The sequence below is a fragment of the Orussus abietinus genome, unplaced genomic scaffold, assembly GCF_000612105.2.
Source record: "Orussus abietinus isolate OABI.00-Male unplaced genomic scaffold, Oabi_2.0 scaffold12, whole genome shotgun sequence".
Lineage (NCBI taxonomy): Eukaryota > Metazoa > Arthropoda > Insecta > Hymenoptera > Orussidae > Orussus > Orussus abietinus.
Genome location: NW_019395990.1, coordinates 1,717,119 through 1,788,490, shown reverse-complemented (window position 1 = coordinate 1,788,490; position 71,372 = coordinate 1,717,119). Strand labels below are relative to the sequence as shown.

Genomic DNA, 71,372 nt, shown 5'->3' with positions numbered 1-71,372 from the left:
ATCAATCCGCCGTTATCGATCGCCCTCTGACTTGCCGACCAGCCGACGCATTGACCGGCGCCGCAATCGACTTCCCTTAATCCGGATTCCGAAAGCCACCCCTCGCCGTTTAAATCGCCAGCAGAGCCGATTTGCCTTCCCAGGGCCTTATTCGATATCATCCGGCACGATTAGGCGGTCTCACGTACGTTATCAGTCAGTTCCATATGCCCTGGAGTAGACATTGATATTTCCCACAAAAGCCCCTGACACCCCTTTTTTCAAATCTGTTTAAATTGCAATTTTCACGTTAGATCGATTTCTATCTTCGAAAACAAAATTGAATTGCATAGAGTCAAGTTAGGTTTTATTTCGAGGGAAGTTTACCCCCCAAAACTCGTTAACGAATTAACGAATCGTTACAAGGAGGAGGCTCCTTCGGGGTTAATTTTCCCAACGAATTTCGGACCTCCTGGAGATCTCGAGCCTAGTAACTTTTCCTTAGGAGCACCGTTGAGCACTTCTGACGTCCCGTCACTCGCAGCGTCCCCTCCACGTGACGTATCTCCGGGGGTGGTCCAGGTGGGTGGGTCGGGGGTGGGACGCATCGCTATTCCGGGAATCGATAATCGATGCTCGTACACGTACATCTCGGGCACTAGCCGTCCGAGGGAGGTGGTATTATCGATAAAGGGTTGACGGCTCGGATGGTTCGGGGGTGGTGGGTGGCGCAAGGTGGGCAGGCACATAATTGATTGGCATTAGCGCACCTGATTGCTGCGACCCTTCCCTCCTCGGGTTCTCCGAAACTGTCCCGCGGGGTGCTTAAATACCGCACCCCCTACGAGGGGTGCCGGGCTTACAGGGGTGTGTGCGTTCGCTGAGAGCACGTTAAACGTGGCTCGACCTCGTGTTTGAACGGCTAGCAGCAATAACGAGGTAATATCGGGGATGACCAAGATGGTGGCCGAGATGCGGCCGGATGGATCGCCCCTGATCCAGTTTTCGGGGTTGGCGGGGCTGGCCGCGTACTATCGGCCCCGGAGATGGGAGTTCCGATTAAAGTAGAAATTGGATACGAGTCCCGATACCGCCGGATATTGACTGATTAAAAATCGCTCAATTATCCGGCGTACTTGGAGCGTGCCGGTAATTCAGGCTTTGCCGACCTCCCCGCTGAATGCGGTTCGACCACCCGGTTTCGTGGCACCTTTGCATCGATCGAGTGCAGCGAATATGCTCTCGCGATTTTTCACAGCCTATTTGGAAAATAGGTCGTTTCAACCCCGCCGATAGGGGATGATCCACCGTAAGTGGCGTACAAAGATGTGAAATAATTATTCAGATTCAAGAAACGGGTCGGATTCGATCCCGATTATTTTGTAGCATCTCCTGGGCGATATCCATTGTCACCGGAGTGCAACTTGCATCCACCGGAGGTTCTTGAAAATCCCCCCTTAATTTAACGCATTCGCAAGGGCGAACCGAGGTGCCACGTAGTCGGGACGATTCTCGGCGTCTAGGATCCCGTTCCTCTCTCGAGGCTATTCTCCCGGCGAAGAAGAGTCCTCGAATCGGAAGAAGGTGCAACGCCGACGGAAAACTCGGAATTTCAACCCCCGGCGATTCTTCCCAGCCCCCGAATCAATTAGAGTGCTCTCGGCCAGCCAGGCTCGGCCAGAAGTCATTCGCTTCCATTACCGTTTTTGCCACCCCGGTTTAATTCCATTGCACCCCTCGCGGGGAAATGGGCGTGTACGCGGGATTATACGCACACCTCTCAGGTGTGCGTTTACCGTGCGGTTCATGACTGGTTCCGAATTAGGACGTAACCTTGTAATACCCGCCCTCGTCTACGAATGGTAATGCGACCCGAACTTGATGGATCAGAAATATCAAACAGGGGCAATTTGCGGCTGATGAAATTGCATCCAGGTCTAGTTAAACAGGCGACATGCGAGCGGGTACTTAGATTTAATTGTTTCCAGGTATGACCCACCCCGAAACCCCTAATGTACCTCGTACTCGATTAAATTTCTGGACGGGACTTGGACCCTCCGAAAGGCTCGATTTTTTTATTAGGAAATGAAATAGGGAATCATTAGGTACCCGCCTCGTGTTGGGGCAATTTGTACAATTTCGATAAGTCACTGGGGGTACTTCGTGGTTTTTCGTTTTAATTTCGATTCTCGCACGGGCGGGATATTAATTGTTATTAACGTCGTTGAGGGGGCACCCATGTCGGAAGGGCATTGAAAGCAAAGCATTTCGAAGTTTGCATGCGCGAAACCGTCGCGGCATTGGCGGAGGTAAAATCTCCCAAAAGTTCCCGATATTTCCCCGTCGATTCCAATGCCTACAACTCGCTTCCACCCCTGCAGGTCGCCACTCGACCCTCGTAACTCTCCGGTACCAGTCGGATTTTCCACCCCTTGCTGATTCAATACGGGAACTTGGCAAAATTTATCGGTCAGTGCTCAGCCCCGTATTCGCGGCCCGACTCGAGCCACTTTTAGGGCCGCGAGGGTTGCTACCCCTGCGCGCGTTCGGCGTCGCTTTGGACCGGGTCCGATCGTTACCCCCGGAATCCCGACTTAAATCCGCACAGATTAAACCTAACCCCGATACCCTACATACCCCTCTCCCGTTTTCTAATCCCCCACCGTCGAGCTCCAGAAAATTAAAAATTAGTAATTAGAGCACAAAATATCCCTCAGCCCCCTGCAGTCGATCGGACCGATGAAAAATCTGCGGCTGAGAGAGAAAATTAGAAATTATTTTTTCTCGGTATTAATTACATAATTCCGAGAGATTGTTCTCATTTTTATCCGCGGCACCCCATATTTCATACCCCTCGTGGCATCCATCGAAGGTAATTCTTGGGATCTTAAATTCCCGCAAAGCCGCAAGGAACTTGCATCGGACCCTCCCCTGGGGGAGGGTGGAAACACGTTCCCGAAGATAGAAAGAGAAAAGTGTTTACGTGCCCCTAAGATAGGCCAGGGGCGAGTCGAGCCCGTACGTCATGCGTTATCGTTTGCTTTGGAACTCGCCAGACGAATAAAATCCATTCCTGCCGAGGAAGTGTATGCTCCCTCTGTGCCCCCTCCCCTGAATCCCCACGGAGGTGCATGTACCTTGCTCGGTGTATATTCCATGTACCTCCGACGGGTACACCCCCCGATGCCCCCGAGTCAAATGCCCTGTTGGGACCGTTTAAAGGGCCCGGGTGCAATTTTTTCGATCCGGAGCAAGGGTTAACTGCATTCTTCGAATTTATTAGCGGGCGAGAATTTCTTCGCGAATCGATGCGATTTCCTTCCGATATAGAATTTAAGAGAGGACTCCCGAGCCGATTATTTAACAGCGCTTTTAAAACCACTTCGAATAAATATGAAGAATTAATTGAATAAACGAGTCCGTGCCCGCGTCATGTCGGAGAACAGCTATCGAACACGAACATTCAATACCTCGCACGAAACTTTTTCGTAAAAGTCAACGGTGCGCCATTTCGCCCTTTTTACGGACGTTTGTCATTTCGATCTCGTGCATGGTTGACTTTTACGTCCCGAAACGACGTCACTTAACGCGGATGCACTTAGCAGGTGCTGCGCCCGAAAGGTACCTAACTGCGCGGTATGTACGGTACAAATGGATGTACAGACCCGTACACTTTTTCGAAAATGTCCTTCACCGGACGATCGATACCGTGCGGTTTCGAGGGACTGGCAAAATTGCACCTGCCATTTTTGCCGAATCTTTGGTATCGCCATTCGTACTTCCGGGGCACTGAGGCACTTACCGGATGCTGAATTCGAAAGATAACTGCTGGGTGCACGCAGCATGGGTTAAGTGGATTCGCGGGATTATACAACGAGAGGACGTCACCGTGCTGTCGCGCGTTGTCGCGCGGTGTCGCGCGGTGTCGCGCGGGTTAAACGGGTTTCCAGCTTAACCAGTGTACGGGTCTAGCACATAAGTGCGCGCACGCCAATTTAATTCCGCACAACTCTACGCGAACACGGCAGAATTTTGCCGTCGGCCATGTGTGCGCTAGGCCGAGGGTGCACACGGGGTCTAACCGAAATATAACACCCCCGTGGCCGAGCGAAGAGCCGATGCCTCTCTCCCTCTCTCTCCGACTCTCCACATACGTATACATATTTCCCCTTTACATGGCCGAGGCGAACACGTAATGCGGAAACGCATTTACGCGCAGAAAACTCGAGTACATAGGGCGGCGCATGTATGTACAGGGGGGGAGGTATGTAAAGGTGGGAAGCGGTAGGCTTTCGGCATTAAATATTTTGCGGCTCAGCGCCAGCCTCGCAACTCCTCGCCCCCCTCCCGAGGAGCTTTCCACCTGTTATTAATCTTGCAGCCCGATACCGCCTTATTTACGCGGAATTATAATTTTACTGCCGGCATAAAGATTAGGCGAAATTAGCCCCGATGATTTAGAGCAGACCCGGATCTCCGCCCTCGCCCGGTCCTGGGCGCAAAACCGACCTCGGGGGTGTATCGCGAATCTGGAGATCTACGAGTACACAAGAGGGTACTCGTATGGTGGGGGACATGGGTGCGCAATTTCATGTGCACCTATGGTACCCGTCCATCCTTTTGACGGGCGCATACCGACTCGAAAGGGGAATTCGGAGCGGGTAATTAGAGCGACCACAAATCGGCCCCGAAACGAGAAAGACGGGCAAATATCGTTATCGGGGTGCGAGAAGGACGGGTACATTGGGTCGATGCAATAATCAAAGGGGAAATTAAATAATTCATTTACGTGCAAAGCAAGGAGTCGAGCCAGGTGGCTGACTTATGGTCCACTTACTCCCCTTAAATTTTTATCTCCTGCAGTTTGGGGTACGTCGCGTAATTTTTGGAAAATCGGAATTTTTAAACCTCGAATATACTCGGGCTGGGGTGAGAAAAAAAAGTTGATTTAAAGAGATACTTCATCGCCTCCCTTTTTCACCACCTTTTCTCCCCCGACGATCAACCTCATACATTACCCTCTTTCTGTCTTATCGTCGCCTTAACCACCGTAACAAATCATAGGTGCCATCTCTCGGACAATAAATCCCGGCATTATCAGCACACTTTCCGTGTCTCTCCTCGGAAATACGAGACGCACCCCCTCCGCCCCCCCTCGACCCCCGCGAAGTACGCCATCGCGGCGTTAACGATATACTTTGCGCAACTGGAGCGCGAATTCACCGCTGAAAACTACCATAAACGTATTGTTTCAGCCACCCTGATACGTTTTACGATAAAAGTATAATAAAACGAGTCCTCGCAGACGTGCGGAGGCGCGAGCAAGGGTAGGGGTGCCCGGGAGTCGGGAAAAAGCGCGAAAGCCTCCGTCGGAATTGTCAGACGTTCATATACCTATAACCGTTATCAGCGAAATGGTCTCGGTCAATGATCGGCGTAATTGCGATTATCGTAATAGCCGGATCTGCCGATCGTGGACGGATAATCGCGGCTTTGGTCGGGGGGTCTCCGGGAAATTATGCTATCCGCGTAATTTGCGGAGCTGGACAATTCGAGCATTCAGAGGGCATCTTTAAGGGGGTCCTCGAGGGTGGGAATAGCGATGATCGGGTCCTTGCCCCAGGTCCTGGAAATTTGCTCCCCTTGCTTTCGCTTCGGAATCGGGTCGTTCGTCATCAATATGATGTTTCTTTGAGCACGGTGCCTAATTTTTTTATCCAAAGTGCAACGAGATTTTTTTGGCAGTTACGATAACGAACGGGGTGAAACTTCCCCGGAAGTAAGGGCCTAGGGATCCCAGGGGTTGATATCAGTTTTCATTCCGAAAACCGCGGTTAGACCACATTGTCTGTCCTCGGTCTGACAGTGGACGAGCAGACGTGCGGTCGGCCCGCCGGAGTTGCGCATGCCACATCTACTTAAGTTCATTCTCGGCTCGTTAAGCGTGGCATGACCCAGGCATTCGCAATTTCGAGATGAACGGCCAATTCCGGGATCCAGGGCCGCGTGTTCCTCCGAAGTATCGCGCGGTTTAATGACTCGTCCTCGGAATGACGAGACTGCGTCTGAGGCGCCGCTAATTTGTTCGCGAACCCCCGGCACGAAGGGTCGAGTTTCTAGGGCCGGAAATCGGGGCGAGGAAATTTCGAAATTTCAATTCAGACCCTTGTGGGAACCCAAGACTTAAAGGTAATTACCGTAAAACGACGAGAGCGGGTGGACATAAAACCAGGGGGTGAAAATACCCCGCAAGATCGAGAGGTCGCCCCGTTATCCTTGGCCGTTGACGTCAAGGATGAAATAGACGCGTATAAAATAAGTGCGTATCGTTACAACCTAGTGACACCCCCGTGGGACCGAGCGACAGCCCCGTTATATTAAGCCCTAATGGAAAATACATTAGGGGGTGTCCCTAAAAAGGAGAGGTGAAAAATCCACCCTGCCGTAGCTCGACTTACGAGACCCTTCGCGACATTTTTTTATTTTTTACGCGAATTTTCCTAGCATTCCTTTCCGTGGGATAGGGTCGCCGGGAAATTCCCGAGCAGTAAATCGTCCCGAAGGCAGTTTTCTCAAAATGGCAGAGAGAACGAGGAGTATCCAGGACGATCGAAGGGGTAAATGCGTCGGCTAGAACTGAAAGATCGTCTCGATATCCAGGGGCGTCGACGTCGCGGGCAAAGTAAACGCGCGGGGGTGCGTCATTACGTCACGACGACACCCCCGCGGGTGGTGGGCGTCGTCATTGCTGCGCGAAGTAAGGCTCTAATGGAAAGTACATTAGGAAGTATCGCTAGACGGGGGTGTAAGGCGCTGGCGGGGGGCGGGGGGTGGGTAAAAGTATAAGGGAGAACCATGGTGGCGATGTTTCCAGCGGAGACACTTTCGCGCAAGCGACTGGAAAGGAACGATATCGTTTTAAAGTCGTCGTCGTCGTGGTCGTCGCGCGCACGTTGAGGAAAAACATGGAACCACCCTTAAAGGGGATGCGGCGCGGGTTCACGGGGCGACGTAAACTCGAAAATATACCCGGCGAACAAATCCTTCCGGTGAAAATCCCGCGGAGCGATAATTTCACTTGAAAACGAGCCGTCGGGTCTCGAACCGCGAAACCGAAGTAATTTCCCGCACGACCTATTGTATTCTTTTTTCGGAAGACCTTAATTTTTTTTCCCCGTCTATTATTACGTTTCCGCAAGATACGATAGTCGAATGCGAATCACGTTCACGCGTAAACTAGACTCTAGCCGGAGATGGAGGAGTAGTCGGGCTCTCCGACGGTCACGTGCGATCGCCTCATAGCCCAAGATTTCCGGCAGCCGAGGAAGTCTTCCGCGTTTCTTTTTCCCCTAACGCGGCTAAGAGGGCCTTTGATGCTCCCGTCGGACGGGAATCGGCACTTTATCGCGCAATCGGTAGCTCTCCTTCGATCTAAGGCCCCGTCGAAGCGGTCGAGTCCAGGCGGGCGAGATCAGCGAAAATCGCTGGTGCGGTCCGGCGGTCCATCCCTCTAATTGGTCGGCCCTCGGAAAACTCGTTTTCCCGAGTCGGCGGCGCAAACGCGAGATTTGCCCGTTCCCAGGGATTCCGGGGGAGGATTTATCCAGGGGTCGAGGGTGGCTGCTCATCGATCGGAGAGCTCGGCAAATCGGGCCGGAATCGAAGGTCGACTTTGCTCGGCGATCTCTCGAGGGCCGCTCCAAGTTAGAAGCCCCCGAGTGCTTGCCTTCGCCTCGGCGCGGCTCTCCGGCTCTCCGGCTCTTCGCACTCGGTCCATTATTGTAATTGAATGCGTCGGGATCAAATATCGGGCGTCTCGGTGTGTGCAATACGTCCCGGTGGAGTCGCGATCGCGGGCGTCGCGCCCGACCGCGGAGAGATACCGGGTGTCCATTAATCATGCACTATCGGACGGCCCGGTCTGTTCCATCGCGGGTTAAATTGAATGGGAGAAGTGTTCCCGGGGTGCCGGCCGTCGTATATCCGAACCATTTTCAATTCATTAGTCAGCGCCGACCCGGCGGAGGACGCGCGCATCCTGATTACGCTGATTAGGCCGAACGAGACCTGGATGCGCACTTATTCGGGCCGCGTCGGGCTTTTTCCTTCCAAAGGAACAAACGAGTCCCCGGCGAACTCTGATAACGCGCGATAACTATCGAGCCACCTCCCTTACGGGGCGCGGAGGTCTTTGGACGTGCCCGACCTTTTCGTCCGGTAATTAGGCCCTCGCGCTTTTTCATCCCGAAAGTGAATATAAATATGGAACGGCTGTTTAATTAACGAGCGGGTGACTTTGGAGTCCCGACATCTGGGCCGCGCGACGAGGAGGAGCGGATTTCCTTGGACTCGGGCGAAGGGATGAAAAAGGGCTCTTTCCCTCGGAGACCGCGAAATTCCGGCTCTCCCGATCCTCGGCGATATTTCACGCGCCTTTCTCGCTTACTTACCTCTGGCGTTATTAAGTCATTTATCGGGGGATAAATTATTCATTGGCGTAAGTCGCGGCCGCGGGACGCGCCGGCCGGCGTCGTTAACGCGGCCCGAAACGATCGGCCAAGTTTCCCGGCTCGGAGACACTTCTTTTTTTATTATCGCCCGGCTCGTTATTAATTATCCTCCTCGTCGTCCGCGTCCCTCGTTATTGCGGGAAATATCGCCGGCTTTAAAGGCAAACTTTGATCCTCGTCCCGCCACCGGCACGCTCCGCCCTCGATCATCGCCCCGCGAGCGGAACTTCGGAACTCCCCTTTGCCGTTTGCCCCCCTCGAGCGAACGTGCTCGATGCACCCCCGCGAATACCCAGGGGACATCCACTACGGGAATCCCGAAATGCAGGAAATGCGCGGCATGGTCCCGCGGGACCGTAGAGCCTCGCGCCAAGTACGCGACGACCGAGGCGCAATTTTAGAAAATCTTTAAAAAATTATCTAACACGTATTCGTAATAGGGAATTCCTGAAAATCGCCCCATGGAAATGCGCCCTGGGAAATGATCGTACGAACGACCCCCCTCCGCCGAAGTTCGCAACAGAGTGCGCGAATTATCCGACGTCTGTCGCGATTCTTTGAGACCCGAAAGAGAGTACTCCGGTTTCGTTTTGCAGTATCCAGCGCACTTCGACCGTCGACCTAAATTTTTGGCGCAGCTCCGTCTCAACGGTATAAAAGGCGAAAACCGCATTTCTCGTTTTAGCCCGGATGCGGCTCTAAAGAGCTCAATGAGATTGTTGAGGCGCGGGGTGTGCACTCCCTTTGGCGAGTGCACTTGCAGTAACGAATTCGCGGGATTTTTTTCCCTCTCTCCCCTCCTCTCTATTTTTGCTGTTTTTGCTGACCCCTTTTTTAACGCACCAAGCCGGAGGAAATTGAATCCTTAATCATCGGAGGGTCGCGCCAAAGAAATTCCAACGGCCTGGCTGGTTAATTCCAGGGATGCATCCCCTCTGCATGTGTCCGATGCGACTCAATAAAGTGCAGGTGCATCAGCATTGCTAAGCAAACCGCGGCGAAGTGCGCGGAGGTGGACGCTCCCGAGAGGCGAAGTGGGAAGGCATCGACAGGTGGAGAGAAAAAGATCGAACCACTCTCCCTCTCTCTCTGTCTCCCTCTTTCTTTTCCTCCATTCGCCCTCTTCCTCCCTCCGGCCGAAGGAGGGGGTGTCGAGAATGCTCGGCCCGACGCCATTCACACGGCGGAAATGCCGTCGAAGTTCGAGGTGCACTTTGCACAGGTTTTGCCGATTTTATTTCTCGAATCCAGATTGCATTCGGTTAATTGAATTATTCAATAAATGCCGAGCTCCCTGAAAGTGTCCCCGCCTTTGTAACACCGGTGATAGCGAAGGAGGAAATTAAATATGAAACAAAGCGGTGCACCGGAAGTATGCATTCCACCCCTTTAAGGAACATAAAAGTGCACGAAACTGCATCTTTTAATTCCCCATTGGCTTAAAACATCGCGTGGAATTAATTCCCGATTAAATTCTGGATCCGGAGACGTCATCCGAATAATTTCCGTTGGCGCGTCCAAGTCATCCGGAGCGGCTTTATATAGATTTACCGAGGGCTTCGATAACGTCTCCATTTTTATTCCCACAACTGTCATATTTCTCGAGCCGCATGCCGGCATATCTCGGCCTCCGGCCTGATTTTGTCCCGTGCTTGAAACTTAAAGTGGTCGATTTAAAGTTCCCCCTCGCGAGCGGACTTCCGAAATCGCGTCGATTCGTCTTCGGCACCCCCTCGGAGGTGGACGTGTGAATACGTAGACTCACCTACACCTTTGTCCTCGGGAAAAGTCGAGCGAGGTGGATTTTTCAAGAGCGTCTTCCCCCGGCCCCCGTCCCTGATTCACGTTCCAGACGGTGGAAGTTAAAAGCAACTTGGACGTATAACGATTCCTTTAGCCCCGGTCGCGACGGTATCTCGAGATATCGAGTGGAAAGCGCGATACGATTTCATCCCGCTTCCTGCTGGGCAGGGAATAAGGGAACCGCTTAAAGAAGAGACCGATAACGGCGATAACGAAGTTTAGACTCCCGCGAAGAAAATAAAATTCACCGTGATCGCCACGCAAGAACGGGAACGTCATTTTTTAATTCCATTTGCGCATTGAATCTCCCCAATCGACCGAAAGAATTTTTATTAACAAAAATCCAAACATTGGACAAATTACGCACCCATCGTCGCAACCTGCTCCATAGATCCACACGGGCGATTTAGAGCCACCCCCGTAAGGGGCGTCGATTCATCTTGCATCCCCCTAGGTGGCTGGGGGTTGCCTACACTCTTTTCGAAAAAGGAGTCGAGGAGGGTGGTTTTTTCAAGAGCGTCTTCCTCCACTTCCCAGGCCTTACACGCTGTCTCGTTCGCTTAATTAAAGCGCCACTCGAGTCCCGTTCCCCGGCGATTCGCGAAGCGGCAAAAAGAATGACGACACGGAACTCGCATTATGCCGTCTCTTTTCCACCCCCAGCCCTGGGAGCACCCCGAGATTTCCATTCGAGTCGGCCGTCTAGAGAGAGACGTCGTCCCCCGCGGTGGGGAGTGGGGCGGTCGCCCCAAAGCCGTTTTCGCGCTTCGTCCTTCTCGGATATGCTCCATTATCCCTTTCATTATTAAAGGCTATTAAGACCGTATAGCTCGAGACGTGCATCGGGTGCGTCCCGAAAGGTTCCGGTTAGAATGCATTAGGGGTGGTTTCGCCCCCGGCGGGTGACGGCGGGGGCGAAATGCAAAATCCTCCGAAGGGCGGAATTCGCGCTCGGGGTGACGGGCCAATTTCCCGGGAAATTAAGCAGGGACTGTTAACCCGCTCGGAAGTCCGATAAAAGCGCGTCCTTTTGAGGGCCGCCTTTGGGAGGCGGCCACCCCCTCGCGGGATTTTCATTTTTCCTATTTTCTCGCGATTTTTTGCCGCGCCGGCCGGGTGACGCGGCGCTGAAAAAGGCGGATATGGTTTTTGATGCGCTTTCGCGTAATTTCGGACCGCCGGCCCATCCTGATAAGCCGTTTTTGGGGGCGAGCGGACAATGGGACTGGATGCACCCCCTGTAGATGGGACGGGGAGAGGGAATCACCCGAAGCTCGCGCGAGAGGGGGTGGCTCGGGCGAAAGTTTGATTCCGCTCCCGAAATGGACCAGATTATGCGTCAAGTTCGAAATGGCCGCGGAATTCTTGCGGAAGTCGGTGCGGCCGGCGTCGTCGGCCCTCGAATTCCCGGGATCGGCGGATATATCCCGGATAAATGAGAATTTTACGCCATATCTATTAATCGGGTAATCGCCGCCCCGAATTTCGGACCGTCCGGGGTTTAGTGCCGGTTATACTATTCGCATTAAACTTTATGGAATGCGATCGGACATTATACCCCCCTGTACGATTCCGGGGCGCCTTAAAGCGCGTTATCGCTCGGTCCGATAAAAATCACTCTCGCTGCCCTAGAAAAATTCGCCCCCTTTATCACCCCATCGCGAATTCCTGCAATTTCGCGGAACGTCTTCCCACCCCTCGGCCAAAAAATCCAATCTCATCATTTCCCCTCCCCCCTGTCGGACCCAATCACCGGGGCGGCATTTAATTCCCAATCCGCCATAAATGACCCGCCATAACACAGTCGGTGGATAAACGAGCCGCGATTTAAACTGCCTACAACGCGTTATCGCGAGCGGGGATGAAATTCGGTCTTGCGGCCGCGGGGCGAACAATGGGGACCCGATTAAATCCGATCGAGATCGATCGCGATCGACGAGCCAGGGGGTGTCACTTTCGCGAACCACCCCGAAGGGTCGACGTTTCTCCAATCTCCAGACTGGGAATTCGCTCTAGAAATCATTTTTACAAGAATTATAATAAAAATTGCGCCCCCCTCCCTCCCCTCCGACCTTGATAACGATAATCGTGATAATGACGACCCCGGCCGATGAACAATGGTGGGGGCGCGTTTATTGTCGTCCTGTCGAGAGCAGAGTGCATCCCCGTTTCGCCGTAACCGCGATGGGCCGGTGAAAAATGCAAGGGCCGAAAGCGCGGGGGACAATGCGCGCGCGACGCGCCCGCAAAACGCTCCAATTTTGGCGCGGCTCTCGCGTTTCCATGGAAATGTAATTCGCGACCTCCGACCCGATGGACTGGGCGAAAAGTACCGTTTAGATTCGGCCGAGGGCGCAAATTGGCGCAGAGAGGACCAGGATTGGGTTTACGGCGGGCCCGGGATGGACCCGCGCCGTTAATCGGGAATTATTCCAGGATTTTTGCGAACCATCGTCCCCGCGTTTCGTTATCTTGTCGAGATGTAATTCGCCCTGTGGAAATTGCGACTCGCGGAGAAATGTTCGCCGGGGAACAAAACATTCGGATTCACATTTTCGGTCGTGGGAAACGCATTTTACGCATATAATATGTATATCTCCGTATACGAGAAGAAGAGGGGGACGCACCGGGCTCTCTCGTCCCAATCAGCTGATCGATCATAAATCGATAAGGAAATTCGCAACCCCTCCGAACTCGTCGATACCCTAAAGTCGGTGCTAGGGGGAGGGCTCGCACGGGGGAAAGGGGGCTTCCCGTACATCGGCGTTAATCAAAGCAGGAGGATTTCATCGATTTTATCGCGTTCACTTTGGTGTTTTAATTATACCCACCCGTGTCCGGGAGAAGAGGACGATTACGCGTCCGCGGTCCCGTTGTAGGCGATACCGGTTCGATAAAATGCGCGATTGATAGTCTGAGTGGTTTGTCGACGATAACGGAGGCGTGCTCTCGCTCCCGATGGCTTCCTATTATCAGCGCGTCTGTCGATTGTTTCGTGAGAAATTTGAGTTCCAAAGGAGTGTCGTTACCGTTCTCACCCTGTATGGATCCTTATCGGTCTAATTGCCACTTACGGCATCTACGAGGCGGGGTAAAAAAAATTCCAAGGATTAGGAGAGAAAAGACAATGCGCCCCTTTTTAGGCAATCAGAGTACGTCACCGTGAAACGCGGCAAATTCTCTCGCATTCGTCAGGGCTTGATATAATTACGTCATGAAATTACACCGAGTAATGGCTGATGAACGCTGGGGAGAGGGGGTTGTTATAATTGCCGGAATGGGAGCAACGATTAGACGCGCGGTGCCTCTAATTGCTGCACTAATAACCGACCCGGGGGAGATTAATTCCCGAAGAATGTATTACAACGGAAATAGTCATCGATGTGTAACGATCGATCGCGACCTCCGATCGACGGATCGAACGAACGGTGCCGTTTAGATCTGACCGGAAGCGCAAATTGGTGCAGCGAAACCAGGATTGAATTTACGTGGGAAAAGGGGGGGAGGAGGGGGCGAGGGGATGGATTTCATGTACACCGGTGTTAATCAGCACCGGAGAATTCCATCAATTTTCCGGCGATCAATTTAGTTTTTTAATTACCTCACGACCGAGCAAAAGAAACACCCCCCACGAGCGCGATTGAAAAAGTGTATTACGCGAGTCCCCAAAAAATTCGGATTACTAAAAAAAGAAAATCCTCTCGAGAGTTAGCTTTACCGCTGGCATTGTTAAAATATGAAGCGAAGCAACGGAACGCGGTGCGCATTAATTACAGAAACGTTAACGTTCCCGGGTATTGCCGTACCCACCTTTCCGCGTTCTTGCAAATTTAATGCGAGGCGTTCCCTTTGTCGTCGGCCCTCTTTTTACAAGTTTATATGTCCTTACTGCAGCTTTACGCGGCACTTCTGGCTGCGATTGTTCGCGGGAAAAAAGAAAATATCGCGATGGGCGTTAACCACGGGCCCTTCCTTTCTCAGAGAGGCGCCATTTTCCACTTCCTAAGGGTGGCAGGGAAAGATTCGGTCCCATCGGGATTTAAACATTTGAAGGATGCTAAACCCTCGGCAGGATAAATCGAAGAGAGGTGTCGTTCGCATTTAATGACGAATGCAAATAATCGAGGTAGAGAGCCGGGGATTGAATCCACCCCGTCGGGGTGCACCGGCAGAATGGATCTGACGTTCGATGGGAGCATCGCAAAAACCCTTGAAAAGGATCCCGATATAACGAAGCCTCTTGGAAAGGGATGCTCGCATCGGTAGAGGTCGACTAAATTGCACGGACACAAAGGCTCGGCGCAACGATTCCAATTGAAATTCTGGACATGTGGCTCGCGAATAGTTTCCATGAAAATGCACTTCATGATATCCCGTCGATGGGCCGCGTGAAAGGCGCCGTTTAAATTCCACGGAGGTGCAGATTTCAGAATTCAAGTGTCAATTTGCGCGCAAGGGGTAATTGCAAATTGCGGGACCTGGGCGCCCGAAACGGTGGCCCAGCATTATCCAGCTTTTCCCGACGAAAATCATAAATAATCCCAGGTGAAAACGTTAATTGTCCAGAAAATAATTAAGCTCGTACAAACGGCGATGGATGCACTCCGCTCCGAATTACCGTACCCTGTAAACGTCGCGACATCAAATTGCGAAACTGACATTTAAAATGTACCTCTGCCCAGGTTTACAGTCCCATTACTTGGAACCATTACTCGATAAGTTATCGACTTCGTATCGCGGTTTGGAACGATTCCTGAATGATGTGCCCGATTTGCAGAACGGCAGAGCGAGCAGCGAGAGCAGCGAAGACGGGGCCGGAAGTAGCGCCAGCACTTCCAGGGGGGCCGGAAGTGGATTCGGCCTGGGGTGCACCGGGGGATGGCGCAGCGTATTTGGGGCCGTTTCCGGTCGCGAATTGAGGCTCTACGAGTGCGCACCCTGGAGCCCCGAAGCTTGGGCGTCTCCCAGCATCACCTGTCCCCTGATCGCCACAAGGTATCGTCGACGATCGTTAACGATAACGAAATTGATTTTCACATTTTTTCGACAGCAGCCTACCTTCCATTTTTAATTATCAATAATACTCCCCGGGGAATTATTTTCAAGATAGAAATACCGTGGGGACAAAATTCATATTTTTCAAATATACACCCCAAGGGATATACTTTGCGTATATTTCCGGCGCGACAGCTCCTATACGGTAAGTAAGTAAAAACCATAATGCTCCCCGAAATCCCCTGGAACCGCCATCTTGCTTTCGAGCCCATCTTCCGCTCGCGGGTCGTCGTAAACTTTACGACACGTAGGAGGAACAAAAAGCTTTCCGATGTAATCGAGGTGAAAACTGCGGGGGAGAATGGCGCATCGCGGGGATCTCTTTAATTACCATAACGCGGTTCATCTCGCCCCGCGTTTTGCGTTAGCTTATGTGGGATTCGAGGGGACGCCGTAGAGACGGGGCCAGGGCGTCGTAACCCGCAATCGCGAGATGTAAACGCACCGGAGACCGAAGATGGGAGAGAGAACGCGAGTTTTCCCACCCTTTTGAATCCGGCCCCCGGGATTACCGATGCGGAATTAGGGCAGTTAGCGGTCTTTGTTACCCCGCCATTTTAATTAAGACCATTAACCGTCGACATTCGCATCGGCCGGTCGTTATCCCGCGCACCCCATGGAAACGCCCCAGCAAACGTAACGCGGGGTCACGTGTCCGGCGAAAGGGTGACCTACCCCTCGATAGGGTTCCTTTTAAATCCTAAATCGACGTAAATTCCACCGCCCTTCTCCGGTCGGTATCCCGCGTGAACTCCGAGGACGTCGAGATCCGATCGACCTTTCGTCGTTGACGTCGGCGTCGGCATCGCGGATACCGAATGCGAGCCGAAGAGTATCCGGAGTAACCGGCGCGACGACCGAGGACGGTAGTGGGGGAGGAGCGGGGCAAGGTTAATTAATAGCAAGTGATTAATCGCCGAGCCGAGCTACCCTCGTCAGACGAGCCTCCGAGCACCGGGTCGAACTTGTACGTGATCTGCAAATACGAGCGAGCTTCTACGTACGTCGCGCGTCCGTAACCCCTGTCGGTATGACGCGTGCAAAGGTACTCCAACTACCCCTGTTTAACCTCCGCTCCGAACCTCCCCGAGTCTCCCTCCGAGTTAAGTCCAAGTGCATTTGTTACACGACAAGGCTTATTAAACTTTGGACGTATCGACGAACGGCGACGAGCACCGTTTCCGGTCCCCTCGCTCGACTGCAGAAGTTGGAATAATCCTTCGACTCGGTACCGCCTCCTTTCCCGTTCGTTTAATTGCGAGTCGTTTAATTTCCAACAAAGTCTTGCGCGAGTATTTTTAAGCAACCCCCCCGGAATAGACTCATCCAAGATCCCGAAACGGAAGCTGGGACAAATGAGTACATCCCGTTAATAGGACGGGGCGAGAATTAACCATTGCGCCCCGGAAGTGGACGTATCAATTTTTTTAATGCCCTTCTTTCCTCGCAATCGGTCCAGTGGCATTATTGCGGTGGAGTGCGCGTCTCCCTCGATATACGGCATCCCATTTGGGTAGCGGGCAACGCTTTGTCGCCTCGGCAATTCCGTTAATGCACCGGTCATTGCACGCCAACGCGTAATTACGATTCCACTTACAGAGTGCCGTGTCTTTCCCTCCCGAAGGCCGCGACGCCCTGCGCAATCGTCACTTCCGGGATTGCATAACGAGTTCCCGAGGCGGCGACGCGTCCACCCACTTTGGAAGACCGAGGACGATCGCGTAATCGGTATCACCGTCCTCGTAATCCGGAGCTACTTCCGAGGTATTTCTGAAAGCCTGAACGCGAATTAAAAATATCACGGCTGATGGAATCGAGACTCTAATTATTCGCCCCCCTCTTCCGCCGACCGAACCCGATTTTCAGCGACGTTTCCAAGGATGCGGCAGAAAAGCTCCGATCGAGCCTCCCTTTATCCTGTCCGGGGCAATCCCGAACACGTTCCGAGCTTCACCCACCTATCTGGACGATTTCCCCTGTGACCGTGTCCTAATAAACTCCGGGCGAAACTGTAGAGAACGCGTGCCGAATGGTTAGCCGGAAACGGAAGCAGTCGTTAAGGGCACGATTTTCACAGAATTCCGATAAAGGTGAAAGAAACGTGAATTCCAAAAAAAAAAATTATCCAAGTTCTTTTACCGCGGTACTCTTAAATCTTGCTTATAAAAAAATCCTGTAAATTTTAGAAACCATATCTTGCAGCGGGAAAAAAAATCAACGGGAATTAAATTTGTCGGAGGGATCGATCTCGGTGGAATTTTCCCGATGGTGCGTCCTGGCCGCACCTACGGAACCACGTCTACAGGTTGCCGATTGCGGTGGAGCCCGGAATAGCTGAGCTAGCAAGGGGCATATTTTATGGGGGTTCTATTTATTTATCACCGAGCTGGAGGCCGGGGGCGGCCTCCCTGACCGGCGGCCAAATTAATGGACGGTTCGCCGCGCGACACGCGTGCGATTTCGCCGGTACGCGCGAATCGGTCTCACGCGAGAGCCACGCATCACGGTTTTATGGATCGAGCAGAGATTTTGAGGTTAAGCCGGCCCCATCGCGGTGGATTTCGCGACGCCGCGACGCCCGACAGCGTCATCCGTCGCTAACCGATCGCGATTTGTCTCCCCGAGAAGGAACGGTGTTCCCAACGCTACATTGTGCAATTTGCGATAACATCGGTACCGCGAAAAATTAAGTAAATGGTTAAAAGGATAACGATGTCGAGCGACAAACCGAGGGAGACGTAGGACCTTTTGAGGGGACGGGTCATTTTTTTTCGGGAAAGCCTTATCATTTCCGCCTGCACGCGTGATAACGAAGCCCGGTTAGGTACCAGTTAAGCCGGTACCAGAGGTATCCGTTCGCCTTCGCAAAGAGATAGGAGAAGAGGAAGAAGAGATATCCCTCGGCTTGGGGAGGATTTATCGAATCGTGGAGCCGGTTCATGAAAGTCTAACCGCAAGACAGAGGGGCAAGCCGGGCCGCGGGGGAGGAGGAAGGGATTTGGAAAAGCGTAGAGGGAGTTCGAGAGGAAAAGCTGAGGGGGGCAGAGCCGAATGGAAAATTTGTAGGTGCGAGGGGCTATCCAGGAGCTGGAAAAGCTCCGCAAGGAGGTCGCCGTCTTCGGGGGCGGGGGCGTGAAAGATGGGCTTTCGATAATCGAACGGTGAACCGGATCAATTAAGCCCCTGGGAGCGGGCATTAATTATCGAAGACGTCGTCAACAGTCCCCGGGAGGCGCGTCCTATCCCAAGGGATTCCGTCTACGGGACCAAGAAGCGACTCTGCTCGCGACTTACCGCTCCTGGAGGAAAAATGCACATTCGGGTGCAGATCCTCTGCGAGTGATTCACTGGCAGAGGAGGAATTTAGTTCGGTGGATTTGACCAGCGCCTCTTTGGATTTTTCTTATACTTTACGTCCTTTTCCGTTTAATCGATAGTCGCGAGAGATGCCGAAATTCAAGTGTCGCAGCGTTTGCCCTCTCCAATTACCGAGCGAAAGATGAGCTCTCGATAATCGAACGTTGGAATTAAGCCCCGAGGAGCGAGCATTAATTATCGAAGACGTCGTCGACGGTTTCGAGAAAGCGAAACCGATATCGGGAGCGAGATATTCCGGATTTTGAGGCGAGGTCCCGGCGCTTCCTCCAAGATGGCCACCAGCGGCCAGACTTACTTGTTACAGACTTGTTAGACCCCCGCGTCCTGGGAGACCTTCCGGAACGAGAGCCCCTCCTCCAATTTTGGAGGTAATTGCCGGAAATTGGCACCGGCGTATTAACCGCTTAAAGGAGGAGGCAGACCCTAATTTACCGCGGATGATTCATCGCGTGATTTTTAAAAAGCGATCTCAGATCCCAAGGGAGGAATCTCAAAGGACGAGGGAGCAGAGGACCTCCAATTGGGTGCCTTGGAGAAATTAATTGGACCCGGATCCAGTTCGAGGGTGAAATTCGACTTGAACCGTTTACCCGAAGACGCGATCTTCCGGCGATACTTATCCAAATTATCTAGGCGATCGATAACGTCGGTAGCGTGGCCGATCCAGCATCCAAATCATCCATCCAGATCGCATCTCGCTCTCGGACTAGCAAATATCCCGAACCGGAGAACCCTCTGCACCTTTTACCCGCCATCTCGTTACGTCCCTCCTCCTGTTCCCCTCCCCTTGGCGTTGGTGTCCTAATTGAAATTCCTCCCGAAATACCAACTGCCACGGCAATTACCGTGCCGTTTTTTCCCCCGCGTTGGCTTTTTCCGCCCCCCTCGGTCCGCGCCTTGACGATCTCCCTCATTAGTATGCATACAGCCTTATCTTTGTCGCGCGACTCGTTCCCGTGGGATTTTTTAAATCTCCCACCCTAATAAGCCCACTTCCCCCCAAAAGACATCGAGTTCATCCCCATTTTGGGGGGTTGTTCGAATTTCCGGGTCGGAATTAATTCGACCCCCTATAATTGTGCATTAAACGTTCGCCTCCCCTTTTTCCGGGGTCGCGCCACTTTCGGCCGCCATTATGGTCCCGAATTCCGGGGGCGCGTAATCACGCGTTAATTTTTCCGCCGCGGTCGGTGTCTTCCCATTGTCTCGTAATTGCTTCCGGAAAAACTCGCCTGCGGGAACAAGATAAAGTTCTCCGTTCTTCCCGCTCCCTTTCGGCCGGATCCTTTTCTCCTTTTCTGCCCCTCGCCCTCTTTCGCTCCCTTCCTAGGAAACTACTTCGGTTTCTCGAGCACGCTCCGACCCCCTTGTCCGGTCGCCTCGAAACCGCGCCGGCTCTAAATTTCCGCGTGTCTTTCAAAAGTGCGCGCAAGGGTCAAAGGAGAATACCCTCGGAAAAGGGAAGAAAATGGCGCAAGGAGAAAAGAGACTCGCTCGAGAGATGGAACGTTGAAAATCCATTTCCGCTGGATCGGCGACATATTGAGCCGTTCCACGAGTTTGCGGACGTAGTTTTTTTTTTTTCGGAGGTAATCGCATGCTCGCTCAAAAATGCCGGGAATTTTAAGGTCTTCCACCCGACGGGTTCTTTCGGCGGCGCCGGAAACTCCTTTTCTGGACCGAGGAAAAAAAATTGAACTCCGGTTGGAAGTAGTTCCGAGAGGAGGCGGAGAGGCAAAAAAGAGGAGGACGAATGTCCGGGGATAATACACGGAAAGTGCGTTTTTCTGGGAAGGGAGTTCAAATGGGAGTCCGCAAAACATCCAAAGGTCCGGAGTGGTCCCGAGAGGTCCGGCGACGGCGTCGCGACGCGCCTTAAACGGGCTATACTGCGGGACAAATCGGAAGTGATTCGACGTTCTCCGAGCTCGCGGAAACTTTTCGGATCCGGGATCACGAGGTGGCGTCCGTTCTCGTTCAGCGTCTTTATTTACTGACAGGCACTGCTAGGAGTCCCTAACGCGCGGATTCGTGTCCCAGGATCAGAAAACCTCCGTTTACGACCATAAATCCTCATCGCGGTGCCTCCCCTGAATCTTCATTTCCGCGCGATATCCAAAAAGCAACCGGCTTCAAATTAAATATAACCAATACCTGGATGTAATTTCAGAGTCTCTCGGTACTTCGCAAACTCCCAGCGGAAGTATCCATCTTGCAGGAAAAAGAGAAAAAAAAAGTAACGTTCCTTCCCCGAGCTCCGTTTCCTCGATTAAATCTCCACGCATTTCCGCTAAAACTCAAGACCTCCCTGGATCAATTTAAATACCGGCGATACTTGCCAGTAATTATAAAGTCTCCCGTTAATTCGCAGCGTCCCGGTGAAGGTCTATATCTCTCAGGAAAAGAATCGACAACGTTATCGGGAAATTTTTTTCCCGGGTAACGGGAGCATTCGCCGATATTGAACGTGAAACTTTAACTAGAGCCCGGAGAGCGCGGATCGACGGCCTCTTCGGGGGATGAAGCGGCTTGAAAAAATAAGTACACCGTCTAACGAGACATACCGGGGGAGGAAATTGCCATGGCAGATCCTGCGTATCGACAGGCCCGAAAGCCAAGGATAACCTACGGAAGAGTCCTGTCCCTCGACTTTGCGGCGAATAAAAGGCGGAAAGATGGATTCGCCAATCGGAGCAGAGCGACGCGCATCGACGAGGGCAAACGAGGGAATGGTCGATCGCGAGTAGGCGAATTCGCGATTAACGAGGTTATCGGTCCTGGTCCAGACCATCCTGGGAGGCACTCGAGCTCGATCGGTCCCAAAGGACCTCGTACGTTACGCAGGTGCAGGACCTGTCGGGTGGCGTTACTCAAAATCCATATCCGGTCTCTTTTAACGCCGGAGCGACCCCCATCCGCAGATAAATTCGCGATTCGGCCCCGATGGCTCCAATTTTTCATCTTCGAGACTATATCGCGGTATACAATTCGGTGTTATCTTTGATATTATTTCGATTGGAGTATTTTTTCTTTTAACGAGTGACGCCACTTTTTCCCCGTTTCAGGCTCGTCTCCTCGCCCAGCAGGCAGAACGAAGCACCAGGGAGCAGCAACGCCGGGGTCCAGCACGGTGCCACCTTCGCGGTCCGGGTCGGGACTATCAATGGCGTTATCACGCATCACCTGCGAGCGGAAACGCGTCGCGATCTGGCCGCATGGGCGCGGGCGATCGTGCAAGGTTGTCACGCCGCGGCGTACTCGATTCGCGAGTACACCGTCCGTAAGTACTTCCGATGATACGTAGAAGAGGTCCGGAAATTTTCTCCCCGGTTTTAATTCGCCCGAGGGGAGAACGGAGAGAAAAATCGCAGGCCAGGCCGCGGCGCAATTTTTTGGAACGTCGTCTGTAAGCGCTGATGGACCAATAATTTCGGCCTTTGTTTTTCCCCGGTAGGATTTAAACCGCGTGGGGCCGCCTCGCCTCGTTTCTCTCATTTGTTCCTGTCGCTCGATGTAATCAATCTGGACTTGCGGAAATAAACGCCAAGGGAAAGAAATGCAACTGGGTTAAATTTGATTGCGGGGCCGATATCACTGGCGGAAGCGTGAAAACGGCGAGATATCAGTTTACAGGCCCACAGTGTGCTACCGAGGCGTTAACACATTACCGTTGCTACATTCCGCCCGTGCAGAAATCCATTCCAAGTTCCACCGGGACCCGGGAAATATGCTTCAAGTTTCGAGCGCGATTCCGCGAGTGGAATTTCTCGTTTGTCCTTTATTCAAATACGTTTATCCAACCTCGCCACGAGATTGCCGTTCTCTCCTCTCCCCGAAACCCCGAGTCGAGCTCTTCTAAGTTGAGACCGGCAACCTCCCCAAAATTCGATCAGCCGACCCACGATTTCGGTACTTCTTCGTAGTGAACCCTTTAAATCCCAAACAAAATGATTTCACATTCGAGTGGTACATTTCGCGAGAAGGAGTAGATTTGAATTCACTAATCCGTGACTTATGGAAAAGTGGAGCCTCGGCCAAGTCCTAGATTAGCCATTTTATCCCCCTCCGATTTATCGCGACCCTCTAGAAGGCCGGCCTTGGGTCTTATCAAAGCGTCCCGACATTCGTCAAACTGAAATTAAATCCAGGTCGCTGCGACTCGAGAAACCTTGCAATTAATATCCCGAATTTCGAAGCCATAACCGAGCCGAACACGGTCGTATCCAAAGAGCTTATTCATTAAATTTCTACACACGTACCCGGAAGGGAACAAATTTCTGCCTTACGCAGGGCCCTCGGGGACCGTTCCTATCCTGGCAACTACAGGTTTCCGGATTAATCGGACTGAGTCCTCCGTTACTTTACCGTTACCAGGAGATTAGGTTCGTTATGATAGCGACCTCCCTCGGGAGGACACGTCCCGGAGTAATATATTTTCACACGGATTTTAGCACGGACTTTTCGAGCTTGCCCTCTCTATGAAATTTTCGCGAAATCCCCGAGGGCACCGCGAACAAATATTTTTCTTCGATTTAATTCAACACGGGCCAATTTGCATAATGTAACTGCCGGTAGGCCGGCGGCCCCGCTGGACACGACGGGGTCTTAAAATGAGGCCAAAAAGAGCCTCCAATGAATTTCCTATTAGACCCCCGCCACTTTTTCTCTCCTTATTGCCCGCCTAATTGGAAATTAATTATTAATTAATTTTTCTTCGCGCGCTCCGTCTCGCATGCATTCTCCTTGCTTTCGTACAAGTTCCCGAAACACCTCGAGCGACTGAGATTGCGTTTCCACTTCTAAAAAATACTAATAATCGGTTAGAGGGATTCATTTGGTAATGCATTTACAATCTCGGTGCAACGTTTCCATAGGATGCGTCTGGCAAGGCAGGTCCTGTCAGTTGATAATAAACCACGAAGACGGATTCACATTATACGCCGCCGGGACGCGCGGCGTCACAGGAAACGGCGAAAGTCCTGGATCTCCACCGACGCCTCTTTGGAGAAGACCCTTCGACAAACTCAAAATGTCCGCCGATGACGGAGCGAGACTCCTTTGGCTCGAATTCGGCGGGGACGACGGAGAAATTGTAAGTAAAATGTGAGAATATAGAAATATCGCTGAAAATAAAATCAAAACCCCTTGACAAACGTCACTACGATACGCGCACGATTTGTTAAATCCAGTGCTTCTAAGAGGAGTGAATTTTTTCCTCGTTGAAAATAAAAATTTAATTTATTTCAATGCCTATTTTTATCGTCTACGCGAACGCCCGTAAAGCGGGGAAACCCCCTTCCCGGGGAAAAAGAGTTAACTTTCGATCACCCGGTACATCAACGAGAGTTCGAGTGCCGCAGGACATCGTGATGTCAAAGTAAATGTTTTTCATCCCTAATGCGATCTTCCCCATGTTCGAGGGAAACTCCCGCAGGACACGCCAAAGCGAGTGCCCTCCCTCGGAGGAATCTCCTTCCGATCCTATTCAGCGGATATTACGAGAGGCAGCCAAGAAAATGTTTTTTCAACCCGGAGAGAGTTTTCCCTCGGACTTCTCCGACCGCGAATTCGTCTTGAAACTTCCTCAAATACGCGGGCGGGACAATAAGCTTTGCGAATTTATCTTCCCGCTGGCGGAAGGATAAATAACCGTAATTGTTAGTAATCCTTCCTCGAGTCTCGTCCGCGGTTCCTTGACAAGTGGATAACTTTCCCTCTTATTTAAATATACCCGAAGAAGCGATGAAGTACTCCCTCCTAAATATATACGATTTCGAGGGTCACGGTAAATTTTTTTTCTTTCTTCGTGATTTAGGGAATGCTTCTAAAAAACGTATAATCCACGCTTCTATTAATTTTCATTCCAGGAGCTGGACCTGGAGAGCTGTCCGAAGCCGGTGGTGTTCGTGCTGCACAATTTCCTGTCCGCGAAGATACACCGATTAGGATTGTCCGCATAGGGGTACGAGGGGGCCCCGCCGGAGGCCCCCGATTTGCCACCGCACACCACCAGGTCCGTAATAAGCGTCTTTCTGCATTGAAAAGCCAAAAAAAAAAAGAAGCAGCAGAGGCCGATGCGGCAGCCCAAGGGACGCGAGTCTTACGGAGCACTTTGCTTTTCGGGGATGCCGAAGGACCGGGAGAGGCCCGTCGACGAGCGGATCCTCGAGGACGACCGTGCCCGGAAGCGGACGTTGACAGGAGCCAACGAGCGGCTCCGAGAATCGGCGGGATCCTTCGATACCCTCGGAAAGCGCCCAAAAGAGAGCCAACGACTTTAACTTAAGAAAGTATAGCGACTATCGACGAGGAAGCGCGGCGACGACCGACTCGAAGCCATCCACCCTGAACGATTTCCGAAAAGAATAAAAAAAATAAGAAAACCGAGCGCCGAGGGGGGGTGGGGGCGGAAAAAATTCGCGATTTCTCCCCCGGCGAAACATTCCCGAACTGGACATCGAGGCGCTCGGAATCGCTATTAATCAACGCGCCTAATTAACTAACTAACGAAGCGAGCACGCGAAGCCGTCGGGCAGGGAGATAGAGAGATACCCAGATTATCGCTAAATATTAACGAATTATTACCGTATAAATAACGATTGCGCATTTGCATGATAACTGTATCGGAGACACCGGGAGATGGTAAACTCGACGATTTAGCGGCTAATTTATTATCGTCGGCGATCCTTGCTGGTCCTGATGCGAAGAAGCGTTCTCCAAGATGGCGACCGACTCGCGCCGAGTCTTCGCGACCGCCGACGCTTTTTAAGCCCTGATGTCGTCGCGAAACGTTCGGGAAATCGAACGATCGACTTCGGGAGCTCGTATCGAAGGACCAGCGAGACGCTTATAGTTGTTTTATACAGTTCGTATCCTTACACGAAGTAACGTAACGCAAAGTGTCGCGGGACGCTCTTAGCTCCGCCATGACTCGTACTTGCGCAGGGACGCCGCGGTTTCGCGATGGACTCCAAGGCCCGAAAAAACAGGGCGAGAATTATGTCGCCGGGGATATTAATTTGCGATTCCATTACGGGTTATGAAAACGGAGAAAGGAATTATCGAGACCGCTCCCTCTCTTGTGCATAATTGAGAAAAAAAAATAAAATAACGATCGTTTCGTGGCTCTTAAAGAACTTGGGGGCTAATCGTTAATGGCAAATGTTCCTTTGGGATGGGGTGGAGATGTCCTGGATATTTAATTTAAAAAATGGAAACGAGGTCGGAACTTCGGGGTCCATCGCGAAGCAATGATACTAACCGATACTAACTCGGCGGTGCGAGACGACGCGTCGCGGGAATAACGCGGCGTTAATATTAACCCGACTATCCGTTAACGAACGGCAGAAGAGGAGCTAAAGTAAAAAAACCTATTCATAAGACATTCGGTGTGTGTATAAATTAACGGTGGAAGAGGGCTGTCGGAATTTAGGAGTATCAGCGCCGTTCTCCCGGACTTCAGAACGCGGCGGGTGGCGTACAATAAATAAGGATTAGTAGAGACATATCAACGAAGTGACGTAACTTTAATTGTGTCCATTATCATCTTCCACGAGGCCCTCGAGACAGGTCGGCGAAAATCGGGTTCCTCTCGCGGCGGAAAAATAATGAAAATTCGATCGGCCCACCCGAGTCTATAAAAATCCTCGACCAGCCCTTGTAAATAAACATCCAAAGGGAAGTGGAGGAGAAGGGACCGAGTATTCCTGAAATTTAGATGGCTACGGATCGATCCTCGGAAATCGGATCACTCCTCGATCGATGGATCGATCGATCCGCCCAGCGTGTCGCGGGGGTCGCGGGGCCATATCACGCGCACTGTAAACTTATGTCGAATGAGTTGACGACGATTCGTTTGGAAAGGTTTTCGCGTAAATTCCGTATTTTTCTAATAATTTAGCCATCGCAGAACGGCGCTCGCGACGTCGCGACTTCTCGCGTCTTCTTGGACGGTCGACGTCGCCGCGAGGTCGAGTCCTTTCTTTCTAGATTATCAGAGCTAATTGTATCTATGAGTTACCAAATAAACGAGCGGTTAGACATTTCTCGGCGTTACATTTCCGCGGAATCGTCGAGTCCCTATTTTATAAGCCAGAGAAAATTCAACCGTCCCCCCGGTACCACGGTGAGTATTGTTATAAATTCCTCGCTTCGCCCCACTTCATTTAATAACGATACAACGTTCTCCGCTTTCAGCTTCGCATAAATAAGGACGATACAATTAAAGCCCCGGGAAAATAGTCCCACTTATGGAAATCTTACATCCATCGATCAGCTGATCTGACTGCGTTTGAAAAATGATCGTCCCGCCGATCGACGGGCCGTCCTCCCTCGAGGAAAAAGGACAGACTTATGCGCGACTCGGGGGCGAGAGAAGGAAGGAAATAGGTTGCGGATCGAAGAGCAGGGCCGCGAAAAAGTTCGGGACTCCGTCATTTTTATCGGCAGCTCGATATCCCGGTGCTCGTGATTGGCTCGCCGAACTTTTCCTGATCCGTCTTCTCGTTGAGTTCGCGGGAGATCTCCTTCCCAGGCCCACTTTTTCCCTCTCGCGCAACCCGGACCCGGGTCGCCGCACGTAAATCACCCGCCGGTTTCGGCCGGGCCAAACCTCCGGAACTTTTCTATCCTTCCTCCCTCGGAATCCCCGCATTCGGGTTTCCGGCCGAGAGGGGACGATCCCATCTTTTTCCGAGCTCGAAATACCCGACTTTTCGGCTTCGATACGCGCATCCGGAATCGCCTTAGCCGAATTGACTGGGTCGAGCCCCGCGTTTGTCATATCGGATTTATGCCGGTTTAGATTTAGGGTCCCCGGATATATCCGCGGGGAGAGAACTCTACCGACAACCGGCGTCTACCTTCGATATCTAAAATGATGTACAGCGCAACGTGCTCATACCTTGTATATAAAATTATCTCGATGGAATCGATACTTTAAAGTGCAAGATCCAGGATTGGAAAATTTTCACCCTCCGCCTCCGGTTCGCGGAGTAGAGAATTCCCCGCCGATATATGTTACGTATCGCGGAGTACACGCGACAAGCAATTTCGAAATGCGATATCGCGAAGCTGCCAGCAATGGCGGCGAATATCGAAGCCATTCGGGACGCAGGCGTCGACGGCTGCGACGCGTGTCGCCGTTTGCTGGGTGAACCGGCTTTTCAATCGCCCCAAAGCCGGGGGCTTTTATTCGACACGCAATCCGCGAGAACTTCGGCCCGGATTCTTGAGGAAGTCCTAGAAACCCGGCAACCATTTTCGCGGGGAAACGCCGAGTGGTCTCGGCTAAGCTCGCCGAAAAAGGGAGAAACGCGAGGAAGAGGGTGGAAACCGGAGACGCGGGAATGAATATTAATATCGAGACTCCGGTAATACGGAAGTATATTCCCCGGGGAGTGTAAGAACGGAAACGACGCGTCCTCTTCCGCAATTATGTACCGCGAAGTGGCACGTCGCCATTTTGGGGGATGTCGGAATTGCGGAGAACGCGCTCATGGAAATAGAAGCGAAACATTTTCCGAGGCCCTCCCTCGACCTTTATTCGCCGAAAATACGATTCTACCAAATAGTGAACTTCGTTTTATGCAATGAAATAATATATCGAGCCGATAGCGGCACACCTCCTTAATAAGTTAATTCGTCGAAATCCCCGGAAAGAACGGAGAACGTTCAAGGAAAGGGCCAGGAGAACCGTATCGAGGGAAAAATTCAACGGGCAATGCGAAGGATTTATATCGACACGTATTGCGTTCATATGTACGCGACACGTGTCCACCGCGTGTTTAGGTCGAGCTAATAACATTATGCGGAGACGTTTTCTCGTGCTGCGGCATTATGCATGAATTTTCGTTTCCATGGAAATGATATTACAGTACCCCAGGAATATTCGCACGGAATTAAGACTGCTCGCCCCTTTCCCCGCTGCGATTTATAAAGGACCACGTGGGCGCGGAAAAGTTGAATTTAATAAACGGCAGACCATGCGCGAGTCGATATTCCTCCGCGACGCCGGCCCAAGGGCGCCCGGAAACGTTAAACGGCCGTCAAAGTGTCAGTTTTTCAAGTCCACCCTCCATTTCCGGAAGATGTCCGAAGGCGACACTCCGGCGGAAACAATAACGCGAGAAAAAGGGGATAATAAAGTCCCATCGCGATCGGCTCGTCCACCAGGAGCGCCGATAAAAAGCAGATCGCGAGTCGCGGCAGTCCTCGCGGAATCGCTCGTTAAAAAGTGACTGAAATCGATTAAGCTGAAACAGAGGGGCCCACTCGTAAATGGAACGACCTGTACCCCGGACGACGGACGTCCTGAACCGGCGGACTATCGCGAGGAATAATTTTACGATGATAGGGCGCCACCCTTGTCCGAGTTAACAGCCCGCACGTATGGGTGCGGCCGCTACCTCGGGTTCGAAGATTTTAATGGGCCAGCTGCACTAGCCGTAAAAGTATGCTGCACCGATGCTGTAAAACTGTTTTAAAACGGCCAAGGGATCGAGTCCGCCCCTCACCCCCTGCACCCTTTATGCCGAAGAGTCCCACCCTCGAGGAAAGGAGCGTTGCAGTTTAGCACAGGATCTGCTTCCCGAGGGAGCTGATACCGGGAAAATGCTTACCGCATTTTAGCGAACCAAGGCGAGCTAAAAATCCTATGACGCAGAGTCCTCACCGATGATCGCGTCGAGGTCGAGATGTTTACGGAAGAAACTTGGAATATTCTCGTTACGATCCTGAGAACAAAGTATGAGTCCGCGGAAATTGTTCCTCTAAGAAAATTCAGATCTCGTCCGTTCAATGATTTTCTTTTTTTCTTTTTAGACTTCCCGGTTTTCTTAATACGTGCCAAATAAGTCTGGAGGCGAGGAGCGAAACCGAGGTTCCATTCAGAAATTACTCCCGCCCGGCTTCTGCGGTGAGGTGAATGTTGCATTACGAGGTGCTTCAATTTCCTGATTACCATATCGATCGGTGCATGACTATTGACAGGCTCTAAATGGGTATCGACAATTTAATTTCGTTTCGGTTGGTAGAACAAAGCAAGATATCTCGCGGACTTAATGCCGGCATGCCAGATCGACCACGAAATTACTCATTATGGATGCCGTCAAATTTATCGTGAAATTGACATTCTTCTTCATTTAATGAACTCGATGTCATTTCATCTTCTTGATATATTACACTTCGGACAACTCGCGGTTCAATTTATTTATCAAATTACGAGATTATTAAAATTTCATCAGTCCGCTGCAGGAAGCCTGTACTTCCTTTTTCGCCGCCCCGTCTCCTGTGACGTCGGCCTCGAAAGCTCGAATATCGGAAAAGTCAGGATTCTTTTTTACTCCCGTCGTCTAGATGCGTGCAAAGAGAGGAAGGGACGGAGATTTAATATTCCTATCATTGTATTCGGTGGTTTCCCCTAGTCTCCCCAGGGAAAGGTGCGACCGCCCCTTGCTTTCACATTTTCGAATCGATCCTTCCATCGACTCGTGACAAACCGACTCGACCTTCCATCAACGTCGGAAAATCCGAAATAAATTTACTCCCTTGCTAAAAAATTCATGGGATTTTAATCGACATAAAAATCTGCGTTGAAAAAAAAATTATTGTACGTGCTTTTCGACAACAATCAACGATTACGATGTCAATAAAGTAATCACGACAGGATTTCCTCCCTTTTTCTGTACCCCTCCCAAAACGGACAGGTCGGCCACCGTGCCGGACGTCGTCCGGCGTCGGACGGCCGCCCAGGATGTCCTTGCTCCTTTTTCCCCCAGGTCGGGGGCACGTTCTATCGCCCTACGTGCCCCGTCACGGTCGAGGGTAAGAGTCCTTTATTTTCTGTTTTATTCCCTTCTCCCTCGGCCGGCCGTGAGAAATACCCAGCACGATTGCGGCGGTCCTGGAGTCCGCCCTTCCTGGGGAGCTTGCGCGATTTTGATTATCATTCCGCCCAGGAAACGCACAATTGTCCCTTTGAATGCAAAACTGCGATATAAAAGCGAAGATTTTCTTTTCCGAGGGAAAATTCTTAAAACAGGACGAGATGGAAGAGCCCCAGGAGTAGACGTCACTTGTGGTCAGCGGCGCCGGAATCTTCAGGAGGAGCGACTCCATTTCCTCGGCCCTGCATTTTCCCATTTTCCTACCTTCCCTACAGACTCCGTACGATCGCTTTGCTGCGCTCCAGATCGTCGTTACCATCATTACCATTTACGTCGTTTAAGGGCAGCGTTCCTCCACCTGGCAGCTTCCGTGTAATTTCATCGTTTCCGTTTTACGCTCGAGCGTCGAGAGACACGCGTCGTGACGCCTCCCACACCGGCTGCCCCACCTTTGATGTCGAATGTCGTCCGAGACGTTTCCGAGTCTGCGAAGCGACCCGGGCGTCAAACGAGTTCCAGCGCAGCCTCCGTCGACTTTCCCTCGGTTTCCGCTTCCTTCCTCTGCCTCGACTATTTCCCTCCCTCGCCCCCAGGGGCCTCCCTCTCGTACCGTACGTCCCCTCTATTTATCGAACACGCGCGTCGCGCGAGTACGTACGTAAGTACGTTTGCTCGCCGCGAGCAAAAAGTTAAGCTCCGGCGTCGCGACGCCCCCCGCGAATTTAGACGGCTGCTCCGAGGCGTCCCGGCCAGTTAGTAGAGAGCGTTACGTGTGCGCGCTCCTCGAGGACCATAAGGACCAGGCCCCAGGATTTAGTTCCCTGAAGTCATAATCCTTCGAACGTCCAGAAAGTCCGAGGTTCGCGGTGACGGCCCTTCCGGTTGGAAGGGTGTCAGGGGACGAATACGCAGGATATCGCGTTTGGGATATCCGGCCTGCTCTCCCTTGAAGCAGGAGCCAGCCAGGGTCGAATTTTTCACTTTGCCCTAAGTGAATTTCGGTCCCTACCCGGAGGTCAAAATTGGATCACGAGTCCTTGAAGAGACACCGTAGACTCCGTCCTGTCTGTTCCTTCCCTCGCGAGCTCCCGTGCCCCGTAAACGCGATTTGCCCGAGCACTTTGCAACTTTGTACACAAGGACACGAGTACACACCCCGAAGTGCGCGAAGGAGGGCGAACGCAACCTGGAACGCGTCGGCGAGGGCGATGCTACGGGAAGAGGACGCGAATGGAGGGCGTTTCCGTCAACTGAGCCGACTCGTCTCTTGACACGGTTAATAATTACCGGAAACACGTAGACATACGGTCGGGTCTGTGCATACGCATCCACATGTTATTGCGAAGAGATTCGTACTACAATTGGCACTAAGAATTCGAGAGTAAGACGGAGAATACTGTTGGTCGACACCTTATCCTTACGCGAGTACCATCGCGTGGCTTCAAGGTATAACGTCTCTACTGCATGTACATACCTATATATTAATAATATTATTAATACACGTTTATATATATCTATGTATATCTCTATATATAAAAATCCGTCATACGTGTCCGTGGTCGGTAAAACTATGTGTACATATACGTGTAGACGTATACGCAAGGAAGAACAGGAGGCACTTTTCGACCTCCTCCTCTCTAATACATAAATTGGCATATATGTATATATAAATATACTCTAAGTCGTGAGGCGTCACGTAACGTAATGATCTACGTGGAAGACCAAATTGATTTTCGAATTATACAAGTCGAAAGAGGCCGGGGGTCGCGTCGCGAGATCGGGAATGCCGATCGGTAGCCTTTCAGTCGACGATTTTTCCAGGAGTCTTGCTTCGCGGTGGGTCTATGAGATCGATCGAACGGTCCTGCTGGGATGATCGATTGGGCCCCTCGACGACGCGACACCTCCGGGTCGTGCTTAAGATTACCTTAACCGTAACGAATCTCTATTAACGACGTTCTTGTGGCAATTCATCGGCAGTAGCGAGTAGGGTTCGTTCCCGTTAGGGAGACCTCGACGTCGAGCTCCTCGGAGGCGAGGCTGCTGACTTTTGGAGGATCTCGAAGGAGAGGATCTCGCGAGTTAATTAAATTATTCCTGGAGTGGTCCTCGACGTCGAGGACGCGACGAGGGACAAATAAATAGAGCTCAGACGTTAATGTTACAGGGTTTCAGTTCCATGAACTGGTAAGGCACGTGGAGGGTGGTGTTGTTGTGCTCCACCAGGAGGTGGCCACGTCTGGGGGATGCGCCGACGACCAGGACGGTCTCTCCTTTGAGCAGGACCACCTCTCCGTCTCCCTTTTCTAAAGACGAGAGGAATCAACGATGAGAACGTGCAAACATAAAAAATCATTCATCGGTTCATCAATTCGGGACACCCACCAGGGAATGGCATCTTCATCACCCTCGTCTGGGGATACCCCAGCTTCGTGTTTCCGGTCACGGTGTAAGACCTGCTGGGCGGAACAGGGGGCGGTCGTTCCTATTTTTTGGTTCGGAATAAACGTTTCCATGATATAATAAGAAATGTTGGGCAAGGTATGAAAAAATAGGATGATTTTAGTGAAAATGGGAGTTTTTACCAGGTCCAGGCCAAATAGGGTGCAAGTCTGCTGGATCATCTTCTGGTCCGCGCATTTCTCCGAGGGGTCTGGGGGCGGGGTGCCCGTTATCGGCTGGGGCCTCGGTCGCGTTCCGTTTCCGGTTCCGGAACTGTTAACGCTCCTCTGAACGGTTCCCGTGTTGCCGGAAGTTGGCTGCGGCTGCTTCTGACCGATACCACTGCCAGGGACCAGAGTCGTCTTCCTCACCAACCATCTCCTGCGGATCCTCCAGCCCCTCCACGTGGCCTGGGAAAATTTCGCGCGTTTTCAGACCTCCGTGAGATCATTGGGAACGAACTCCAGAGACCTGTTTTCCGATTCATAGGAAAACTCGGCACCTACTCGACGACTTGGAAGAGGTTTCGCGAAGACCGCGAAGTGGGTGCTTCGCGGCCCAAGTATCGCAAAAGTTCCCGGAGGATGAATGCGTCAAGCTATGGGTGCTATAAAAATATTTAAATAAATATCCCATCGACGATTCAAGGAATTGCGCATATTTCGTGCTTTGTCGTACTACGAAGAACCGAAGATTCTTCATGGGACCTCGCCGGTAAATAAATTTCACGGTGTTTCTAAAGGAGGAAAGGCGGTACCTGAATGGCCGTGGCTGCTTTTCTTCGGGTTTCCGATCTCAGGTTTTCCAATTGTTGACGAATTCCCTCGCTGAGGAAAATGTGCCTCTTGCCGAGGGCCCAACTCGTACTCGCCCCAAATTTACTCTTCAGCTGCTGGGCGTTCTGCAGAATGAGCTTGGTATCTTCGACCGCTTGTTCCTCGGCACGACGCAATTGTTTGAACGGCGCGAGTAATCTATACCTCGAATTAAACGCCTTGAAGCGCATCCTGTGTGGGTATCCTGAAAAAGGAAGTCGTTGCTTCATCCCGACGAAAGTCCTGACTCTGATTCAACGCCGACTCGGGTAATGGAAAATAAATCGAAAGACCGAGATTCCAGTAACGCGGATCGACGTACCGCCAGCCATCAGGTTGACGGTCTCGAGCACCTGAAGAGACCTGATCTGTCTCATGGCGACCCCTCTGTCCAAGTGCATCGGAGTCTCCGATGCATTGCTCCTGATGCACCTGACGAAATGAGGCCTTGCGTGCACGAGGGTCCTCAACAGGTTGTCCAGCCGAGTGTGAAAGTCCTGGGTCAACGTCGAAATCGGCTCGTCCCCGTTCAAGCTGGAAAAGCACGATGGAGTCGTTCCTCCAGGACACCATCTTGTACGCAATGTCAGATTTTAGGGTGTACGTACAGATCCGTGTGCGACGTCGGCGATATCCTAAAACTGACACCCCTGGGAACCGTGTCACTAGCGTAGAGCGCTTTGAGCTCGCTTCCAAACAGGTGGGTGGCGAAGCCGAAATTACAGGTGTGTTTGTAGAAAACCGCGACCAAGTCGTCAGGTACCACGTCCTTGTTCGTGTCTGAGAAAAGAAAAATCAGATATTGTCCTATCCTAAATCCGAAACCGAGGCACCGAGGACGACAGGGGACGCACCTAGGAAGTCGGACGCATCGTAGGTGACTCTTCCGGCGAAGTGCTGGATCCCGAAGGACCTGCAGTCCACGGTCCTGGGCTCGAAGAGCCGAGGATTCTGCTTGTGCTGGACCTTGACCTTCGCCACGTAGCTCTCGGCCGTGCCTCGTATCGAGCATTCCACGTCCAGCATACTGAGCAGGCCGGTGCGCTAAAAAATGAATAAATTTAAACGGAATGACTCGCCAGCCAGCCGATGTCCCGAATTCTGGAGAACTCACCAGAGAAGAAATGAGGTCTATACAGGGAACGTTGTCGACGTAGTCGACCTCGACGTCGCACCGGATGCCCTCGTCTCGACAGCTCTCGATGGAGCTCTTGAAGATGTGGGTGTTGTAGAAATGTTGCATCGTCTCGGCGCACAAATTGATGCACAAGTGCTCCAGTTGGCTCGGCTTTGGATCCTCGAACCCGAACATGTCGAGGATCCCGATGAAGCCGTCGGTCGCGTGTCTCACGGCGTTGTTCAACGCCGTCATGCTCCTCGAACCGGTGCCACCTACACGGCAAAAAGACCCTAAGACTTAGGAACTTGAATTAAACGTCAGCCGCAAGCTCGTCAAGGTCGATACTCCGAGAAGAAATTCTTTTTTCCTTTTAATCCCGTACCTTGCAGACGCGATACCGAGACCTCTTCCAAAAAATGCGATAAAACGCCAGATACCCTTTATCGCATTTTTCAAGGGTATAAATCATTTTCCCGGGGTCGGGCGTACCTGCGGAACTTCCGATGGTGGAAGCATGCTGACTGGTCACTTCGGCCTGGTTATGGACCGATTCGTTCGAGTCGGAGGACAGAGTGCCCAGAGTGGATCCCAGCCTCTTCAGACTGTTCGCCCTCCTCACAATGGTGGCGACAGTGCGACAGTACAGAGCCTTTGCCAGGGAATCTCTCGTCATGTTCGACTGGCAATTGCACAGGCACACCGTCAACACCGATTAATCGATCGGGACAAGGTTTGCCTCCGCTTCCAAGCCGGACTACTTACCATGTTTGCGTCGCAGACGGACTTGACGAGCTGTCCTCGAGCGTTATGAGTCCTCGACGTGAGTCCCCTCAGCAGAGCGGGTGGAGGCACCCCCAGAAGCGCGGCAACCGAGGACAATTCGTTCTCCCCGATCACGCCGACTTCCACGCCCGGGCCATCCGTGAACCCGACGTTGCCCAGGATGAGAACCGCCGCCAGGACCCTGACGACGTCCAGGAAAGGAATGCCAAGGACTCCTGGAACCGGAAAAAGAACAATGACTCCCTCGATAAGATTAGGCATTTCGGATAATTTAATATACAAAAAGCTGAGGGAGGTCACCTAGACAGGCCTTCCAGGCTTGAAACCTGATGGCGTCTTCCGCTTCGTCTTGCCTCGTGTCCCCGTGTTGGAGGTATCTCAGGTTCTTCAGGTTGTACCCCTCCAGATTCAGCTTGACTAGAAAGGTAAAATTCCGGGGTCAGAGTGCGGGGCATTTTATTTCCATTACCTCTTCGTTTAGGGAACTCCGATTTCTGGGTACCTCTTTCGTCGTGAGAAAGTCCAGCGAGCATCTGGTAGAAAATGTGGTAGTTCTTCTCATCGGGGAGCGGCCTGATCACCCTGGTCTGGTCCAGGAAGTAGCAGTGGATCTTGGTTCTGTACAAAGCGCCGTCGGTCACCTGGACCTCGATGAAGTGGCCCTGAAACGACGGAACCGCTGCACAACCTCCGCGTCTACAGACTGTCTGCTGACTCAAGACTCTGGGGGCTTAGGACTTTGTCGAAGAAAGATTTTTAAAAAACGTCGGACACTCACTATCCTCGAGCTCTCGGAATTCGTCGCTGTTTTCGCCGATCCCAGCGACCTGAGGACGGTGAAGGCAGCAGCCAGGTGCTTGAAGGCATCGGTCTCGGGACCTCCCCCGGCGACGTCGAAGAGTTGCCTCAGCAGCAACATCGACGCGTACGTCTTCCCCGAGCCGCTGGTCCCTGTGACAGGATAACGCGTCCTTATCGCCTATTCTCAAAAATGTACGGGGAGGAGAAGAAAAAAGAGCGACTTATCACCTGAGAGGATGATAGCCTGAGGATAGCCGGTCTCGGATTGTTGCCGCACAGCCTCCTGAACCACCCTGTTCAGCTGGGGCGCCAATGGGACGGCTCTGGTGCTCGTTAAGGTCAGAGGATTCCCAACATCCGTATAAGGATTGATGCAAACCAAGATCGGGCCGACGTTTGTCTGAAAGGACGACACTTATCGATACCCATCGCTTCCCAATCCCGGGTTCGACCCGACCTCTCTTTCTCCACCTTGCAGTCCCCCCGAAATTTAATGGATACCACTTTTTACCACTCGTTCGCGCGTAATCCCGCCGGGACGGCCAATCGATTAGTCGCAGCTTACGATCGAAACGTCGTCGCTCTCGATTCCGGAGTTCCGGCCCTCGCCAGGAGGCGTTGCGTCGATCGATTTATCGCCTTCGATCGCTCCGTCCGAGGATCACGGGGCCGACCCGATACTTTCTCGCACTTTTCGATCGATTCTCGACTCGCCATTCAGGGTGTCGTAAGACGTCTCTGTGCGCCGAAATTGGGATTTTTACGTAACGGTTAGCCAATTTGGCCAAATCGGGTCGAGAGGTGGACGCGCGATTATGGCGACTGTTGGGCAACCCGATGCCTTGAAAAATGAATTTCAACCCCTTGCCTCGTTTTCAAGTCCGATAGTATCTAGGAACTAGGAAGGCGATTTCGTGGTCTTGGAGGATAGCCCTGAGCGGGATACCTCGCGAGGCATTCCGTTCCCGATTATCCTGGAAGCCGAGGAGGGCACCTCGGTCCTTGGAGTAGAAGCCGAGCAGGATAAAGGCAGGGTAAAGGCAGGCTAAAGGCAGGGCAGGGGCAGGGTAAAGGCAGAGGCGGGGCAGAGCGGCCCCTTTGGTGGGTACCCTTCCTATTAGGGCCCCACTAGAGAAAGCAGGACGCGGGACCGGAGACGGGGCCCGGGATAAAAAGAGCAAAGGGTCGGAGGGGGGCAGGAACCGGTCCCATCTCTGGGCCCCAGGGGAACGGGAAACCTGCGCCGCTGTAAACAGATTACGCACCTGCGTACACCACCTCGCAGAGGGTACGCGCGGGCGTTATCACTGCCGAGGGGCCCGTTAACTCGCGATTTCCTCTAATCTCGGGAAATTATCCGCGTGCACGCGTAATTCCGTAAACGCACCTTTGGCGCGGAAATCGCGCCTCCAAAGAAGACTGCTCGCTAATTACCAGGCAATAGCGCCGTCGGCGTTATCGGAGGTACTCTGGTTAGAGGATTACCCTAATTGCGATTAAGGTCGATTAAATCGCGCGGAAGAATTCGAGGAACGCACCGAAACGCGGCACAAATTTTCCGTACGGTCGATGATAAGATTATTGAGATGACGGCTGAAAACGAGTGGGTAGAGGCGTGTAATTTTTTTTTTTTCTTTTTGGTAATGGTAATTGTTTCATCACGAAAGGGTATTTAAACGAGGTACTTTATTTTTCTGAAACCGTACAGAGGCGCGTTAACGCGTTCCAGAAGGGGACGTCTCGCACCTTCGGGCCCTGATCGCTAATTGCGGTTTAATGACGGTATTAAGTCTCCCCTAACTCGGGGAATTACCCTAATTGCAAGTCGATTAAATCCTAGATGTCGGCCTTGAAAGTATATGCTCGCGCCGACTGATTAATCGTGTGTGCGAAAATTTCCGTTCAATTGCGTGCGCTGAACGTCTAATCGCGAAAATACGAGGAATTAGCAAGGGTTAACTCGACGAGTTAACTCCCCACCTCCGTGTTAATAATTTTTATTTAAGAGAGAAAAAAAAGACACGCCTATCGGGAGTAATTACAACACCTCCTCCCTCGTTTTCCTAATTACCCGGCACGCACCTTCGCCACCTTCAACGAGGAAGCTCCAATTTAGAAGAACGCTCACGCTTAGTCCTCCCCTGATGGTTAATTATTTAATTACGTCATTAAGTCCCCCTGTGCCGAGAGGATTACTCTAGTTACAAGTCGGTGGAGTCATTATCGCCGTCGACTCGACGAAGGTCGTCGAGCACGCCCAAAGTTCGCCTTATCGATTCGACTCCGTCATCGCGTAGAAATTTTATTCCCTCGGCGTGTCAAGATTTAATTCTATCGACTGTGTAATACTTGCCACGTGGATGATTGACGATTCGAGATGTAAATATTTCGGGTATCATCGAGGGATTAGAGATTTTATAGCCGGACGCGAGCGGAGAAAAATGATGACTATCGTGGGGAACGGCGTCGCCGTGTCGAAGACATCGAGATGACAGTTCACACGTGGGTTTTACCGTGTAGATCGTGACAGCTATGTCAAGTATGCCTCATCGGTAGACATAATGTATGCAGATGGCCCGGGATAGACGTATTTGGCCGGTATAACTGGAATTCCACTGTATTGTCAGGGGTATGACCCGGGAAATCGGGGGTCATTAAGCATCGCTCCAACTAAAATGATACGAAGTGATATTAAATTCGAATATAAGTAACAGTTCGCGGGGGGAATAAAAATCACTGATTTATTTTCTCGTTTCAAAAATTACGCTGAATAATTTATTATTTTATATATCGCGTCGCGGAAGTATCGGCGCTCCGGTCTTGAATATTTAATTATCAGGTTATTAAGACTTTGCGCCTCTTTTTAGGAGCGTCGCTTTTCAAGAGTGCCTTGTATAGACACGGCATGAATGTATAATATGGCTCGCGTGACTCTTCCTATAGAGGGACCGTTTTTAGAAGAGAAACCTTCCGGAGCCGTGGACCACCTCGGAGGAATGCGAGCTCGCCACCTGCGAGGTATCGGCGTCAATGTACGACCGCCGTAAGTGCGTATGAACGGGCACGCAGGGCGCGAGCCCTGCACGAAGTCTCGTTTCGAGAGAGAAAAAAGTCGCGAACCCTTTCCTCCGCAATTGCCCGTAAATTCCGATCTTCATCGAAAACGAAGCCACCGGCGTCCTGCCGATCCTTCGACTCGCGGATGAAAGGGTCTCGGAGACACTCTTCTGGAACTACCCCTCGAAGAGGTCGGTCCGGAACCTTCGAGAGCACTCTCCCCGAATTCGAGAGAACACGGTAAATATAAGAAAGCAACAATTATTTTGACAGAAAACACGGAGGGAGCGTTCCTCCGGGGGAGTCGGCGACCTCTTCGGAAAGCGGAATAATTCTACAATCGAGGGAAGAGACGTTTCCAAGGTCCGCGTTTATACGATTTATTTTACCATACGAATATCAATGCCCTGACACGTGAAATTTTATTTTTTCTTTCATTTGTTTATAAATATCTGTTGGTGGAAAAATGAAATTTCCCGGGAATGGAGACCTTCCTCGGGGCCTCGGCGTTCGCGTGGTAAGATTTCAAACGACTCGGTGCCCCCGGTTCGGAGAAAAGCTTCATAAACCAGACCCCTCGGACGGCACTTTCGTATCACCTTAATGCCGGGACCCATGAGCCGTGCGTGCGGCACGCGTGTTTGCGTAGCCGCGCAGGTACGCGAGTCCGCGCGTTCAATGCGAGTTCGGCGAGCTCGCTTTGCTCCGTTTGCATTCCGAAGGGACGGAGAGCAGCTCCGGGCGCCGCTCGAGCGGGGCCTCATTATCCCGGCCCGAAAACGTCTCTTTCCCTCCTCCTCCGCGATCGACTTTGCCTCCTTCGGCCCCCTTTATCGGCCCGTTTCGCCGCTTTCCTTGAAAACGTCCCGACACCGACTCCCTCCGCATTAAGGGGCTCCTACGTAATCTCGGAATTTTCCCCATCGCTCTTCCCCGGTTCCCGTATTTCGCCAATTTGGTTTTCCGACGATCCGAGTATCCTTACGTGGTACTGCTTGGCGCAGAATCGGGCCTGAAGACACTTGAGGACCGCATCCTCCGTCAGAGGTCCGGGTAGGTGAATGAGGTCGTCCAAGGCCGTGGAGGTCGCAGGGCCGGCGCCCACGACGGCGGCTTTCTGGAGGCACCTGTGCTGGTTCTGCGAGGTCTTCGCGTTCTTCACGTCCGCGATGATGCTCGAGATCGGCGGCGAACGGAGGCAGCCCAGGGCCGTCACGCAGGAGACGATCCCGTCGTCCGGCACCCCGGGTCTCTTTGGCGGCTCCAAGTCTGAAACATCCCCGGTAGACGTGAACGCCACCTGGCTTCCTCCTGGGCGCAGGAAAAAAAGATGGGTTCATCGAACGAATCCCCGGACCAGGGTCTTCGGTACCTCCTCGGGTCTCCCGGACTACTCGCCCCCCGGATCATTTCTCGGGTGCTCTCCGCGGGAATTCCGCGTTTACCTCGCAGCTGCGGGACGCGATCGAAATGTACCCACCAGAAATTAAATTGTTTGCGGCGGAGCCGTGGTTCAGCGCGTTGGTGGCATGATTGACGTGCGGATGGACGATGACGGAGGCGGTGAGGGTGTGTCCCGAGGGATGGCCGATGCCGTGGCTCGGAGGGGTGGAGGCGGCCCCGGGGGGTAGGGTCGTCCTCGGGGGCACCGCCGGCGCCGGCGTCGGGACGGCCTTCTCCGGGCTCTTGGCCGGGGGGCCCCCGGAACCTCCACCTGCCGGCCCTGAATTATTCGGCTGGCTCACGTGCAGCCGGTTCCTCAGAGTCACCAGCTCCGTGCTCAAGCTCCGCAGGCGCTGCTGCAGGTGCACCGCCTCGTTCGACGATGAGGCGTCTGCAATGGGACCTCGCTTTCAGACCTCGGGATCTGGACTGTCTAAGACTGTCTAACTTACGCAGCTATGCAAATTAGAGAGAGAAAAAAAAAGAACGGTACTCGATAGATGGACGGGACCCCGGACGGAGACTGGACAGGGTGGAAAATGGAGGCGAAAAATCTTACGGAATTTTTTTTTTTTTTTTTCGAGGTGCACATCTTGAAAAAAATACCTGTACCGGTTCATTGAACACCTAGGTACGGGACGGTTGAGTAAATGCGCGATGCTCGTTTGATAATTCGCTGCCAAGGGAGGGTAGACGATCGGGATGCATCTCCTATGCAGCGAGGACTAGGTGGCTCTTGGGGATCGAATGGGAACTATTTTGATATTTCCAGGACATCCCGAGTACGGTTACCCGGAAACGAGCTCCGAAGGGACGAAGTACATCCCGAGGGATGGCGATAGCTACGAGCCAGTGGTTTCCTAGCATTTTCGCTTAGCATTGTATCCCGGATTAACGGTACCCCGAGAAGACAGCCGAAGGAGCACGAATGCCCCGCGTGACTGCCATTAGCTGGCCAGAGTCGGAAAATAGTTGACGGTGGTTAACCCTTGACCCCGAAGAGAGGAACGCCCGATTTACGACGCCACCCGTAAAAGGCCCGATCCCTCGAAAATCGAAAGAAGTCTCCCCTAATTGAGATCTCGCCGACACTCGAGAAGCAAAAATTATCCTTCGTCCTCCTCTCCGAGAATTTTCCGGTCCACGTTTTGGCATCACCCAAAAAGCCCCAAAAATAAAGATATTTAATGGTAACCATCGTCGCTCGACCTGGAAATTCCGGAAACGAATCGCAAAGCTTATCGCGGGATGCAATGAAATTCGGACACGCAACGTAACGCGGAAATGAAGAGATTGCATTTCCGCTATGCGGGGAAAACGTCAACCCCCTTCCAGGCTTTCAAGTCCGAATTTAGCCCGCGGTTCGACCGCGTTTTTTTCCCCGCTAATTTTCACCGTTTCGAGTGATTTCGACGTTTCAATTAACTGCGCGATTGTCGTATTTCGTTATCTACCGGCAAATTAGAACCGATCGCCGATATGTGCCGCGGATCAAAGCCGCACTCCGTTCGACGCGGAATTAAAACGCGGCCGAATCGCCAGTGATTTTGTGATTTTTACGCTCGTCAGACATTTCTACGGCGGAGGGGGAGCAAAATGGGGGGCGGAAAAAAATCGAACCCGAGGCCGAAAGCGAATCTGTTTCTCCTGTCAATGAAATAAAGCGTTTTAGTGCCGGATCAGCAAAACCTGTAGAAGAAATTCATTTACAATACAATATGATCGAGGGTTGCTCGGTTTAAGGGGGAATAATTTGAATTAATTGAAAGAGAGGAATTAAAAAATCGGATTCCATTTTCTGGCTTCGGACGCTGCTTTTGTTTTTCTCGCAGCCTTTTTAGATCCGAATGCCAATCCACGTTATGAACTGGAGATACGTCGAGCCCCTCCACCTTTTTCATTACTCTTCATATAAATGGACCCCATGAAAATCGTGGAATTAATTTTTAGTGGACCGTGCACCCTCGGAGGAATTTTTTTTTTAACATCGTTCGGAACCAACCACGTGTTTGACACCGAATTGCAGCAGCGGGGCAACTGTCATTTCCCACGAAACTTTAACCGAATGACGGCGAACCCGCGCCCCATGTGCGTTACTCTAATTTTCGACGCGTCCATGAAAAGCGCGACTCCCATGCATTGATATCTATCGGGGAATTAGTAGCGATTGCCTATATATTTCCCGAGGTCAGCGCGGCGTCACAATCAATTAACACTGTCCACCGCAGAATTGAATTGCCCCCGAATTCGTTTATCGCTCTGCAAGTCTCTTCCCGGTAAAGTCCACTTTTCCGCCACTGAACCTCCCTCGCTTCGGAAAAAATGTTTCAAATTTCTACATTTCGAGAAAACTCGAATTTTCGGAAGATAAAAATATAAACGTTAAAGTGGCGTTAATTTCAAGATTTTATCGCGAGGTATTTACAAGCGACACCTCTTCGAGTACTCTACTCCCTCGAGACGAGCCTTCTTACGTTTCACCACGGACAAATGCGAGTCTCGGGAGTTCATACTTTACCGGGACCTTTAAACTTTGCCAACACTTTGTGCAAATGGTGTCACGAAGGGGTGCATCGCGAAGCCCGGGTTCGCGGGGGGTCCCGAGTGGCGGACGCAAAACTCGCGGAATCCCGCGGTTTGGCTTCGTTAAGGCGTCCCTTCGTAATGCCGAGCAACCCCCTCTCGATTACGGTGATCTCGTAACGAGCAAACGACGTCGATAGAGCAGCTTCGTTAATCAAAGTGGCCGAGCTGGCTGGCGAAGCTGCGACGAGCGATCGAGCTTCTTCGCGAGTTGCCTCGAATAAGAGACATCACCTGGCCGATGACAACGTATCGCGAAAACATCCCTCCGAGATAATGCGAAATATGCTTTTTATGGATTTTTCTCGACCCCCATAAATCTCCCCCGCATTCGCGACGCCTGTAACGTCTTCAGGGTCCCCTGATGACGAATGAGCGGAAAGGGTCGGGAGGAGAAAAAAAAATTATGGAAATTCACTTTGCGGCACATTTCTCACAGGAAACGGAGGCGGGATCCTGCTTCGCAAAATTTCGCGGGATTCCGAGTTTCCAGGATTCTTAACGGTTAGCACCAGGAAACGGGTTTAACGGGTAGACAGGGTATACCGATGTGACCTTCGGTCAATTTTTATCGCCGGGATGATTTTTTTCAGCTATCCGGTGTCTCTCCTGGAAAGATGAGCCGTCAACCTTAGAATATATTCCTACATAAATATTTGTAAATTAAATCCTTCCGTGTTAGTTCTGGACATTTTATGTATAGAGGGAGATCGAGAAGTGGTGGAATTTCAAGCAAGGTTTTTCGGTCCGACCTTTCGCGGGACGCACTTCGACGAAGGGGGAATTTCCGTGGTACGTGGTATTCACATCGAGGAAATTTGTAAGCCGGGGGGGCTCTACCCGATGATTGTGGCTTCATATTCGCAGACTCCGTTGGATCAGCTATGACAAAGCTTAAACTAGACGCGGCTCTAACGTTGTCGAATTACGTGCATTGAATTAACGTTCAGCCGGAGTTTCTCTCCGGCTTAAACTTGAGTGAAACCGGTGCGACCGGTTCCTAGTGATAAAACGTTTCGGTACTAATAGTAACGCCACTGTAAACCGTATCGTGAGATGTTGGATCGAAATTCCCGAAATTTATTGCCCAATTCGATTGCGCGACTTTACGTCCATGTCGAACGTCTCAATCGGCCTGATAAAATGGCACCCAATGGGAAGAAATCCCGCGAGTAGAAAAATCTAATGAAATTTCAAACAAGCGTAGCATGCAAATCTTGTAAACGATCGTCTCCGATGAAATAAATACAGGATATTAGAAAGTGCCCAGACGTATCGGTTACGATCGCCCTGTTACCAAGAGCAATGATACTTTCTACAATTGAAGATCGAGCGGTGCACCGCGGAGTGCAACCGGTTGCGGAAAAGGTTCTGGGAAGTGCAGCTAAATTCGTCGGTGACCCAATGACGGATTTGCGGCTCGCGGGGATATTTTTCACGGATTTTCCTCGAGGGGATTTGGATCCGTCCCGAAAACAAGCGTTTCCGTTTATGCCGGAAGGACTCCGGGGCGAGCGATGCACGTACCCGGTGCATCTGCAATTCCGTTGGCGCAATTCTCCAAACGGCGATGCTTTTCCAACGTCTAAATGCGTCCACGACCCAAAGACGGATTCAGGGAAAACAACAAAGAGGTCCCCGAGGGTTCCCTTTGAGGAGTTCGCGTTTGACCGTATCCCTGATTACATTATAAATTCCTACAGGTCGTCTCTCGAGTCCCGCGAGGAATCCTCTGGAATAAGTGGGCCCAGTGCTCCGCTATCCTCGATTAAAGGACACCGGGTCCAGAAAGTGGGCCGATCGGACCTCGTCGAAAATATGAACATTTGCTCGGGGAGATAGCGCGAAAAAAAAAATATCTCAAAATCCAGAGGAATCTCGTTCGGGGTTCCTCTTCGACGTTGCGCGGCTAACACAGCGAGAGCATCGCTGGGAGATAGAAAAGTCGCTCTTTCATTTGTTTCGTCCTCGTCCCAGGACCCCGACGAGGGTCCTTCGATCAGGCGTCCCGTCGACGACGCAGCTCCCCGAAAGGCCGGTGCTTTTCCATCAGCATCCGAACGCGTCGGTGACCCAAAGACCGATTCAGGGAAAACAACAAAGAGCCGAAGGCCTGCTTCGAGGGGTCCGCGTTTATCCCGGGTTACATTAGGGATTCCTGCAGGTCCCTCCGGAGTCCCACGGGACCGTGGCGCTCTCGGCCGGAAAGACAGAAAGTCCGAACAGGTATGTGTACGGGCAGGCCCTACTACCCGGGAATTAAGGTAAGCAGGTACAGCAGGGGCTGGACTCCGCAGGGAAACAGGTTTACGGAGGCTCTACACCACCTTCGTCCTAACTCCCCCGACCTGCTCGGCAGGGACTTATGAATCGGATCGTCCGGGGCGAACCTCCGGCATCCCGGGGGAAAGACCCGGGAAGAAGCTGTGACTGGACCCGGACTCCGGTTTACGAGCCGACGGCTTTAAAAAAAGGATATGAATTTCGGCCTCTCCTTTGCGGGCCCTAGGGACAGGTCCTCCTTATCGCGACAACCGAGCTGGAATGTAGAATACGGATAAGGGGCAACTAATTGGGATCGGTGGTGGCGCGTTGGGAGGAAATCCCTATCAAAGGGGTCTTTCGTAATGTGATAAGTCACTTTGCCTGGGGAACCTTCCAGGCGATCGTCTCGAGCACCTCGAACCTCGGGATAGGGCGGTGGGGTTAGATCGTTACTTTTTATACGTAATCGCAATATTGGTCCAGCGTGCACGAATGGATGCATCGCCGTTGTGCCTTGCCTCCGCCAAGTTCTGGAATTAATAGACGGGGAGAAACCGTGGTCCAGATTTCTGCATTAATCCATACCAACGAGGGCTGCTTCGGGGCATAATCAATGATAAGTGCGTCGGTGTAAATTCTCTCGGCCACGGGTCGAGGTGTATACGTTAACGGAATTCCGAATCTAGGATAAGGATCTGGAAGCCGAGACTGGATCTGGGTACTCCGGATTGCGAGACCTCGGGGTCTAATAAAAATCCTGCGATTTCCTCCGATCATTGACGTGACCGATTCCTTCTCGATGTGGCACTCCGAACGTGCACTTTTTAATCCAAAGGCTGATGTCCAATTATTGTTTAAGAAAACCCTTCCTTTTACCTTTTCTTACCGGCGCGGTATCTTTCGGGCATACGCGGACAGGGAAGGACTTAGAAATAAATGACTTTTACTGCTCCCCGGGTCCTGTAAAATTCCCAAAAATTCCGACTAGGGTCCCTGCTCGAATCCCGACCCTAGGGAACCGCTTCGGAGCCGAAATAGGAAGTTAAGTGCTCCGTTGTAAAGCGGTCGTCGTAACGCGTCGTGGTAACTCCGCGGCATTGCATACCGTTAGGGAAGGTCTGGGAAGCTGCGACTGAATCCGAGCACTTCGGCTTTTACGAGCCACCGAGAGAGAGAAAAAGACCGAATTTCCCCTGGTCTTAACATTTTACGTCCCGACTCTATTCTAAATCCCGATACCGCGAGGCGGACAAAGGCGCAGCGTAAACGGCGTTTTCCTTACGTATTCTTCTGAAAAGTCCTAATTTGTCCGACCCTTCCCGTCAGAATTTCCCCTGTTAGAGAAATAAATATGCCACATATTCTAGGAATAAAATGCCACGGTTTCTCTCTTTGGTTTTCATCTCAAGGGGAAGGAATGACGAGTGCGCGGCGAACGGGTGCCATCTTGGATTTTCTGGACGCCTCAAAATCAGAGAATCTCGCGAAAAGCTGCGTCGTTGGATCCGGGTACTTTTACGAGACGACGGTGGCCGGAAAAGGGAAGAAAAAAAAAAAGGAAATTTCGCACGATCGGGGGGCTTAACGTTTTATGAGCGACGCGATAGTGGCAAGACACGTTTGTGAGGAAAGGTGCGTTAACACAGTACTTTCACCGCATTACAGGGTTAACGGAATTGCCGGAGCTTATGGCTGATTTCTCGACGTAAACCCTCGCCTTCCCCTCGTAAACGGACGATATGCATAAAAATTCGAAAATACGGATAGCCGTATTTCCAGCGTCGCTAAAAAATAGTATACATTATTTCATTCCCTCGTCGGTGCGCTTATCGCGTTTTACGGGGAAGGTGGTTTTTCCGTTTAATTAAAAAAAAAAAAAAATTGCGGGAGGTTGACTCGTCGCGAGGCCGCTATCACTTATCAGCCCCCGGCGTCTATCAATAGCCTCGAGATGCAGCATTCATCCACGGTACATTCTGAATGAACATTCAGATTATTACGAAACCGCCTTCGCGACTCATAACGACCTCGTTCAGAGACCCGGGAAGTAACAACAAGGACGAGGCGACTCGTGCTCGGTAATTGCCCTCGTTTCCCCCAGGATTTTCCATATTTATTCAAGAGGGACGAGATTTTCATGGAGGCCCTCGAGGACGGGTCCTTCTGAATTTTCCGGAACCATTACCTCTCGTGGGGACCGGCGATGACTGCGAATCCCAGAATCCAGCCTTTTCCCGAAGGAAGGACATCTCGTCCTCGAGGGCTCCTGGATCCCAGGATATGGACCGCGCTCCAGAGTGGAGAAAACGCCTTCCACCTTCGGCTTTCCTCCCTTCCCTTTCCTTTTCCACGTTCCTATATTTATTTCTCCTCCCCGCATCGCCTTTGTGTACCCAACGGGTCCTTTTTACTTTTCATGCTCTATTTTTTATTTACCCCTTTCCTGCAGGTCTACCGCGGAACCGAAAACTCGCTTCTCGAGAACACAATGGACCGTTGGAAATTACCGATCGCGTAATGTATACATTTTATTATTAAAAACAGAGAATCCATTGCGATATCCTGACATGGGAAATATCGCTTCAACGTCTGGCAATTCGCCCGATAAAGCAAAGGCGACCAGCCTCCGGAGATCCCTCCGGCTCGGAGATGTTCGATCTCCGAGCCAACTCCTCTCGAGCCCGTTTCCTGACCCGAGAGCCGATCGTTGTAATAAGATGCGAATTAATCTCGAGAACTTCCCGAGAGGTGGGAGTAACGAGAGGAGAAATACTCGCGACGAGCGAGGCCGAAGCCCTGGACCGAGCTCGGAGGCTGCGGATATCTCGGCCCGGAGAAGCCGATCTACCTGCATCCATCTACCTAAAGGTCCCTCCACAATGCACGAATCACCTACAATTGCAACATTTTATAAATTATAATAAAAGTGCGGTCGTCGAAATTTAAATCGACGAGAAAAGCGCGATGAGCCCAATTTGCGAGGATTCAAGGAGGACTCTGAGAACCTAAGAATGCATCCAAGGATCACTTCGGCCTGCGAGAAATTCAACGATCCAGTGCAACTCGCGACTGCATCGCGAGACGCACTTCTCGAATGCACTTCTGTCAAACCGCGAGCCGAGTCGATGCTAGTCGTTTAATAAGGAAACTTTTCCCCAAGTTTCCCTCTCGATCTCGGCGAAAGAGCGGGGACCCTCGTCCAGGAGGGAAAAACTCAGCCGCGGAACCGGGCGCGTATCGATTCCGGGTTTAATCCCGGAAGCACCGGAAGTGGGTTCGCCAAGGGGATGATTGCGCACGCGCACTTCCCGCGGAACTTCCAGGGAAGGTAAATTGGGATTTGAGCCAGGCGACTTGGTTTCGTGTTAATGCTGCCTGCACCGGGCGTTTCAAGTTCTCGCTCCCGGAACGTCAGGAGTAAATCCTTAAAGCAGGTGCGTCACCCCTTGTAATAATTTTTCTTCGCCGGTTTGAAAATAGTTTGAAATTTAGGAATTACTCGAGAAATTATCCTAGCGGACTTCGAAGTACTTGGAACTTCGTGCAACTTTTTTTCCGCCGATGCAATCCGCGCCAATTTTATTTAATCTATCAACTGGCATTTCTGACAGCGGAGCATGTCCGGTGAATGCACCGTGCCTGCAATTATCCTACATTCATCGGGATGGATTGCACTTAATTACACGTCCACATCCAAAGGAGTTCTTCGCATAATCCGGTATTGGTCTCGGTTAATTTATTCAATTTTCCATACTTTTTGCCTCTTACGTGGCCGATGTAAGACAGTGCCACGCTTTCTGGAATTTATTTCCGAGTTTAGAAGTTCGACGTCCAGATGCACCAGGTGCACTTTCCCGCGAATTTTCAGCTGCACCGGCTTCTCGATTTTCGACCTGCAGGTGCACCTCGGGTTTCTTTCCCATGTAGAAAATTGCTTAAACATCAGTTCGGACTGGTTTACCCATCGTTGAAAGTCGAAATACTTTTTAAGAAGATCAATTCTCGTCTGCATAAAATTGTGCGTAGAAAATGTTAAACGATAAGAGCGAATAAAATTTATTTCTTGCTCGACGATATCACTTGTCAAGAGCGCGCACCTGAAAGCGTGTCATTAGCTTCCTTGCACCTGACCGTCAAGATCCGTCGGAGCTGTCGGCGGAAAAGATCGCGAAGGCTGAACGAAAATTAGAACAAGCGGTCCTCCCTCTCCCGCAATAATTTACCTTAATGACAAATGACTCCCGCGAGAAGCGGGGAACCTCGTTAAACCCTGTCGCGGTTTTTCGACAAGTCCGACCAGTCCTGACATTCGCATGATACGCGCGTCTCATGATACGCTTTCACCCAGCAGACAAATGATGATGGCGGACTCCTCCGAGACCTTCATTTTTCTATTTCCTGTATTACCTCGTCCCCCTCCAGCCCCCGACACCTCTTTGAAAATTTAAAAGCCCCCTCACGTAAATCACAAGAAAAGACATACATTCCCAGTTATGGTACTTAAAAAATTACGTATGACCCAAAGTATTCCCAACAGTTGGAGATTCGTAGACAAGGCCAGGAAGAGTCGAGATTAGGAAGAGCGGTTAGTCCGCCAAAGGTATAAACCTTCTGTAGAAAGTTTCGGGATAAACCTGCGGTATAAACCTTCGGTTACGAGCCCCCGTGACAGGTCCTGTCAGAAATTCGCAGAAGGTGTAGGCAGAAAGGATTAGTGGATGCTCGTTAGAGGACCATCGCGTTTGCGTGAGGTCCTCTGGGACCCCTGCTTGATATTCGCTCTCACGCCGACCCGACCTAAAGGGCAGACGTTTCGGAAGAAATTTCGCCGATAAAAAAGGACCCCTTGATCGCTACACCCACGCGAACCTTGGAATCAAAGACACCGAGGGTCCATTTTTTTATTCCCTGATTTTTTACAAGGGAACATAATGGCTGCCCCTTTGAAAGCCGGCCCCCGCTCTTTCGTCCCATGATCCGATACGGTTCTAAGATTTTCAAATGCTAATTTCTAGTAGGTGCATTCCTGTAAACGGGAGCAACAAGAACGGAATTGTCCATCCCGTTATGCACTTTCCTCATCCTCGCCTTGCCACGCGTCTCGGATTATCGACGTTCTCTGCAATTCGCACAGGGCAATTAATCGGTACCGTTAGACCGTCTGCAATTAATGAAATTGCATGTCAGGTAGCTTTTTAAATTTGGATAGTAAAATCTGTTATTCCCCGTGGTTACCCTAGAGAGACGTCCGAGCTCTCTAATTTTACCTCAACATTCCGCGGTAAATATTAATAATTTATAGAAGGTTGTACACCTTTCGTGCTCCCCTCTAAGAATCGATGGTGTACCAAAAACGAGTAAGATTCGCCCGTCCACTTAACGTTAAAGGGCCGATTGTACATTCTAATCAATGGAAAATACCGGCGCAGCAGGAATGCGAACGGACTCTAGGCCCGGCCCAGGATTTGCATGAAAATGACAATAAAATAAGCTACCGACGTCCAGTTTTAAGTCGTAAACCGCACAAATGGGCAAGGAATATATTCCGGTAATTTTCTCACGCGGGAGACTTATCCCGAGAATGCTTTTCTACGATCCAGGATCGAGGGTACCTCTAATCCTTAAGGGGATATGAAAGTAACACGTGAGGGGACAATCGTTTATCCACTCAAGTACCAACTAAAAGCAAGAATAATAAAAATTGAGCAGATAAACCGTATCGGCACTCTGCATGGACCATTTTCCAGGCAGCCAGTACGTAGAGGCTGGGACGCACGAGACACGAAGTTAAAATTCTCGCTTAGGGCTGCGATTTCTTTTTTTCTTCCTTTTTTCTCTTTCCTTTAGGGGTCGCCGGGAAATTTGAGGGGCCAAACGAGGAGGGCAAGTGAAAACGCGGCTATAACGCTTCGTCGGGCGAAAAATAAGCTCGGTGGTGGCCAGAGAGCAAGGGGCCATGCCAGTCCCACGCGTTCCGCTAGAAAGCGTATGCAACTTTTATAACAGCCCGCGTATAACTCTTCATTTTCATGCGGACCAGTGCCGTGCCAAGTGTACCGAGCACTCGGCTATCTGCCGAGATACCCGAGCGAGCGTGGACTTTCCTCAGACGGGATTCCGCCCGAAGAGTTATGGCGATCCGACCCTTCGCGGATAACGAGTACACGGGGGATCGATTCGAAGGATCTATCGAGGAATACGCGAGAAAGGTCCGGAGAGAAGTCGTGAGAGGACGAGGGAGGAGACGGGGCAAGGGGGCGATCATACGCGCGTTCAGAGTTTTTTTTTTTATTTTTCATTTATATATACACGGACAAGTGGAGAGATAGAATGCGGAAGGAAGCATCTCGGAGTGGAGGCGACTGCTCACCGAAAGGTGGAGGTGCAGCGATTTCGCAAAGTCTGATTTTCTAATACAAGTTTCCAGTATCCTGATTAACAGGGTGATTAGAAATCTCGCGGGGAGGATCCGTTTTTATGATTTTTTTTTTTTCGGGGTGGCTGGAAAATTCATGGAGGAAGAAAGGGTACCGCGCTTAAGGGAAGTGTCGCCCGTTCGAGGTGGTGATGTTATCGCGGATAATTATTGTGCAAGCAAGTGAAGCTAATTTTGTGGGATGGGGCAGGTGGACGGGAAATGTTGTGGGAATTGGACAAAAGAGCGTTATCGTTAATTTCTTGGCGCGCGGTAATTTTTCAAGGAAAGTCTTCTGGTCTTATCTCCTTTTCGTTACAGCCGGGAATTCGTACATATTTATGTACACGGTTTATATCGCCGATTTAGTTATGAGAAGTCGTGTTCAAGTATTTATGGGCGTCACGAGGGAAGGGACGTGTGAATAAATGGAAATGTCGTCTGCTTAAGGTGCTGATATTATCTGGGATAATTACCGACTGCGGATGGAAAGGTCGTTACGGTGGAAGGAGAGCCGACTGTACGACTGTAATGTATAAGAGGGGAATAAGTGTAAGACAAAGGCGTGTACCCTTCTTCTGGTAGTTAAGAGTGCTTCGAATATAGCTAATGATAAATTCACCATCCAATAAAAATTCCATTCGTTAATCATCAATAATAAATATCCTTCCGAATTCGCTAATCCCTCGGATTTCAAGATGGCGTCACCTAGCCGCGCATTAGCGTCGTCCTTTGAATTAAAGTGCACGAGTCCTTCCTCATTCTAGAAGGAGCAAGAAACAACGTTCCCCCAGGAAATTCCTCGATTTTGTAAAAATTCCTTTAACCAGTATTTTCACAAAACGTATCATCCATCGCGCGCTAAAATATGGTAAACAACGTTTAAGTGGCAAAAAGGACGAAAAAGGACGCCACATTCCGCGCGGCGATCCGTCCGAGGGCTCTCGTACCTTGCAGCTTCTTCTCGGTCTCCCAGAACTTCTGCAGCTCCGTGAAGTACTTGTCCAAGATGAAGACTTTTGAGAGGCCCAGGGTGGCCATCTCAGGAAATTTGGGCCAACTCTCGAGCGATCCCACGAAAGCTGCCCCTCAAGCGCCACGTCGCACTAATTGGCGAAGACCATCAGTGCCGGAAGTTTCGCGCCTTCGGCACCGTCATCGGCACACTCGGACATCTTCACCCTGAGACCCTCACCGCGTCACCATCCCCAAAAAGAGCGATCCCTCCAAGATGGAAAGAGAGCCCCAAGAGCGCCGACTACCTCGCGGACCAGGATCTCCAGGATGTCCTCGAGTCATAAAAGGCACCTCGAAAACCGAATGCGGACTTCACCAAATCCCGAGGGACCGGACACGTCGCACTAACGTCCAGCGAGATGCAGAAACGGGAAGACCCTCGGCTCCTCTCCCGATGGACGAACCCTGGGAACGAGACCTGGTCCAGATCCGGAGAACCACCCTTAAGGGCCCCAACGACAACACCGGATTTTCCTTTCCCTCGGTCCCCTCGCTCGGACGCGCCGGAGGACCCAGAGGAATCCCGGGATCTCGAGGACGATCGGGATTTCCGGGACGCGGACTTCGTGGGCTGGTCGCGCGAGCTGGGACTCCAAGTCGTCGCGTTCAACTGGGCGTCATTGTTGGCTGGCCGGAGCCCGCCGCCGAGCTCTCGGGTCCTATCTCCGGCACTCCGCGTCTCTTCGACGTAACTCCACCGGGCCCAGCAGGTAGGACCCACGGCGGGATGGTGGGAGCCGGCTCGAAGTTAACGCGCAGACTGCCGGGATATAGTGGGAGTCCGGAGCGGAGTTATCGCGAAGGCGGCAAAGCCCGACAAGATGGTGGGGACGACGCGGAGTCATCGAGGAGGCAAGGCCCGTTTTCGAGTGGCGGCAGAGTGGGCCCGAAGTTAGCGCGAACGGGACGAATCGATCTTTCCACCCGCTCGAGAAGAAATCGCCGCTCGCTTCGGGGGTAACTAATGGGAATATGTTGCGCTTGCGCAACGTCCGCGGGTAATGGCTCGAATTTTCGTAAGTACAATCAATGAGCGCAATTGATGTTTACCATGCCCTGTCCAGCGGCTGCGGCGAACCTTTCTAATGGCTGCAACTGCGCTACCGTGCTGCCGCGGTACTCGCGTGACCATGTCCGACCAGTGGGAGCGTTTTAGCTGCATGCAGCGATGCAGCAGTGCAGCAAATTAAAAGGCACCTATCGACTGCAGTGCTTTCAATCTTTCCCCCTATCAGTGAACTGACCCGAACGGCTCGGCTCCCGGGTCGAGGAGGAGGACCGGAACCAGAGACCAAGCCCCGAGGAACGATGCCAAGGGCGCGCAAATAACGAACCAGCTTCCGCTCGTGAACAGAAAACTGAACATGAATCGAAAAAATATATTAAGGAAACGGGAAAAATCCCGAGAAAATCTACGTCGCCATGTCGCGATTCGTTGCACCGAGTAACTTGGATACCGTCTACGCTCGCGCATCATCCCCTTATTTAGAAGTCCATAGAGCTAACGCGGAACGAAACGCGTGAATCGGTCTTAAGGCCCAGAGTTAGCGCGAACGGCCGGGATTCGAGCGAGAGTGGGGATTTACCGGAGTTAGGACGATCGGAGTTCAGCCCACGGCTGAGTCGGCGAGTCGGGCCCGAGGTGGGGGACCTGGGGACCGGACTGGACCGCCGGTTGCGGATGCTGCGGAAAAATGTCCGGAGCCTAGACTCCGAGGAGGCTTCTCCTCGGCCGCGTCGGCTCGCCTCGGTGGCTCTCTTTCTCGCAAGCGGACTCCCCTCTTCGGCCGCGGGTTAACCTCCTAACGAGTCCTGTCGTGCTGGCTGCTCCTTCGGTTGAGCCTTAAGGCCCATTCATATCTGCTTGGATGCTCCAGGGGCGTTGGCATCCCCAGAAATTGGACCCTTGCCCATGACCATTTCCCAAAATTCAAAAAAAATCATAACGCCTTTCATAAAATCAGAATTAAATCATAACGGGTTTCTCACGGTGTATGGACGGGTAGGCCCATGCCTCACGAGGACCACGGCCGAGGATAAAAGCCTAGGGACCCCTTCTCGGATCATAGCTCTGATTTCAGGCGCGTCCCTGTCGGGGCATCGCCTGCTCCGGCGTCGAAATCTCCGCGCGCGGACCACCGGAGAGCTCGACGCGCGCATGGGCCGTGTAGGAAGTACGGAGGGCGTCAAAGTCTGGACGTGATCGATGCGCCTGCCGATGCTCCTTAAACGAGAGGGCTTGAATATCCTCCCGTGCCTCCTCTTCGGCGGCATCGCCAGAGAAGGCCGGCTTAGGCCCAAGAAGCATCCACTTTTCGCGGGGCGCGCGTCGACGCGGACGGAAACCGAGACGGCGGACGAGAGACGGGAACCAAAATGGAGGAGCGAGCGATATCGCTCCCCGGGGCCCGTAGGAAGTCGAAATAGTTACGACACCCTAATTGGGCTACCTCGAAAAGGCCGGTTTAATTCATGGTTTGCCCAACTCTTCCCGTTTGGAATTCTCCCCGCCACCATGAACCCACTTTCCATTTTCACTTTGACTTCCCGACGTCGAACTCTACGGAAGCGAAGTAATTATGTTATAAAATGAGCGTCACCGGTTATAGGTTCCTGGTCTCGGGCCTTATGTGGGCCTTTTGTGGATGCTGTATATTCACGTCTTCAAGGACGCTGGCCGAATAAATAAATAAACGCATTGCGTAACTTCAACGCGCCGTAAATCAGGAGGGAAAAAGTGCTCATTGAAGTAGCCGGGAGCGTCGCGGGGCCCTTTCGACGGGCCCGATCGAGCGGTCCGGCAAAGGCCGACGGTGTCGCAAGGGATGCCCCGTGTTTATCCCGTGGGATCGAGAGACGGCGTCGGGGTGATCTCCTATGGCCGACGGAAAGAGTTAAAGGCGCGCCTCGAGCCTCCTGGACATCCCGAGGCGCGTTCCGCCTTATAATTTTGATCTACAGCCGCAAGAGGAATCCAACATGGCCGCCGCGGGCGTCCCCGCGTGTCATAAACAATACACAAGATCGGCGTCTCTCTCTTTTTCCATTAGCCCCTAGCGGCTCGACTTGGCTCCGTCCTCGTCGCTCGGGGCCTGCTGGGCCCCGCCACTCGGGCCCACTTTCGTCCGTCCTCGTTCCTCCCATCTCTCGTGCCTCTTTCCTTCTCTCTCCCTCTCTCGTCTCTTCCCCTGCGAGCGGCGAGCTCGAGGGAGGGGGCAATCGCGGGGCCGACGACCACTGTGGGGCCCACAGCCCCCCTCTATTCCAGATTAAATCCATTCCACTTCTTGACGGGCGGATTCGGAGTTTCGAGCATTTACGCGATACCCCATTCGGGAAAATCGAGACCGAACTTCCGGGCCCGTGGCACCGACTCCCCCATAAGACCCCGCCGCGACAGGTCCCCGGAACGAAACTCCCATTTCCGAGTACCCCTCGCAATGTCCGGAAGATTTATTTTCTACGTTCCGCTTTTTGCCCCCAACACCTTATCGCGGCTTATCGATACTTCGTGAAGGTGGACTTTTATATCGGATCGAAATTGGGCCTCGGCTTCCGGGTCGCTGGCATCAGGCCCCAGGGGAAGAGTTCCACCCGAGTCTTCTGAACGGAGCCGAATGGAACTGCCCGAAGACCTCCATCCAACGTATCTCTCTTCTCTTAAGTATGGGCATTAATAAGGCGCGTTCCTCGTCTCTCTTTAATAAGGCCCCGAGGGCCTGATATCGAAAGCACATGGCCGTCCTGTCACGGCAATTACGCAAGGCGTTTGCGACTTGCGGCCAGACCGCACTTGCGGTACGGCTCTCGCGGAAATATCGCGTGTCTCGGCCGGCCAGTTTTGGGCCCGTAAGCTCGATCGGGCTCGCTCGGTGGGCCCGCTAGGAAAGATGGAGGCGAACGCGCAGGAGGAAGAGGATCGGAGTGGTGAAATTCAAAACCTACGATTGCAGCTCACCTGAAACCGGTTTCGACGCGATACCTCCGCCAGGTGGGGAATCGGGGCCTGTAGGCCCCGAGCTATAATCGATCCGCGATAACTCCAAAGCCGGTAAAGAAGGTACCGATACTCGGAGCTCCTTGCGCGCCGCGAACGCGATCTGCCGACCACCTTCGAACGTTCGGCTGGTACGTTACCGATCATCATTGGAGAACTTACCCAACTCCGCCATGTTAGTTTCCTGGTTCACTTGCCATCGCTCGAGTACTCGCGAATGGTACTTCGAGACTCTACGGGTACACCGGTAATTCCACGATCGTAATCTATTGCAGATCCCAAGGCATGTCTTCATACTCCAAAGGTCCAAATTTGAGAAATTTAAAAAAGTTGCGACCATTTGAAAGCGCCCTTAAAATATTTTGATACCGATTAAGGGGCGATAAATGGAATATAGCGTAACTCGGTGGTTTTAAAAAATGGGTAACTGAGGGGAAAATTTATTGCCACTGCAGGGGATGGTCGCGTTAACTCGTGGATAATTTTGTGTTTTTCAGGAATGAAAGATAGAGAAGTTTAAAATTGAAAATTTTTGGAACGGATGTAAAAGGGTGGGGAAGCGAAAGTTTTGTTATTGCCGTAAGGCGAAAATACGGCGAAATAAATAAACAATTATTTAAAGTCAAGAAGGAGGTGAAGCAGTTACCTCGTCACCGGACCGTGGCGAATCAGAAATCGGCGGTGGGACGAAAGCGGCGAAGGACGGAGACGGGAGGAGAGGATGAAAGCGAAGAAGAGAGAGCGAGAAAGGCAAAAGACAAAAACGCATCGGGCCGGTGTCAGCAGGTGACGGATGGGCCAGTGAGCCTGTCCCAAGGCTCGAGATCCCTTTGGGCCCCTGGGCCCGGCCAAATCGTACAACTTTTCTGCGGCTCTTCCAGTCTTCTGCAATCCGACTATGGGGTGAACGCCCCAGTAAATGACCACCCACCAGTGAATGACCAGTTCGGATAAAAATACAAACGAAGGGTACGGACCGAATAACGAAAGTCGCGACTCCTCGCGGCCCTGCCAAATGATCTTCGAGGATCGATCGCCTTCCTTTCCAAAATAAAAAATCTACCTGCAGCAAAATTAATTACTAAATGGTACATAACCTTTATCGCCAATTTATGTAACGAATTAATCGCAAGAATCGACAGTTGCGAATTTTAATAATTCTATTCTCAATTTTTATTCCGTTTCAATAAATTGATTTTTTTTAACTTGCAAATTACGAAAGACGAACGAATGCACGAGGAATGCATCTTATCGATAGGGAGATCGTTATCGAATAAAAATCAATATTTTTCCGGGCATTCCCCTCCACGTCCGACGCGGCCTTCGAGGTCGACAGGCGCGTTCTCCAAAATGGCGGCGGCGCGTAGGGTCGGTGGTCCCTCGCAGAATGGTAGGAACGCACGTGCACCCGACCACTTTGGCACATGCGCAAATGGTTCGCTCCTCGAGGGGGCCGAGTTTTCGCTTTTTGCGCCCTTTCGGGGCGAGCCGCCGAAGGAGTCGATCGAATGCCGGGGACATCTTCCGCGTGATGAATTCCTTCATCTCGCTTCCTCCCGAATTCCTCCTCTTTTCTCATCCCGGCTCTCCCGGCTCCCTCCGCGATTCTATCTATATACCCGCGAGTACGTACATATACGTACCCGGACATATATACGTACCTCCTCTCCGCTCTCCTCTCGCTGGCCTCTCCTCTCCTCCGCGATCACCGCGGGCGGACTTCTCTTATTTGGAGCCTTTTTTGATCTTTTCCTGATACAGACATTATGCCGGCTCCGTCCTTCTCGCTCGCGCGCGTTTCCCTATCGCGGCCTCTCTTTCTCCCCGTTTAATTGGACCTCGGATCAACGTGCGCCGCGAAACCTCCTAACAATAATGGCGACCGGCACGATGTGCAAGAATTTCACGGTGAGTCCACTCGGGATGGATCTCGAGTCGACAGGGAATGGCCGAAATCGATATCGGGGAGACCCAATCTCCGGAATTGAAAAAAAAATATTCCACCCCCCCTTTGTGAAATAAAAAATGATTATTAATTTCGACGGAGGGCTGGAATTTTAAGGAGTCCCATTTTCCAGAATTCCCCCCGGTACTCGGGGCTCGTCTCGAAGGGCGAAATTTGCAATGTGCTGAAAATACAGTCCCGGTAATTACCCCAAGGAGAGGAGGGAAACGAGTTCTAGGTCTTCCCTAGGATCCAGGACTGCCCTCCGCCGCGCCGAGGCGCATCCTCATTCAGACCCACCATTGATCGTGCCAAGTAAATTAACTGTTATCCCGTAAAAAGGCGGCGATCGGTTCCGCCGGGGCTTTTTCTGCCGAGACGGCGATCCATAGTGGGCATTGTGCAAAAAGCTGCATTGCAATTACCCGCTTCGCCCAGCTGTGTAGGAAGATCGGGTCCTGGCCGACGCGCCGCTCCATAAGGGGGAGGATTAGCAAGGATCACCGAGCAGATTACGAGTATCTTCATATTCCCGTCCCTCCCAGAATTGATACATCGAGTAACGAGAAGCCTCTTACAATTTTCCCGACGAGCCATCGATTTGATCCCGTTTGATTTTCGAATTTGGATTGGAATTCCGGTGGAACTTATTCCCGGATAAGGCGAGCCCCTCGTTTCGAAGATGGTAACGAGACTTCCTGGAGAACTAGCTACACCGGCACCGAGTAAATTATATCGTACGGTTTGCCTACGCGATCCCTCGGGTGACGTCCCATGATGGATCGGCGCGAGTCCCGAGGGACCTCCTTCGCCGTCGTCGCGACGTCCGCGTAAACCTACGAGATGGCCGAACACGTCGCCGAGGGTCACTCCGCTCTCTATCTGAGCACATATTCCGGACTCTATTACAACGCCACGAAGGATTTTCGCCCTACGACCCACAAGCCCGAGTCGTAAAAGAGGCGCTCCAGGCAATGGGACTCTCGTATTTAGCGTTATCCTGCCGATAGGACGCAAAGTGCGAGGGATTCGAGTCCGGGGAGACCGATGCAATTTTTCTGGTAATCCGATTTACGGTCTCTTTGAAATTATTATTTTTATTAATTAATACCACGAGTACGCGAGAAAGCAAGGTGACGCAAAGGAAACCACGGAATGGAGGAAAAAGGTCCTGGAGGATCCTTTGATGGTGGAGGCTCTCTGAACGGCCTTTAGGACGACAGGAGCCATCGGAGTGATCGGAAATCAATTAAAAAGCGGCTCGTTAGGGAATTCGCGTAACAAGGTGCTGCCGATCCGATAGGAGCATGTCCGTAAGTTCCTGGGCTACCGGCAACGGTGGCCGATACCGTGTTACACGGGAACGTGATTTATATCGACGCTTTACCGTCTCTACGGGACGTCACGTGAACGGTGGTCCATGGGATCTTGGATCCCGCGCTCGGATTCAACCTGGTTTCCGTTTCTGGAGAACGGAAATCGGCACTAAATGTTCACCGGTCTCTCGTAATTGACACGTTTATCGGTAGAAGAGAAAAAAATCAGAAAAGATTTTAAATCGAACTAATCGTGATTATTTGTCTCCGGGTAAATTCCTACATCCCGAGGAGAGAGGAGAAGAGCGATCAGAAATCGATGCATCCAAGGATGGGACACGTCCTGTCGCGCCTGGTCCCGAGACTTAGCCGGTGGTTTAATTAAATTCCTTCGAGGAGCCGCGGCTAATTTTTTGCGATACTTAGGTACACTCGCATGCGCGTACCCACACGCGTCGCCGGAAACGCGCGCACACGCGCGCTCTCTAATTGACGGATGAATTAATTAACGCGAGTGATCGATCGCGCTCTCTCGCCTCTCGATGGATTTTTTCCCCGGGAACACCCTCGAGAGTCCGCGGAGGCGAAACCTCGCGAGGCCGAGGAACTCGCTCGCGATTATTTGCGGCATCGCTCGAGATTTTGCAAAATCTTCGGCGTTAGCCTCTGGAGATTTTTAAAAAATTCTTAAAAAAGCGCTGCCGCGAAAACTTGAAAACCCTATTCTTTCCGAGATATATGAAATTTCCAAAATCACCGTGAAAGGCTATTAAACTGAAAACAATTTAAACGTGGAATATAACCCAGTCCCGGTGGATTTTGATTTTTGCGCGGGCAAATTGCAGCAAGTGTAGAAGCTAATCAAACGTCGCGTTCGGCTCCGTTATCACCGTGAAAGATGTCGGGGCAATGACACGTCACTCTCTTCCATTCCATTACCTTTCCCGATAAACTCGCGCGGATTTATTTAATCTGCCTTCCTCGGTCATGTGCGCACCGATGACATCCAGAAATGTGCCGTTACCTGGCGACGAATATGCGAGGTTAATGAATTAAAACCTCTTTACCGGGGCCCACGTCGAGCGGAACTTTGATGGCGAGAAATAACGAGATAATTTAATCCTCTTCGCTTTTACCGCCCGAGACTCCGGTTCCATTCAGAACCGATCGCGAAATAAATATGCAAAAAATTTAACGGTTCGAAAAATTGAGGATTATACAGGACATATGAACACCCAGGAAAAAAGAAACAAAGTTCTCCCTCATTTCCGGGACCATTTCCACGACAGGCATTGCCTTCCATAAAACTTCAATTCGCGAGCAAAATGTCCCAATGGAAGTGCACCGAGCCCTTCAAAGAGCCCCTCAAGTCGATCCAGCGAATTGACCGACGCGGTCGTTGCTGCGGCTAATATTAACATTCCATTTAATATCATTTGCGAAGTCAATATTTTCCAAAGGGGCCATTAGTCCACCGCACGTGGGATGCTGCGACACAGAGGAGGCGGCGAAAATTACGGAAATTTTTCGGATCGAGTAGGAGCGCCTCCGCCACGTAGGTATACCCCGTTTTATCGCGACTGGCGGTTCGCATAAAAAATGCAGGCGGCGCAATGCAAATTTATGTAAACCACAGTTGCGGATATCTCCCTGTATATTTACAGGCTCTGCCCGGCCGGAAATAGAAGGCTCCGGTCCGCGTCTGCGCACTGGCAAGCCAATGTACGCGGTTATGTGGCTTTGCACATCTGCATGGGTGCACTCATGTGCCCCTCGGTCACCTGTAGAATTTTCGCAAAGGTGTGCGAGGGCTGCAATTGGGGCACGCCGACTTTTTCCGCATTATCTGTTTACTCGTCGGAGGCGTCCTCTTTGGAAATAAATTCCTGCGACGGAATTTCGCGATTCTACCGTCAATTAAATTTCACCTCGGAGCTGATGAATGGACTTTTGGAAACGGGGCTCGGATTAAACGATGTTTTCACGGACAGCTTATATTTCCTCCCTTATCCGACGCGGTTCCTGCGTTTCCGCGGTTTACTTGGTGCCCGACGGCGAGTAAATTTATTCACGGCGAGGGATAACATTTCTGGTTTGCGGATTATTTATTTACGATTTGCAGAAATTTTCTAGGTGCTCCGCTGATGCAGGACGTTCGGCAATAATTGCGGGATTAATATTTAATATGTGATTTTATGCGCGACATATCGGCGCATTCCCTGAAGAAGGGCTCGTCGAACTACCAAAGCATGGAGAACGTCGATGCTCCCATTTTGTGCATTATCCGTAATTAACGCAAACGAGTGCAACTACTCCTTTCAGGAGCGGCGGAAAATTCATTTCGCGTGAGAGAACGCGCGATTCTAAAGGTAATTGGAATTAGGAACTCGCCCGCGCGTCAACGCAGGGAAAGGGGAAAAGACTTTTTGGGTACATATAACACCTACGAAATACACCCACAGGTGAACGGGCGAGGGTGTCGGAATTTAAATTGATGCACACGCGAGTGCTCCCGTTTTGCGCATTGTCCATTTATGCGCGCAGCCATTGCGATTCTCCCAGGAGCGTTGCGAAATTCATTTCATGTGTCAATACACCCAGGGACGCACAATGGCACGGATAATCGATAACCGGAGTCGAAAAGCCAGGCTTATGAATTTTATTTCCAGCGGAAATACCTGTACTCCGGACGAGAAGATCCAAAATTACGGGCATAAAAGTGCATTTAAGATTTATTCGTATTTTCCCTTCTCGCGAGGGTGCAGTTTTTCATCCCTTAGACGCATTCCGGGGTGCGTAGCCATTCTGCGTAGCTACCCCTCGTCCGTAACCCTTTCCCCCGGTCGAGTCACCACCGTCGCGACGCCGTGCATCTTGATTACAGGTGCAACACGCTGTTATTAGGGGAACACCCTGGTGCGTAGATTCGGTTACACGTGTACTAGCGTTACCCGCACTTGTTCGCGAAGCCAAGTGCGTGCACGCGCGTACTCGCGTAGAAGGGCCAACGATCCCCGTGAGAGCGACGGAGACGGAGCGACCGGGCGTACAATGGGAGCGAGAGAGACGGAGAGAGCCGAGGGGGAAGAGGGCACAGACTACGCCCGGCGATAACTCAGCGATGAGCTATAATTATCAAACTGTGTAATTGTTAATTATTGCGCCATTGTTACGGCAGTTGAGTAATTAATGCGGTGCCAAACTCTCGGGAAGCACGTCTCACGCGATGGGACAATCGATTAGAGAGGGAGGAGGAGGGAAGATCGAGTGGAAAACGAGATCTCCGAGGAAAAACCAGATAATTCTCTTAGCCGGTCGATTGACCGATCGCTTCGCCTCCGGACTGAGATGGGTTGGCTGGAAATCGAGAACAGCGGTATCGATATCGACGGAAACTCCGATCTCGGTGAAGCCAAGTGATAAGCGAACGATTTCCGATTTTTTTCATCCCAACGGGGGACTTTATTAAGAAACGCGGAAAATGGGTACGAATTTATATGCGACTGAATATCGCGATTTGCACACGATACGCGATACTATTTGGGCAAAAGGGAACTCCGATATCAGTGAGTTTTCACTCGCGATGGCGGACTGAAAATTTATCGAGGACGATCTGACAGCTAAATTGCCCTCGAACGGTTTTACATAGAAACGATTCAAGAGAGGTTTCCTCGCGGTGGGGCCCTGACTTATTCCCGACGTGAGAACAAGTTTGTACTGTTCCCCCAGGAAATTTGTATTTACCAATCGACACGGCGGGGCTACAAATACGATCCGATAATGTCCCGCTTGCACGCGCCGATGCACTCGCGCATGCAGTCATCCATGGATGAAAGCACGGTGAAAAAAAAAAAAAGAGATATAAATACGTACCTACATAAAAAGTAGAAACTCCACGTTCTGTGATTTTTTTTCCACCGTAAAGGTTTTATTTATCAATCGACACGTCGTGAGTGCGACGTGCCTTCGAAATGGAGTACTTGCACGTAGGGATGCACTCGTGCATTCGCGTCCCCGGGAATTACGCGTGAATCTGCACCTCTTCGATCTCGCGTGATAAAACGCGTTTGAAAATGGTGGAAAAAATTGCGAAAAACGAATCTGACCGAAGGATCGGGATTGTATATAATTGAAAGGAATTTTTTTTTTAGGAATTTACGAGCCAATTGTTCGTCATCGGGCTTGAATCTTGGCTCGGGGAGGGACGGATATCTCCGCAGACAGGTCTTAGACTAAATTTATTCGCATTTGCGATTCTACCGCGAATACAGTGCGAACATTAATGGAACGTCGATCCGACAGCTAAATCGTCCCCCGAGCGGTTGTACACGGAAACGATTCTGGGGAGATTCCCCAGAGATCGACGCGGTCTCGCCGTGAAAATAGATTCCTACGATTCCCTTGTAAATGTTTTATTTATCACTCGATGCGCCGTGAGCGCGGAGCAAAATGTCAGAACTCGCCGATTCCACGCATGGACTCGGAGAGGCTAAATCTTCGGATAAATGCTCCACCGCGAAATCCTGACAAATTACCTCGGAAGATATTTCCCACGGAAGCTAAGTAAATTCCTGATAAATAAAATTCAAAACGTGACGGTCGAAATGTTGAGAAAAAAAAATTCTTCCCCGGAAGTCTGTCATCGAGATCGTCGAGATCGAGGGACCTGGACCTGCCGATCGGACTCCGGAGCCTCTCGATATATGTATTATTTATCAATCGACAAGGCGCGAATAAAACGTGACGTCGGACGCGCCGATTGCACGCATCGAGTCCGAGCCGCGCCGAGACGAGCCGAGCGGGCTCGCGAGAAGGGAACGGTGATTTATGGGAGCAACACCTGACGGCGTTTTGTTCGTTTTGCAACGTTGGCAGCCAGTTCCGCCCTTTTTGCCTCGCGCCCCATTAGTAATGCCTCGGTCATTACGAGTCCCAGTCGATTTCCCAGCGGCTAATAAATTTCAAGAAAATTTCGCCCCCTCCCTGCCCGTCGACACCCTGGGAGCCGCCGAGGGGTCAGCCGGGGTCGACCCTAGGTGTATCGCGTGTACCACGCGTGTTGCGTGTACGGCATGTACCCAGTCGTGTCCCACTGCATGCCGGTGCATTTATTGGCATGGCCAATCGGCCGCGAACGAATCGACGAGTGCCCTGGAAATTCCTAAAAATCGAACCGAAGGAGAAATCGTCCCCGAAGAATCGGGAAGATTTTAAGGGAAGAACGAAACGAGCGTATTAAAATTGGGACGCGCAAGGGGGTAGGGGAAAAAATTAATTTTTACGTCAAGGAAAGGGTGCGGATCAAAGAAGCGGATCGACGAGGCAGTTCGATATCAATTTAAACCGAAGAGCCGACAGGGTTGGAGAATCGAAGGTATCGAGCAAACGCGAGGAATTGATTAGGCGGGCCTCGTACATACTTCATCGGGGGCACAAGGTTTCGCACGACAGGCCTTGATTTAGCCAATTAACAAGGCCCTGATCAGGCAGTCATCAGCGCCTCGAGAGTACATTTAAGCCCACACCCGGTCCCAATAAACCTCGTTACTTAATACACGCCCTGTGGGTACCTTTGCTTGCCCCTCTCGGTCCTTAAGTCGCAATCGTCCATCAAGAAGATAACCTTAATAACCCTTAAAAACGAAAGGATGCGTCGTGCCCCGTTCCTGCCGCCTTCCCTGTGGCTCTAAAAACTAAAAAAAAAAATCCACCGCTCGAAGAAGGATCACGGAATTTTCGGCACCCTCGGAAACCACGGAGAACATGGCAACCGAGTAAATGAGAAAAAAATAGAGAAATAGAAAAATTAAGGGAAAGCTAAAAAAATCGATGGATCCGCTATTTTGGATCCCATATCAGATATATCGAATCGGAGCCGACCGGGTAACCGTTGGGAGAAGTTTCGCAAAATTCCGAGGAACTAGAAATTCCTTTTCCTCTGGCGGGGAAGAGTTCGAGGAAAGGACCCTTTCATGGCGCTCGGAGTCCTTAAGAATCCGTTAAGGGCCCTTTAAAGGAGTCGCGGGCGCGTCGCACGAGTGCATAAAGCAGCACTCCGGCAAAGGGATTCCGGGAAGGCGAAATGCATTTCTGCGCTTCTCGTGCACCGGGTCACCCGCTGGTTGTCACGCAATCGGCGATCGCGGGCCCATAAACCATGGACCATGGAGTTTGGGCGAATTTCCCAGCCGGGGGTCAGAAATTTCCCCGTTAACTTACGTCCAGTCCGGTGATTCCCGTAATTAGTAACGACTCGGCGGTAATGAAGCCTCTATTATGGCGCCTACCGTTGGTTAATTAGGTTGGACCTTGATTTATTATGATGGGAGATACCTGCACCGGTAGACGCAAATTCCCACCAGGAGAGAACTCGATGAGCCATCGTTCCTCTTTGGACGATTCGAGACAAATCGAGTCGGACCGGGTCGGGGACACCGCGAAATTAAGGCAGATTCTCCTCGGATCTCCATTTTCCAAGGGTAAGCAGGCGTCCGGCACTCAAGGATCATGCAAATGGCGGACACCTCCTGGTCGAAGGACCCCCTCCTAATCTCGCATGAATATTTATCGCGCCTCTTCCTATCGGCGGGACCCGATAACAAGAGGCCCCCCGATAAAAAAGAGGCCCTCGTTAGATATCCTTTGATCTCTCGTACTTTATTATCGGCGAAACCGCGCGCAATTCTCGCTGCTCGTTGCACAGGGGCCATCCGGTAAAGAGCCCCGCGATCCCGCGATTCCTCTATCTCCCGATCTCTCCTCTCCATTATAGACCTAACTAACGAATTGGCAATCGTTCCCATTGCCAATTGGTCGCTGGGAGTACACGCGACAAAGGAGCCCGATACCGGGATCTCCGATCTCCGGGTTCATTACCGACGATCATCCCAATGCCCATTATCCGAGTATCGATGGCCGCTCCATGGAAACCCTTCCGACCCATCCATCCATCCATGGGCCGATGGCCGCCAATTTTTTAAGGAGCCATCCTCGGCTCGACTCGAATCGCGGATCCTTTGGAAAATGACCGGAATTCCCAGGGAGCGCCATTTAAGGCGACGCGAAACCCCTCTTCTAGCGACCCACCCGAATTTCACATTTCTGTCGAAGGATGCTCCACCGAGCTGACTGAAATTTTGGCAGGGGACTGGCGAGCATTCAAGGGAAGTCCGGTATATCGGAGGGAAATTCCATTTTATCGATATCGCCTTAAGGAGACCATTGCCTCGCCATCGATCACCGTGCCCATTGGCCGGAGATAAGTCCCTTCGGTGGAGGGCCCATCGATCGTCCAACCCCGTCATTGGCCGGCGATTGGCCGATCACCCCCGTTGTCCATTTGCTGGATGCAAGGCCATCGGACAAAAAGCCCCCCGATTCCCCGATCTCCCGATCTCGGTGCCTCGATCCCTGCGCCTGGCCTGCCGACGATGGCCAGGACCGATACTAGCATCCGGTACCGAGAGTACCGACGTCTCTACGTACCCGGCCACCTATATTTATGCCCGGCCGGCCATTGTGCCGCCGATCTCTGGGGTACTCGCCTTTTCGAGCCGGTCACCTCTCCCCGGCCCGATCTACCCGGACACCCCGTACATTCCCCTGACGAGAAGCCGCGGATTATCGGAATCGTTCGGCAAAGGTGGAACGCCCCGCCGACGTCTACCGGGTGTCCACCGAAAGGCAAGGATCGAGAAAATGGAACCCCCAAATTTAACGCCGATCTCCGAAGGGGTATCTCTAGGATCAAAGGATTCTCTCGAGGAGAACACTCCTGGCGCCTTCCCGGGTCTCGAGATAGCGCAGGGTCCTTTCCGATCTTTAGAGGAGCTCTCTCGCCTTCCGATGAGAGCGACTCGCGGGACACGGTTCGCATCTTCAGCTGGGCACTTAGTTCCCGATCGAGCCGATCGCCTATGCAACCGGAGATACTTTTGCCCGCTATCTACCTGGCTGCAACCGGTAATTCGATGGACTTCTTTCCTCGGCGAAGAAGCTCGGTGGCCGACGAGGACGGCGGACGAAGCGGGATTTTCCGGAGCGCAGCCAAGCGCGGTCGGGGTAATAATAGGAAGCGGTACTCACCTGTGCCCGAGCTGTACTTGGAGGAGGATCTCTGCAGGAGCCAGGTCTGCAGGGCGAGTCGTTCCCGGTGTCTGCAGAAGAACTCGGGTCTGATGCCGTGCCTCGCCAGGAACTCGTCGCACTTGCGGAAGGCCGCGAGGGCCTTCGCGGCAGCGACCTCGTCGACGGCTCCCTCGTCCTGGCAGGAACTCCTCGCCGAGGAGGACGAGCGCTCCTCGTAGGTCTCGTCCGGCAGCAGCATCCCCATGGTCCTCGAGGGACGCTTTCTCTTCAAGGACCTCGGCTCTTCCGGACGATCCACGCGCTTCCTTTTGATCCAACCTCCGTTGGCGGCGCGGCGACTTCCGGTCGACGGAATCGCGCTACAGCACATAGTACCACCGAGGCTCCTTGACGGTCAGGACCTCGCTAGATGAATCCAAACCACCTTGTCCCCGATCGAGGAATCGAAGATCGCTCGAATCCTTTCTCAGCCGTTCCCATCGGACAGGACTCGGTCGTGACCGGAGCTCCTCCTTCCGAAGACCGCTCCATTAACTCGAGTCAACAGCTTCCAGCTACGAGATGGCGCCCGAGATCCGAGGTATAGACAAGGCAACTGGTCCAGCTTGACGAGAGCCAGCTGCGGGATTTCTCGACTCGTCTTCTTCGCGAGAAACTTCGACGAGGTAAAACGCTAAGGAAAGGACTCCCTCGACGGCGGCGCGGGACTTCGCGCCCTTGTTTCGAAACTGGAGCGAGGAAACGTCCCCGGAAGTTTCAACATTGTCCGAGATGATGTTCTCGATTTGAGGCGGACCCTGGATCACGCGGCGATCCCGCCTGGGATTCTCAGGGTCGTCTTCTGGGACGAGGCTCTCGTCATCCGAGAACCTGCGGTTTCGCGGATCCTCCAGATGTATCGATTACAGGTGTCGATGTTTTAGTAAAACGTGATCATCCTTGTCGTCAATGGATCCTCCTGAAACACGGGAGGGAAAGTACCTTCATTTCGGATTTTTAACGAACCGATTGAGGTGAACGTGTACATGTGTTCGCGAAGGAAAACGACTGGAGGCAAAAATTCCTGATTAAATTTGAAGAAAAATATCAGAAATTAAAGAAGGCAGCGATACGTTCGGCAAAACTTTGAAAAAAAAAATTATCGAGATACGAAGTCTCTTAGAAATCGGTTTTTTGCGAGTGGAAGCGAGGTAGTCGGCTCGTCGGAATTCTCGCCCGGAGATTCGGCATCATTTCGCCCATTTTTAATATTTCATCCATTCATAAAGCCCAAACAACCGGGACGTCATCGCGCGCAATTGGAAATACATGAAGCCGAATGTAAACGCAATAATCCGGAGCAGTCGTTGTGGAGAAAATCTAGGGATTACGGTCATTATGGCAGGGACATTTTCATTCATCCCGACTTTGGGAGTCAGTATTTTCTCGTTCAATATCAAAGCAATTACACGGTGCGTCGCTTATCGACAATGCATAAATGGTGGCTGCATGTTTCATAAGAGTCGTTTAAATTCTGTCGCGTTGAAATTATCGGAAACATTTTGCGAACTCTTCGAAACGCAAAACCTGATCCCCCGCGGATTCAAAAAACACCAAAGCGACGATCTCGGGCGAGCAATTTTTCCAGTGGATGGACTTGCGGGAAAAAGGATTAGGAAATCAATTCGAGCCGATATTAAATAACCAGTTCGCCCGTCATTCGATAAATCGGGGCGAGAAGTCGATTTACGATCGACGTACCGAAAGAACTTATGCGAAATTTGCGGTAGATCGTGTCGATTTAAGTCCGCAGGAAATCCAATGACACGCTCGACCGCTTTCATTAATATTCCAGGGGCGCATTTACGAGTTTCGCTAGTTTCTAAGCCCGCGACCTGTAAATCATTCCCGTGACATTAATGACGACAAACTCTAACTGCCGCCGCGATAAAATAACAATACGGTTAGACACCCCCTCCGCAAATAAATCCAAGAAGAGCTTAACCAAAACGGACGATATCGCGATGAAATAGAAACTTGAAAAAATTAATTACCGCAAACTATAAATTGAGAAAAATAATTAACATCAACGACTGGTCTCAGGGCGGCCACCTTGTGATGGTTATTATCGGGGAAGAGAAGAAGTGGAAAAAGTCGATCGTCCTTTTACAGACGGAAGAAAACGAAGCGCGTCGAAAGGCTGCCCCTTTATCCGCGAAAATTCAAATCCAATGGGATTACCGGTTCGATTATCCCCCGATAAATCCCCGGAGGCCATCCCTTCGCGCGGAGCCTGGTTTCCGAGGATTTATGCGAATTTGTACCTATCCCAGGGGCGTATTCATGAGTTTGTCGAGTCGGCGGTATGCAAGCCAGTGGCGGAGCATTAATTAACAATAACACGCGCCCGATTTCGTCGCGGAAGGAACGGCGACAAGCTCCGGTAGCGTTGACGGCCGCTCGGCACGCGAGCTTCCCCTTCGGAGTCTAATTAATCGGGTTCGATCCCCGATAAACCTTATTGTCGCCGCCAGTCCGTAAGTGACGCCCCGGGTAAAGCCGCGTTCACAATCGCGAAGGCGTATTCGCGGGTCCAATAAAAATTCCTCGCCCGAGGTGGGGGGCGGAAAGCGTCCATCGAGGGCGTCCGATGCCTCGGTATTTCCCTCTCTTGCTTCTTGGCCAAGGAGGAGGCG

The 71,372-nt window shown here is 51.7% G+C and overlaps 2 protein-coding genes across 5 annotated transcripts in view; one reads left to right on the top strand and one right to left on the bottom strand.

Moving 5' to 3' along the window:
- LOC105698870 (beta-1-syntrophin) overlaps window positions 1-26,847 on the top strand; it is a 205,221-nt gene extending 178,374 nt beyond the window's left edge. For 3 of the 4 annotated variants that reach the window (XM_012423476.1, XM_012423475.1, XM_012423477.1), the window contains exons 5-8: window positions 15,070-15,287; window positions 21,791-22,005; window positions 23,600-23,817; window positions 24,593-26,847. In XM_012423476.1, the coding sequence (XP_012278899.1) occupies window positions 15,070-15,287; window positions 21,791-22,005; window positions 23,600-23,817; window positions 24,593-24,685 (744 nt within the window). In that variant the 3' untranslated portion in view covers window positions 24,686-26,847. The remainder of the gene's footprint in view (window positions 1-15,069; window positions 15,288-21,790; window positions 22,006-23,599; window positions 23,818-24,592) is intronic. The other variant, XR_001103965.2, reaches the window with a different exon arrangement.
- A 5,326-nt stretch (window positions 26,848-32,173) lies between these two features.
- Window positions 32,174-68,941, bottom strand: LOC105698713 (unconventional myosin-IXb). The gene is made up of 17 exons (XM_012423185.1): window positions 68,701-68,941; window positions 41,109-41,462; window positions 40,614-40,897; window positions 36,800-36,971; window positions 36,549-36,721; window positions 36,273-36,432; window positions 36,071-36,187; window positions 35,750-35,985; window positions 35,477-35,666; window positions 34,982-35,259; window positions 34,722-34,911; window positions 34,476-34,647; window positions 34,190-34,401; window positions 33,810-34,072; window positions 33,196-33,462; window positions 32,996-33,095; window positions 32,174-32,916 (listed from the first exon to the last, which is right to left on the bottom strand). The coding sequence occupies exons 1-17, from the start codon at window positions 68,939-68,941 to the stop codon at window positions 32,759-32,761; spliced, it is 3,567 nt and encodes a 1,188-aa protein (XP_012278608.1). The 3' UTR covers window positions 32,174-32,758.
- Between the last annotated feature and the right edge of the window lie 2,431 nt (window positions 68,942-71,372).

Bases quoted from the DNA above. Each gene is read 5' to 3' on its own strand.
- LOC105698713 (XM_012423185.1), bottom strand. From the start codon at position 68,941: ATGGGGATGCTGCTGCCGGACGAGACCTACGAGGAGCGCTCGTCCTCC. The intron at 41,463-68,700 runs GCACAGGTGAGT...GTCCCATTGCAG, and splicing joins CTCCTCCAAGTACAGCTCGG to ACGCCTCATCGTCGAACGAG. The intron at 34,648-34,721 runs GTGCGTCCCCTG...TTCTTTTCTCAG, and splicing joins CGATGCGTCCGACTTCCTAG to ACACGAACAAGGACGTGGTA.